Source organism: Gymnodraco acuticeps, unplaced genomic scaffold, assembly GCF_902827175.1.
Source record: "Gymnodraco acuticeps unplaced genomic scaffold, fGymAcu1.1, whole genome shotgun sequence".
NCBI classification, from domain to species: domain Eukaryota; kingdom Metazoa; phylum Chordata; class Actinopteri; order Perciformes; family Bathydraconidae; genus Gymnodraco; species Gymnodraco acuticeps.
In genome coordinates, this window is record NW_022992107.1 from 68197 (window position 1) to 138368 (window position 70172).

A 70172-nucleotide genomic window follows, 5' to 3' on the forward strand; every position below is an offset into this window, starting at 1 on the left:
ACACACACACACACACACACACACACACACACACACACACACACACACACACACACACACACACACATTTGAATACTTTATTTGGTTCCACAAATTATATTACATAGACAGGGAATCAAATATATCGGGGCTAAGCAGCACAGAACACTTAGGGGAACACATAGCATCTCCTTCTCCACACGGCTAAGCTGCCAATAGCAGCTGAAACAGAGCAATATTTGGCAATTTGTTTGGCTTTTCTCTTTGACATTCCAGCAATTCTCAGACCAATCATGGTGCATTTATATACATGGCCAAGACTTCCGAATATAAGTATGCTGTATCTACACTTGTACCCAAAGCTGGTTATCACATCGAGCAGTGGTTGGTATTTGTATATACTTGTCCTGGAAAGCCTGGTCCATGTACAGGTCAAAGGCACAGCCTACTTCTAATATTAGCACCTCCCTGTGGTTGGTGTCAACAAAAACAACATCAGGTGTATTTGGGATGTTAGAAAAGACATCATTAGTAAAACCAAACCATTCTGGTAGCACTCTAGCGTGCTTGTACATTGCTGCGCTAGATGGTAAGATGTTTCGTACCGCATCAGACACAATGTCCACAATACGGTCATGACGGGCTATGTACAGGTGTTTGTATGCATTACATCCATTTGTTATGTGTGCAATGGATTCTAGGTGTTGTTGTGAATCCTGATGGTTTAAACAGAATGGAGTGTGAATGCGAGGGTACCAGGTGGACAGATTGTACTTAGTGGGTAATACCTGCAGTCTTGCTTTGATGGTAAATGCACACACACACACACACACACACATACACACACACACACACACACACACACACACACACACACACACACACACACACACACACACACACACACACACACACACACACACACACACACACACACACACACACTATTCTTAGAGTTTAACAACATGTTTTTATGTTGGAATTAATAGAATATTTTCTCTCCACCATAGTGACTGAAAAAGGCTTCCTCCTTGTATCAGTATTAAAGGTATTGCATGTTTTATTGTATGTACTGGTGGCGCATAATTTATGGATCTACATTAACACAATTTCAAGGACGTTTCATTGAAATAATGACATTTGACGCCTAATACAAAGAAAATTACTTATTTTGTCTTGAAAGCATGGCCATTTTACACCCAGTTTATATTCATTTGTTATTCATTTACCACAATTAACTTCATGCTCTATATATTTCCTTGTATCCTTGCCTTTGCATTTGTTTATATCCAGAAACTTGTGGTGATGCTAACATCCATTGATGTGTATGAATTGTCTCTATTTTCTATAAATCTGTTTGACGTATAAATTGGACACAAATCCGACATAATTAAGAAATTACGGCCCAGTAAAAAGTATTACCTTTGTCCGTATGCAATACATATCAAAAGTCTTGAACTCACTGAGTTGCCAACATTTCTATTTGTTTAAGAAAAGCTAACCGATTGCAATAGAATAAAAATATCATATCAGCTGTTAACGATTCAAACTCAGCTTTCCAGAAGACACATAGACGGTTCAATAGTCAACAAATAAACACATGTATATTTGTGTACACAAGATGTGAAGCGTTCAAACAAAGAGACTCAGATCCTGTCATCATCAATCTACTGTTTATTTTGGAGTATAAATGTACCGCAATAATAACTTGATAGATGGAAATAAAAAGTCTAACAGTCAAATAAAAACATTTTGCTTATCCAAGCCAATGTGTGTTACCATAACCTTTTACAACCAGGTATTCGTGATGTTAAACACGCAACGACGAGTCCGTTGTTGTCCAGTTCAATGAGATAACTGTTGGTTTGAAACACCGTGAAATAGCAGCTCTACCAGAAAACCTCCCCTTCTGGTCTCATTGATTCCCATCAGTCCGTACAATCAGATTAAGCAGCAATGCATCGACTTTCAAATGACATTCTTTGTTCGTTCCATCATGCAAAAACCTTCCTCCATAGCATGCACACCGAGAGACTACACAAGTTTTAATGATAATGCTAAAAGAAAACATGGTTAGTCGAATATGTCAGTAAGGAAAGGTGGCAAGTATCTTTAGAGACAGAATTGGCACATAAGCGCCGCTGATGTGCGCACCAAGGCACAACTTTGGTTTTCAAACTAAAGGCAGGATACAGACTTAACACTGAAGAGGTCTAGAATTGGTTTAGCTCAACATTTTGACTACTTTTTAAACCGGTTCCCCCTCAGAGGACCAGGATTCCTCCTCTGCGTCAGACTCGTCAGAATGGACCCCCTCCCCCTCAACGACATGTCTACCCAACACCTGCTTCACCTCCGAATGCATCTGCTCATGCTCTTTCTTCGCGGACAGGGTTTTAGACGAGTCAATATCCTCCCTGGAGATCCAGTTATCCACATTTTCCGAACTCCCCCAAACCATATTGTCAGCAAACCCTAGATTCTGATTGGTTTGCTCCGCTGCTTCGTTACGGGCATCATCTGGTTGATAGGTGGCACCGGTCTCCAAGGAGGACGACCAGAAGTCATTCTTTAAGTCCTTCGTTACAAAGATTTCTTTTTCATCAGGAACACTGTCGGGGGACATCTCTAAAGGCTTCTCTTGATGTGTCCTAACTCCGTCATCGTGCAGATAACCTTCAGCTTGTTCAGTCACATTCTCACATGTTGCACTTTGATCTCTTGAATCCTCACTTGGGTTCTCAAGAACTTCCCATTCAGCTGTTTCTGGAACTTGCGGGAATTCCTGAGATTCTGTCACATCCTCAGTTAGACTTTCTTGGGATTCATTGGATGATTTCACAGGTGCAACCTCTTTCACATCCTGCAAGACTTCCTGATCTGATATTACCTCTAATACAGACTTTGGATCGTCTGAGTTTTTGACTTCTTCCATGTCTGGCCTTCTGATATAGTCAGTAAAGTCAGGGTAATCTTCGGTAACATCAGCATGTGTCACCATGGATGCATTGTGTTCATCCTCTTCCTCTGTTTTCCCTGGAGCCTCACGATCTTTATTCTGAACCTCCTCATCATCCAAAGCTTGAGGCATTACCGGCCAATCACTGAACCTCTCGTAGGCTTGATCTATAATGGTAGTGGAAGATGCCAGTTGGTGGTTTACTCTCACTTCAGTCTCTGCACGAAAATACTTCCCAGCATCTTCTTTTTCCGGCATTTCCAGATGTTGCATCTCCTCATTCTCACTGACCTGCTGCTGAGCAAAGTGAGCGCTGTAGCTGTCTGTGGCCAAGTTTTCCAATTCCTGTTCCACAAGTCTGTCTGTCTCCAACTCCTCGTCGTAGTCCACATATGTTGGTGCCGTTGGTTTGGTCAGTTCTTCAGGTGCTTCCTCCGAATGTCCCTCACTGACTTTCCCGATCCTTTCTTCTTTATTCACCAGTGAAGCCTGCTCAACATCCCGGTCTCCAATGTGAGAATATCCCAGATTATAGTCCTCGTCCAATGCTTCTCCTTCCACTTCTTCACACATGTCTTCCATGGTTCCAAATCTCTTGGACTTGCCTTCGCTCCACGATCCCAACTCTCCGATCTTCTTTTCCTGCTCACCTTCACTGCACTCGCTCTCCTCCGGGTGTGAGGCGTGAGTGTTAGCGTCACACTCATCGCTCTTGTATCGAATCAGAGGACGAGTGTCGGCGAGAGTGTTTTCCTGAGCGTAGCTGTCACTCTCCACCTCCGTCCGCCATGACACAGAGACGTTTTGAGAATCCTCCTCTTCATCCTCTTCTTTGTCGTCTTGGTCTAACACAGCATGCTTTCCTTCATCATCCACTTGTGTGTCCATCATTGCAGAGGACACGTTGTTGTCCTGCTGCACATCTGTGGCAAAACCCTGCCTCATTTCTCTCTTCTCATGATCTCTTGCTGATATATCTTCCTCTGGTTCGGCGTGCTTTTGCTTCTCTTCATCCTTATTTACGCCATCCTCTGTCTTCACATCAACCTTCCTTTCTATAACACTATCCCATGTGTCCATCTCTTCTCCGTCAGGGTACAACCTATCCTCCAGTTCATTTGTTCTTTCTATAGAACCGCCGATTTCTTGCCTCATCTCGACTGCATCCTCCTTACGGGTGATTTCCTCTCTGATGTTGAACACGTTTTCTTCAGGCTCACATTCAGACCTTTGACTTCCGGTCCTTGAATCATAGTTTGGTTCAATTACCGCCTCGGCTTCAGAATCTGACCTTTCCTCCCGCACATGTTCTTGTTCCTTGCCTTTCCACTCTTTCTCTACCCACGCTTCAATTGGAGCATGCTGGTTCTGTGGGATTCCAAAAGGCACATCCCTTTCCGAGTCATCTGAGAAGCCACCGTGCTCTTCGGACATTTTGACATGGTATGGTGTAAGACTAGGAGCGGTGAACTGATGCTGACTAACCTCCTCATTAAAGGCTGGCTCTTTGCTGAGAGCGGACTCAACCTGATAGCTGACAACTGACTTGATAACAGATCCTTCCTCACGAGGCTTTACACCAACATTCCAGTCCTCTTCACCTTCCTTGTCCACTGGTGTTGTTTCAGCCTCCTGCTCATTGGGAGGTGATAGAGGCTCGGCGTAGGTGACTTTCTCTTGAACCTCTTGTGGTCTGAAATTCTCAATGGCTCCATCATGCAGTATTTTGGGATAAGGGGTGACCCATGTTGACTTTGTTGTGTCTTCATACGTAGATTTTGTAGACGTCTTTGGAGTTTCAGTGACGGTAACATGTTTTCTACTCCATGTTGGTGTTGAATTGATCGCTGTTGGTCTTCTTCCTGTTATACCGCGGACAGATGAAAGGGAAGTGGTTTTGTGGCGAGTGGACATCTGGCTCTGGTAATTCTTTGTAACCCCCCGAGGACTGAAACCTGCATCTGTGGAGGACAAGAGCTCATGAATACACAATAAACTGAGCTACTGTAGTAATAATAATGACTTGCATTGACATCTCTTTGGTTCAAACCAATTTCTATGCAACATTTACAGCTAAATCTACAGTATCATAGATATTTGATTTCTCCACAGCTTTCACTTGTATTTGAAACCATCCCAAGTCATCTTAACATGACAGAGATACTGTGGAGAACCCTCCATCCTTCCACATTATTAAAACATATGAAGGGTGGACACTAATGGGGAAATATTGATCGTCCTTTCCTTTCGCCGATGTCTGAGTTGCCGGAAAGCAAAGCCATTTGGCTCAATAACCTTCGGGGACTGTCTTGCATTACAGGACCCAAAGTGCCTACCTCAGCTCCCACCAAACTAATGAGATTACCAACTGTATCAAACATGTCTCCTGCTCTGAGAGCTTTTAGTTATTCCCTTACATATGACAGTGCAGATAAAGAAGAGGTTTTTATGCAGTGATGTATTAACGCTGTTTACTTTAAGTACCTGAGATGTTTCTCGGATGATTTGACAAAGAGATATCTCCCCTGAGGCTTTCAGCGTCCAGCAAAGCTCTGTAGAGACAAACAACAAGAACATCAAGAACATTTTTTTTAACATTTGCATCTTTTACACACACCATGTGATACATGTAGGGTTTGTAAATTGGAGTTGATGCTGCACACGGAGCGATTTGTGAGCAGGGTGACTTTTGTTGCTCTTGAGCAGCAGGAACGGACTGTTGTTATGGTAATGAAGGACAGGGCCATTGAGGAGCCATCTGCAGCACACACACCTCTACCATTAATCCCACACACACACACACACACACACACACACACACACACACACACACACACACACACACACACACAGAAACATATTATGATTAGCCCATGCAGCACTAATATCTCTGTCTCCATTCAAACATGTGGACCACACCAGCCTCCATTCCAACACATAATACAATTAGCTGCATGCGTGGCCTTTTTTTAATCTTTAAAATACAATTACATGATAAATCTGGGCACGGCAACAGTTCCATGTGCCGTGAATCACATTGAAATGTATCCTCTAGTTTTTCCTCCCCCCTCAGGCTCTCCTCTGCTATCCTAGACTCCCATCGTTCATAAATCGGTATCTTCTCACTGAGGAGCGAGGGGTCAATATTTAGAGAATGAGCGGGGGAACAGGAGAAAGGAGACACCACTATAGAGCTACATAATGTATAAGATAATCCGTCCCAAGACATCAGAGGCTGCTGTTTCAATGAGTGACCTTTAGCTCAGGCGGCTGCACCCGCTGTGGACGGATCTGTATTGGACAAAGTCTCCCATCGATGTTTGTCTACCCTGTTACTGAGCAGCAGCGTTACAATGGGTCAAACTAATCCTCTAAATCACAGCTGACAGAGTTGCAATGATAATCAGATGCTGATGTCAGGGGTTGCAACTCCCATTGTCGTGTTTACATGTTTGGATCCTGATACCTTGGAGACAATGTTCCAACAGGGCTGCAGTTAAAGATATGTATCATTAAGTATCAGTCTGCCTATTAGATTTTGTAACCAGACGAGCAGCAAATGGGATGCTTTTAAATGTTCCTTTGATGCAGTCAGAGCTTGGTAAAGCTGCATTCTCCCACTATGCTCCCTTTTTATGGAATACGCTGCAAGTAAAACTTTGTCTCGAGGCACTTCCTACTGTAAATGCTTTTAAAGGTATGCTACGATTAGCCCTTCATGAAACATGGAACTGTTTGACCTGATGCTGATGTGATTATGCTTCTTGCACAAATGGCCTTCTGTATTTATATTTGAATTGTATGTTTTTTGTTTAATGCCCTTGTTTTATGTTGAAACTTGTTGTGTGCCGTGTTGGTCAGGACTCCCTGGAAGAAGAGATCTTGTATCTCAATGGGACATTCCTGGATAAATAAAGGATAAATAAATTTAAATAAAAATGGTTTAATCTGCATAAGGTCAGATAATGGTCAAAAAGTACATCCCGACTCTCTAAAGCCCAATGCATGTCTTCAACAAGCTTTTTTTTTCACCAAATGCGTCCGAGAACGTAAAAGTGTTTAGTTAACTTTGATATAAGACCGACATAAGCTGCAGATCCTCCATGTTGCATTATAACTGACTAATGGAGATGGTGACTATCTTGGAAAAACAAGTATGTCCAGTGTTGGATAAATCAAATTGCAGCTGGGTGTTTCCATGTGAGCGTGATATCATTTGAGCAAGTCATCATGAAGATAAACAATGTAGGAAAACTCAGGACTGAGTCAGCTCCCATGAGGGAGGCGGCTTTTACCAAACATCTCAAATCCGTTGGTAGAAGAGATGCATCCTTCCTCCCACACACGTCTGACATCAAACATGTGATATCTTTAGACCATCCACCGAGTGAAGCTTTAATACTTTCAATCGCAGCGGGCCGCCAACAGTGACACTATCTGAACGACACCGTTATCATGAAAGCTGCACAAAGGCTGGAAACATATCTCCGTCAATTCTTCATCTCCGCTTTCATTTCAATCCTGTGATCACAACGACAGTCATATCATAAGAGCTAGTTCTCACCCATTGATCACAATGTCTTTGATGGGAAAGAAAACAGAGCTCAAAGCTGAGAGGTGTGTAACTATTAACGATAGAACTTTGCAATACAGTGAAGTTAAGCAAGCATGTTTTAAAAATGTACATTTATTTTGCTCAAAAAGAAAAGAAGACACTTGTAGAAATCCCAACCCTATACTTTATCAATATAATGTTTATTGCCTAAGCTAAACCAAATAGGTCCCATCTTTGCACATTCTACCGCGTACCTTTTAGGAGTAATGCCTTTTTTCTCTGTATCGACTATCAGGTATTGATCAGCTGTGATTGTGAATGTACAAGAGGGAAGACGTGGTGACGGCTGTCCTGGAACATTCAGAGCATGTAATGAACCCACCTCTCAGTCTCTCACCCAATAGATGCTGGAAGGGCCCAGTTTGTTCCTGTGACTCAATGAAGCACACAAAGTTTGGCCTCCGAGTTCAACATTTACCAGAACTGCTGAAACAATTTCACAACATTCATCTGCTACCTAGTCATTATTTACCTATGATCTAATATATCATTCCAATAACTGGCATATAGACTCGTATTGCACTATTCCACTTTTTTTACAACTATTTTTCTTTGGTATTACTTTTAATATAATATACTTTAATATTGCTTTAATATTGTGTTGCATTGTTGGAGAAGCCTGTGACCTAAGATTTTCAACGACATAATGACTCTGTAGCTATGTTAGTTTGACAATAAAGAACCTTGAACCTTGAACCGTGATCTTCTGCATCCATGCAGCAAACAGCAAGAACACTATAGTGATTCCTTTAATACAGCCGCTTGGTCTCAGCTCTTGGATAACTCTGGATTTGAGAAGTTACTTAAATTAAAAGGGAATTTATTTGATGTTGGTCTATATTGGGAAGAGTTTTTTTTGGACCAGGGCAATCACCTGACAAACCCTTAAAGATGTAGTACCACAGTTTGGCCACTACTCTAAAGCCCTGCACTGTTTCTTGTTTAACCCTGCAGCTGAAACTCAGGAATGTTTGGTTGGTCTTGGTCTCTATTCTTGATATTTGACCGCTCATATCTTGACAATGCTACATACTGTATGGTTCACAGTTCCTTGGTGCTTAAAGCAGTGTTTTGTACCTGTACGTCGCCACCTCCAGGCCCAGAGCCACTTTCTGCTGCTGCAGGCCTCGGTTCTCCAGGAGAAGATGATCGATGTGATCGCTCAGCTCCTCTCTCTCCGCCTCCAGGCTCTCCCAATGCTCCTGACAAAACAGGAAGGGAAGCAGGAAGAGGAAGCGGTTAAAAAAAGGTATGAATGCATTCTCACAGTGAAGTGGTAAACAAACAGTTTTTGTGTTGGGTTGTGTTTGCTGAAAGCGACAGTAAATCTGTTGTGTTATGGTTTGTTTTCATCACAGTGGGGTCAACTGTGGGATTTCTCTGGAAGTGTTTCTTGTACGATGTGAGGGTCTAAGGACAGAGGGTCTAAGGACAGAGGGTCTAAGGACAGAGGGTCTAAGGACAGAGGGTGTCGTATTGTCATACTGATATTCTGTACACACTGTGAAGTCCACTGAGACAAATGTAACGTTTGTGATATTGGGCTAAATACACATTGATTGATTGGTTGATTGATTGACAGTACATGCATCAGTGCTGGTATTAGCACGACCTCTCTGAGGAGGAGGCAGCGTTGAATTCAAACGTTCTTTATTTGGGTACTTCACCCCTCAGACCTCACTGTGACCCAGAACTAATCCTTACAAACCCCAGCCTATAAATATGTAGCCCCGCCCCCTGCCCCTTTCATACCAATGTTTTCATTCAATCAGAATTTAAATTAGCTTTCTGAGGGAATAACTCACACCTGCTCCTTAAACACTTGGTGTCTGGCACATTTTAAAGGATTTAAAGGGCCCCTTTCAGCCTTTTGGGGTTTCCCATTCCCATTCCCCATTTGTTGGTGTAAATACTTGTCTTCAGCATCCTTTTTTAATGCTAAATTGTTTCTTAAAAATACTTATTTTGTATTATACTTATATATATTTGATTTACTTTCGAATTTTTTTAGATTGTTTATGTTCGCACCACCAGACACCAAAGCAAATTCCTTGTATGTGTAAACGTACCTGGAAATAAACTTGATTCTCTGCAATCCTGTGTTTCCTCCAGAGGGACTTTCTCTCTGCAATTGACTTTGAATATAATTGTAATGGAGTATGTCTAGACTGTAACATTTCTACTTTGTAAAGGATGTGAGCATTTACCATGAGCACAATACCTTTTAATGTGAGATATTTTTAAGCCTTGACCAGTCATGTTACCGGTTAGGGTATCTCGACTTCATTGTTCCTCCCTGACCTCAGTGCAGATTATCAGCTGTTCCCCTGTGGCCTGTCACTTCTCTATTTCAGACAGTGTCTATTTCTGACACGTAAAACCCTGAGAGAGAGATTGCATCTTAACAAGTAACACTGGATGCCAATGTGAAGATTATTTAACTCAACACGTTCCTAAATTCTCAGAAGTTATTTATCACAACTTCTCTAAAAGTAAAAAAGAACAAAAGTCAAATTTGAGTTCTTGTGTTTTATCTCTCCATACTATATAGGATATATTTTATATATAAATACAACGTCTATTTGAAGCCTGAAACAATTATTTAATACATGTACAAACAATGCATTAACATTGATCCTTCTTACTTAACTAATGAGTCGTTTCATTCAAGTTTTCTTTAGTGAATTGATCATTTGTTGTTTTCATGCCATATGCCTTTGTGTACAGCCAAAGACACATTGAGAGTACGTAGCCCAGGCTTTATGACAGATGTTTAGACAGATGGCAGATCAGGATGTTTTCCAGCAGGTGTGGATGCTCTCACCTGTAGTGTCTGGATCTCCTCTCTGTATCCGTCTCCCTGCTGCTGGGCGTTCCTCTCCAGATGCTTCCTGACGTCCCGAGCCGAGTCCATCTCCTTCTCCAGAGCTCTGAGCTTCATCTCGCTCTCCTTCCTCTCCTTGTTCACTTCTGATAGGCGGCTCCTGCTCTGGTTCAGTGTCTCCTCCAGCTGATCTAACTGAGTCTGATGAACCTCCGCCTCCACCTGCCAGGCTCTGGTTGCCCTCTGCGAGAAATCCTGTCCCACCTAGAGATTGAAAAAGTACACACATCCTTTACTCAAGTAGAAGTACAGATACTCGTGTTTAAAAATACTCGTAGAAGTACTGACTACACTTCTTTACTCAAGGAAAAGTAAAGAAGTATGGGCTTTGAAATGTACTTCAGTAAAAAGTACACCCTAATTTGCTGTATTCACTGTTACATGTCTGATATGTGTAATATGGAATGTAAAGCGCTTTGAGCATTCGGAAAAGTGCTCTAATAAATGTAATGAAATGAGAAGTAAAAGTAAAAAGTTGTGGAGTAAAGTACTGATACCAGGAAAATGTACTTAAGTACAGTAACAAAGTATTTGTACTCCATTACTTCCCACCTCTGGTCTCACCTGAAGGAGGTCTAGAGTGTGGTTTCCTCTCTGAGCCAACATGGGGGTCATGTTGGCTCTGGAGCGGCTCATCTCGGCCTCCATGTGGCCCACGTCCTCCTGATGGGTTTGGATGAGGTGCATCATCTCGTGTTCCAGCTGATTCACCTCTCCCGGAGCCACATCTGAGCCCTCTGCTCCTCCTCCAGCTCCTTCCTGCTCTGCTCCAGCTTCTTCCTGGCGTCCAGCTGGGCCTCAGCCTCCCTCTGCCGCTGAAAATCCAGGTTTTGAAGCTCCTCGGCCACCTTGCAGACCTCCTTCTCTGCGAAAACACTTTCCCTCCAGGCTGAATCCATCTCCAGCCTCACCTACAGGCAGAGAGGGCAAAAGTACACACATCCTTTACTCAAGTAGAAGTACAGATACTCGTGTTTTAAAATACTCTGGTAAAAGTAGAAGTACTGACTAAACTTCTTTACTCAAGTCAAAGTCAAGAGGCTTTGAAATGTACTTCAGTAAAAAGTACCCATAACTAGCAGCTGTTTTAAAGAGTACCTGACCTCCCTTTATATTCATAGAACAATAATGTCATTGTTAGCTAATGAATGTTTCCATGCTGAACAACGACAACATGACAACGTTTCCATTGGTCCCTCTTCTTTAGAGAAGACCAGGAAATGATGGATACACGGATCGTGTTCAAATCAATAGGCACGCAATGACTCTAAAGAATAATGATCACGCACCAAACACACATTCAGACTAAAGGAACCAGCTGTTTGGAAAATGAGAGAAGTAGAAAGTACAGGTATTTGAGTTCAACATGTAAGAAGTAGAAAGTACAGGTATTTGGGTTCAACGTGTAAGAAGTAGAAAGTACAGGTATTTGAGTTCAACATGTAAGAAGTAGAAAGTACAGGTATTTGTGTTCAACATGTAAGAAGTAGAAAGTACAGGTATTTGTGTTCAACATGTAAGAAGTAGAAAGTACAGGTATTGGGTTCAACGTGTAGAAGTAGAAAGTACAGGTTCAACATGTGAGAAGTTAGAAAAGTACAGGTTTGAGTCAAATGTAGAGTAGAAAGTACAGGTATTTGAGTTCAACATGTAAGAAGTAGAAAGTCAGGTATTTGAGTTCAACATGTAAGAAGTAGAAAGTACAGGTATTGTGTTCAACATGTAAGAAGTAGAAAGTACAGGTAATTTGTGTTCAACATGTAAGAAGTAGAAAGTACAGGTATTTGAGTTCAACATGTAAGAAGTAGAAAGTACAGGTATTTGAGTTCAACATGTAAGAAGTAGAAAGTACAGGTATTTGTGTTCAACATGTAAGAAGTAGAAAGTTCAGGTCTTTGTGTTCAACATGTAAGAAGTAGAAAGTACAGGTATTTGGGTTCAACATGTAAGAAGTAGAAAGTACAGGTGTTTGAGTTCAACATGTAAGAAGTAGAAAGTACAGGTATTTGGGTTCAACATGTAAGAAGTAGAAAGTACAGGTATTGTGTTCGAAGTAGAAAGTACAGGTATTTGTGTTCGAAGTAGAAAGTACAGGTATTGTGGTTCACCAATGTAAGAAGTAGAAAGTACAGGTATTGTGTTCAACATGTAAGAAGTAGAAAGTACAGGTATTTGGGTTCAACATGTAAGAAGTAGAAAGTACAGGTATTTGTGTTCAACATGTAAGAAGTAGAAAGTACAGGTATTTGAGTTCAACATGTAAGAAGTAGAAAGTACAGGTATTTGGGTTCAACATGTAAGAAGTAGAAAGTACAGGTGTTTGAGTTCAACATGTAAGAAGTAGAAAGTACAGGTATTTGGGTTCAACATGTAAGAAGTAGAAAGTACAGGTATTTGTGTTCGAAGTAGAAAGTACAGGTATTTGTGTTCGAAGTAGAAAGTACAGGTATTTGTGTTCAACATGTAAGAAGTAGAAAGTACAGGTATTTGTGTTCAACATGTAAGAAGTAGAAAGTACAGGTATTTGGGTTCAACATGTAAGAAGTAGAAAGTACAGGTATTTGTGTTCAACATGTAAGAAGTAGAAAGTACAGGTATTTGGGTTCAAAATGCAAGAAGTAAAAGTAAAAGGTCGTCAGAAAAATATGTAGTGGAGTAAAGTACTGATACCAGAAAAATGTACTTAAGTACAGTAACAAAGGGAATCACAAGGCTCCCCACGATAAGATATATTGCGATATTGCAAATCACATGGCTCATATCCATGCCTGTTTTCCCTTCCTGGTTAAAAAATCCCAAATAATTTCACACCTTTGATTTAAACGTGACGGGCGCATTTCTGATTTCTTTCTCCTCTGACTCCATCTTTGTTTGGACTAACTTCCTGCCAATCCCACTGACTTTACCCATGGCCATGACCGCACAACAAAAAGCTCAGCAACATGTAGTGGATTGAAAAAGCAATTGGTACCAAAACTTTTATTTGGATTTGCAATATGAATAGTTCATGTAAATAACCCAATTTGTGTTCGTTGAACCTGAAAAGTGTTTGTGTTACTTTCATTGCAGTTGTATACATGTCTGAAGTGTAATTTAGCTTAACTTCCTGTTTTACTCAGACATGCTTTTATGTTGAAGGTGACTTTGCGCTATTAACAGGAAGTTACTATTCCCAAAGCTAAAACTTGACGGATCAAGAACGGAGATAAAGTACATATATTAACGGAGATATCTACATTTAAATACGGCGATATCAAAACATGAAGTTTACATTTAAGTATTAGCACCCCAAAGAGGCACAAGGTTAGTGTTAACTGTTATATAAATATGTCGTTTGTGTCTTAAGTTGTTAACTTGGCTAACTATTTGAAGTTCACTTGTTTAATGCTATGCTAAAGTAATGCTAATATGGATGTAGCTTAAATGCATTAGTTGTTTTTTGTCTTTGTGTATGAAAATCATCAGTCAAGTGTACGACCAACTTTCGGATGGATATGCTATCGTTTATCTAATAACATATCGATACCTGGCGTCTCAGTGATGCAAATTAGTCGCTTTTCGGCGCCTCCCGCTTTTTTAACGCTCACTTGTGTAATTCGTGGAGAACCGAAGAGTTTACAAAGTTTCTGTTTTGGTGGTCAATCGTGCACATTCATGCATGCGTGAGTCATGGTGAGATATCTGGATTGGTTGCTTTTTCTTTGCACAGAATGAAAGAAAGGAGAAATGAATGGGCTGTGATTTTAGTTTTTTTAAGCAGAGGTTGAGTTCAATCATTTACACGACCCTCGGAGGATGTTGTAAAAATGTAAAGGAAAAAGGTTCCTCACCCCTGCTGTAAATAATAATAAAAACCCTTGATTTATAACTTAACATCTCTGTCTGCTATTGATCTGAGTATATTATAAAGAACAGTTAATTGAAGCACTATAGCACAGGCCTTTGTCAGATGGTATATTACGCTGTTTTGTTCCTGCTTCGAATAGTTCTCTCTCTTTCCACCTACCTGTGTTTGCATCCTGATCCATGGATCGATTCAATATCGCCACAAGCCGTATCGATTATTTTTTACTTTTGTAATGCTATTTTATTTCTATTTTTCGAACGTGTAATTAGGTAGATCATTTTGAATTGTTCATGTCTAGTCTTTTAATTTCTCCAATCTACAATGCCTTGTCTTTTTATGGCTGCAACGCAAACATGTCCCACATTGGGATCAATAGAGTACTTCTTATCTTCTCATAAACCATCAGACTCAGAGACAGTTTCACCCCACAGGCCATGAGGATATTAAACACCTGAACTGTTGGAAGAACATCCATAACATTCATCTGTTTGCAACTTATCAATATTCCAATTACTTGTATATAGAGTATTCTTGCACTATTATATTCTATTTTATTTGTATTTACTTGCACTATTTTATCTGTGTTATTGTATTGCACTGTTGGAGGAGCCTTTGACTTCAGATGTTCATTGTCATATCTAAACTGTAGCTATGTATACAATGACAATAAAAGCCTTGAATCTTATCTTACCTGTAGCATCTCTTCCTCCAGGCCCTTCCTCCGTGAAGATACTCCCTGATTACTGCACCTCATCGCCTCGATCTCTTTCTCCAGAAGTGCATTTTCCTGCTCCAGGAGTTTGACCCGGCTCAGGTAAGTCTCCAGGCGTCGGTTCAGATTCAGCATCTGGTGTTTCTCGTCGCCCAGGTGGAAGGATTTGTGCAGCTCCATGTTAGAAAACAGAGATTTGGCCTCACTCAGAGGAGGGAAACACTGATTATGATTTGGCAGCCGCCTGTATCTCCGTGTCTAGGCCTCAATCAGTGTGTGTGTGTGTGTGTGTGTGGTTTCTGCGAGAGTGAGGCTCTGGAAGTGTTGGAGGGTTCCCTTTCATACAGAAGGGGAGAGAGGAGGGGAGGAGAGGGAGGAGATGGGAAAGGGCAGAGAAAGGGGATGATGTAATTTCCAGGGTTAACTCTTTCACTGCTGCCACTTTTTTTAACAGCTGAGACATCCAAAATGTCTGGCAGTTTATCCCTGAAAGAAATACCAAGATATGTAGAAGATGGGAACTTACAGAAAGCAGGATAAAAAGAGGAATCCCAGTACTGACAGACAGGGACTCAAATGACAGTATGCACATTAGCAGTAGTTATCAGACATATTGGATTAGTCCCGCAGCTGCGACATTTCCAGATTAACAGCAAAAGCAACAACACAGATTAAAAGCAAATGTTAAAAGGAGCAAGCTAGCATTTTAATTATAGACCGGCAGACATTAGAAACATAAAGACAAGTAAGTATACAGTAAGTACACATCCATGGTTACAAATAAGTGGCAGCATTTTTTAAGTGAAGTGAAACTATAAAGGTGTTGAAGTTGTATATGTATTATTTTGGACATAACAGTGAATGTTGCGCTACTCGCAGCAGCATATCAAAGAATGCAAGGAGTGTAAATGACATATAGTCGTGTTATTGCATAAAGACATAGTCTGTATGATGTGTGGTTGTCGTAGTGGTTTTAAATGTTGCCTGCTACTGGAAGAAAGGGATATCTTTCATATAGAAATCTGATATGTTGTATCGGCCTTGTAGTCAGTGCCCTCATGATACTGGAGGAGGATAAGCAGGACTCCACCATCTCCATCTAGTGGCAAGTGTCAACACTGCAACAGCCATTTCCAGTATCACACACATCGACAATCATCACAAACTCACCATAAAATACTGAATATGAATGGATCAGAAGACATATGTAATGACCGCTGCAGAAGGTATTAATGGCTTGCTCTAAAGTTGTATTGTTTTATTGCATATAGTGTTTTGCATGTATTTCCTCACTTACTGTTGCTATATAAATTAAAACCAACCAGACTGATTTTAATCTTTTAAATCTAACATATTTGTACACGCTTAAATGCCTTTGAGGAAGGCTTCCTCCACGGCTTGTTTGAATACTACCCTATACTAACACTTCCTCTGATAAAGAGGCAGTGCTCATGCAAGTGACACCACGGCCGTTTGGAAGTTCTGTTTTTCTAAACATACAATTTGCAGTTACTGTCATTGTTTAATCCGAGGCTCGTGTTGCTAAGGAAATACGTGAGTAATCCTTCTGTGGTTTGGCAGTTAGGCAGTTGGGTATTACAAGTATGAGCTTATAAGCCACTTGTATAAGGATGCAAGTTGGCAGCAGCTTTGAAAAACACATTACTGTCAAATATGATTAGCTGTATATAATTACTTTATCCGGAAGATGTTGTTTTTCTAAAGCTTGTTAAGATACACAATTATCCAGGTGTGGGAAAGTACTCAGATCCGTTACTTAAGTACTAATAAGATAAGAGATAAGATGTACTTTATTGAACCCAAATTGGCACATTTTTCAGTGCAGCAGCATACAAAGAAAACAAGGCATTGCACATAGAAATCAAAGAGTAGAAATAAACAATACTGGAAATTAAACATCTCAAAGTAGAATTAAAACGGCATTAAAAAGTAGAGAATATACTGTAGACCGTGAAGATAACACTATTAATGCCACAATCTACACATACTCCATTACAAGTAAAAGTCCTGGTTTTTAATGTTATTTAAGTCAAAGTACAGAAGTATTATCAGCTAAATGTACTCAGGTTTCAAAAGCAAAAGTACTCATTGTGCAGAATGTCTTTTATGAATGTGTTTTATATGATATGGAATATTGTTTTATTCAGTGTTGTTGTAATGTGTCAGTATGGAGTACATTAAAAAGTAGAACATATATATATATATAGTAGTACCAGGAGTCTAGTACTAGCTATTGCACAGCGCCCGGGGAGCAATGGGAGTGAGGGGTGTCCGGTGCCTTGCTCAAGGGCACCACGGCAGGGCAGGAGGTGAACTGGGGCCTCTCCAAGTAGCAGTCCACAGTCCATATTTAGGTCTGGTCGGGGACTTGAACCGGCGACCCTACGGCTCCCAGTCCAAGCTCCTACGGACTGAGCCACTGCCGGACATGTTAACAGGAGTATTTATGTTCAAAGTCACTACAAGTAAAGTAGAACGTAGCAGAAATGCAGACTCAAGTACAAGTACCCCAAAATGATACTTAAGTGCATAACTTGAATACATGTTCTTAGTTACTTACACCACAGCAAGTGTCTTCATTCATACAGCACCTACAGTGAGGAATTTAATATTTCAAGTATACAAATAGTAATACCCAAAAGCAGAGTCCTGCACGGGTCTGATTTTCAAGACCCGCTCCCGCCCCGCACCCGCGACGTGCAATACCGAACCCGCCCCGCTACCCGCACATATTGCCAATTAGTTCCGCAACCCGACCCGACCCGTCGGCACAAGATCCGCAACCCGACCCGAACCCGCATAGCATATGAGCAGTGAAAACGTGCAATTATTAACACACGCAGTTTCATATTTGTCTCAGAAAGCGTGGGATGTTGGTTATTTCCTCCATCTAGGAACCAGAAGCCTCCCAGACGTTGGATTTCGCTCTTGAGGAAGTGTTATTGAAAATGCTGTATTCTCCGCTAGAGAGCTTCACCTCAGCCATTTCGAATGTGGCGCGCACAGCAGCAGATTGATGCGCTGCAGAGGTTATGATTATGCGCGGTCCCGCGGGGGAGAGGTCTGAGGATTTTAAACATTAAACTAATTTATTATTATTTTAATATATTTATTATGCAATACCCGCGACCCGACCCGCATCATCTTTGTTTTACCCAGAACCGAACCCGGAAAAAAGCGTTTGAAAAAATACCACCCGCGAATCACCTTTTTTGCGGGTCACCCGTCGGGTACCCGCGGGTACCCGACCCGATGCAGGACTCTGCCCAAAAGTAAGTTGCCGAAACTGCTTTTAGATACGTTACCTCTTTTCAAGCTGCCTAATTCATGAAGTGACTATCAAAAATAATTTCTGTATCAACTGCGCAAACACAATCCAGTTGCACAATATATTATTGCACAAAACGTGAGAAAGGTCATGGAAGGTCACCAAAAAAAGAAATAAAAACAATGGCTGTGTTGTCGAGACTGGATATGACCTTAGAAATACACATATGACCTTTTGAGCCATATGGTTGCTGGTAAAGGATAAGGTCACCAAAATGTTTTAATAACAATACCATGGAAACCATAAAGTATTGCCCTGTGCGCGGATGGATGACAGCTTGTATTGCATGCTATCCTTTTTATTTAAATAAGATCATTCTATATTTAACTTGTCTTATAGGTTCTAAACTAAAAGTGCACAATACAAATAAGATAACAGCAATAACTTACAAGATATACAAAATGCAGAATACATATGTATATGTAAGCTTAAAATAATTACAAACAAACCAAAACACAAAAAAACAACCGCAACACACACGATTCGATTTGCGATATTTGTTTTTAAGCGACCCAACAGAAGTTTATTGTAAAATGCGGCCATATCTCCGGCTAGGAAGGTTGCATCAACGTGCTCCCGTCTCTAGCGCCCCGCAGCTCGAGCTACGAGTGAAATAACTAAACTTACAGGAAGCTTCCGTTGGGTTGCTTTAAAGTCAAGCTTCAGTTTAAGATTCACCCTGTAATAGAAACACGTGATGGAGCATTACTAACCTGACTCAGATGGTTTCACCAAACCATCTAAAGCTCCTTTGGAAGCCATTTGGAAAGGGCAGGCACTTTCAGAAGCACTTGGCAGGTGATTGGATCAATCTGTCTATCACCTTCTATCATGGGCCACTTCTGATTGGTTAACAATGGCTGGTACATGTGGAGCACAGCACTTCTGATTGGTGTGGATGACTGACACACAAGAAGAACAAACACACACACACACACACACACACACACACACACACACACACACACATACCATGTATACATCATTTCAGGGGACATTACATTGACTTACATGCATTTCCTGGAGACTTATCCTAACCTTAACCATAACCAACACATGCCTAACCCTAATCCTAAACCTAACCAAGTCTTTATCCTAAAATTAATGATTCCCCTCATGGGGACCTCCATTTTGTCCCCATAAGGGAGGCGAGTCCCCACACGTGACTGTGTAAACAGATTTAGGTCCCCACAAGTATAGTAATGCTAGGCCACACACACACACACACACACACACACACACACACACACACACACACACACACACACACACACACACACACACACACACACACACACACACACACACACAGACAGCCAAATACACACTCACACACGCATGCACGCACAGGGTATTTGTTGTGGCTTCCTGAAAGTTCATTTCAATTTGCGAAGAGATCGAACTATTTACATTTGTGGGTTTTGCTGTAAAACAAAACAACAAATCCTCGGCCGTAACAGAAACAAATTCTAAGGACATTCTGTTTTTAGGGTTTATGTATGACATTTAAACTTGTGGGCCCTTCTTTTTTGCTTTTTATTTCATGTTGTTATAATTTTTATGGCCAATTTGATCTTTATTTTCAACTGCCTCTTTCTAGTTAGCTGTGGCTAACCAAACTACAATCCTCCCACGGGTAGCTTAGCTCTACTTCTCACAGTGTGAAGTATTCAGATATGCAACACCAGGTCAGCTTGTTCCTGTGACAAATGAAGCCATTTTCCTGTGAGAGAATTTTCTATCTGTAGTCTGAGTTACTTTGAAAGTTGAGAATATTATCAATGACTGTTTCTAGCTTCACTTCCTGGGAAAGGTTTACTTTCTCTCCCAATAGTTAAAACTAATAAAAGAGAAGCAGAGTCTAGTGTAAAATCCTCCAGATATTTGGATAAAACTCCCAGAAAACTGCAGGTCGGCCCAAAATCTCAGGATCCTGCTTTTAATTAAAGCACACAATGACTCATATCTTACACTGAAATTGAACTTTTTAATTGTATTTTATACCTGTCTTTTTCTATGTTAACTTGTTTTTATTTGTATTTTCTTGGCTAATCGAGTTGACTGCGTTAGCATCGTTAGCAATACCTGTTGATAACAACGCAATATTCTTTTGCACACATATCTTTCACATAACGAAATGGACAAAGAAAGGCTAATAAACATGATATCATTGCAACTTTAACTGCCGACAAAAAGGGGCGGGGTTTCAGTTACATTTTTGACTGGAAAACTGGAACCGTTACTCACATCTAGGACTTGGAAGCTGCCATTAGGCGCTTTCACACCGGAGCACTTTTAACCGTACTTTTCACGTTTAGTTCCGTTAGTGCCTGAAATGTTGCGCTCACACCAAAAAGAGTACTTGGTTCAGAGAACTTTTACTCCCATTTTCAGTGCCTGCTAGAGAGGTGGTACAATCCTCGGGAGAAAAAAGTTCCAATTTCTGATTGGCTGGGCGAATTGCAAACCACGCCCCGTAAAACTCTGAAAAGTTTTTGTGAAGCCGCCATTTTATTTCCTCGCATCAGCATTATTAGCATTAGCATTAGCCCACCATGCGGTAGAGTTTCCGTTAACATTTTTTTCCGCCGGTCAACATGTCCGTTAAAGTTTAAATCTTCTGGACAAAATTAGAAAAGTGCCGGTCAAAGGTCTTTGTTATTTATTGAGCTTTAAAATAAATTGATAATGACTCTATATAACAATATAAGAATGATAAACGGAGCCTCTCTTTTCCTCCCCCTCTTCTGACAGCCCAGCAGCTGATCTCTGAGCAGGAGATGTGGGGAGAGGGAGGCGGGGGGAGAGGGAGGCGGGGCTATTTGATCGTATAGAGGCGGACACACAGAGCCGTTTTTCCCCCTAGAGCGTTCCGTTTGCAGATCTATCCACCTTGGGACCCGTTATTGTTTGCGGGGTCCGTTTCTATCGTTTTGGTACGGCCTTGTGTAAACAAAAGGGCTATACGCAAGAGAAACTATGCGGATACAACCCGTATCGTCCTCGTGTGAACGGGGTCTAAGTGCTGGGCACTAAGTACGGCAAAGTACTTGGTGTGAAAGCAGCTAATGAACCAGGTGTGAAGGTGCTTTGATTGGTGATTTGCTGAAAGCAGTTTCCTACCACTTTATGTTTCCACTCCACTACAATCCAGAGACAAATATTGTACCTTCTACTCATGCTATACTATGAAATATAAAGGTTTTAGCATCAAAAAGTACCACAAGTAATAGTCCCTGTTATTTAGAATGGCCTATTTCACAATCATCTGTATGAAATATGGAATTGTAAACATCCTGAATGCAGGCAACGAGGGTCTAAATAATATTCCAGGTCTTTGCTGTCATATTTTTCTTCATTGTAATATATAGAGAACATGAAGGGAGCTAGAACGTATCCCTGTGGAACGCAGGTATTCAGGATAAGGCATTCGGAGAAAATGTAGTCAGTGCAAACTGTAATCCTTAACTCTCTGAACCCACTGTACAGTATTTAATTTGACCTTCTGTGCATCATTCTATTTTACATGTATAAAGTTAACTTCGTTCCGCATTTTACTTGCACTGTTGGGTCCCTTGCGCCACTCTTTTGCACAATTGTATTTATAGTTCTTCTTGCAGTCTTTGTATGTCTTAAGTATATAGAGGTTGCCTTGTTGGAGGAGTCTGAGACTTCAGATTTCATTGACAGAACTACGCTGTAGCAATTGTGCATATGACAAATTAAAGCCTTTGAATCTTTGAACCCAAGGACAAGAAATAAATCCAATTAAGTACAAATACATATATGTTAGCTCTATCGAAATAAACATGCATTTATTTCGGTTTAAGATCTAATAAGCAAAGTCATGCATACAACTGGTGTGGAGACATGTCCTAGAACAGGAGCAATATGGACATTGCAGAGACTGAACAAGAAAAACATCATGTAAGAGATATCAGTAATACACATACAACTATAAGCACTAAAACTAACCTAAAGTAAAGTGACACACATATTGGACTTTGTATTTAGGACATTTATTTTATGACCATATTTAGTATTGATGAGTGTATGAATAAAGTGTTAGAAAGTGTGTCACTAATTTCGAGACAGAGAAGTGGAGGAATAGTGTCATTAACACTGGGGCCGCCTTCATTTGTTTACCGTGCGTTCAGTTTCCTGATACTGAGCAAACACCTAAAGCTCAAAGTTACTTATCAACAACTCCCCCCCCCTCGTTCTGCATGGGCTGTCTTTCTAATCTTGCCTTTTATGGAAGATTATATTTCCATAAAACGAGAACACACAATGTATTTCTGAGGTCCATGTTCAGTCACGTGAAGCGATGCAAATTAACTTCTCGACCAAAAGCAGAAGTGGTTAGTTTGAAGGCTGAGGGATAGACTTCAACAGAAGAGAGGAAACAACCAGTTCTCCTATTGCGATGTCCAGAGGTTTAATTAGAGCAACACTTCTCCATCTACGAGTCAGAGAGAGCTCAACAGAGCGGCTGTAGTGATGGAGGAGGGAGAGGAGGAGGTGAACTACGCGTCGGTTGTGTTCAAAGCCGGCAACAATCCTCAGCCTGCGGGTAAGTTTAGTTATTTAACAACTTTCACTTCCTGCTGATGATTTTGAAACAGAGCCTCTTTGTTAATATGATCAATGCAATGTTGAATATCAATCCAAAGTAAGTTGCTGTTTTTAATGTCCTGTAATTTAACTGTGAAACCAGAAACATGACAAATCTGCAAATAATTTACCTTTTCTTTTTAGTGAAATTGTTAAAAGGCTGTTTTTGTATTTGTTTAGTGTGGGTGAAGAATAGATGTTTAACTAACCCAGCACATTTGCATTGATGTTTTTCAAAATCACAATGTTGAGTATAAACCTTTCACTACAAATGAACCAAGAAAACGTATCATCGTGCAGCTAGGTTTTAATAATATGAGTTTTCTGGGTTCATCAATGCACATTTTTGGTAGAAATAAGCCTTCTTTGTTCATGTATACTACGTTGAGAAAACACTTTTAAATCTAGAGTAGTTTGAAACCTTTGAACACCTCATCCTATTTCAGTTTAACTTCAATTAATATTTCTTTAACTCATAAAAAGATTCAAACTGATGGTCATTTGTTGGGTATTTTAATTTAGCGTCTCATACTGGAGATATATCATCACGAACACATCTATTTAAAACCAGTGAGGAAATTGCCAAGGGAGATAGTTATCTGTTCAGTTTCCCGTATCATGTTGTTTGACCTTTTTTAATAGCATGACACAATACCTGAAACACAATCATTTTGAAGCTGCCCATTTAAAAACTGCATATTTGCAATAAATCAATCATCGTAAGGCAATTTTTGTGCTTTATCACACAATTAAAGCAGCCTTTAAAAGTCCTTTTAATGTATTCACAAAAAACCTGAGCATGAGCATTTCCTTTGTCCTTCCAGCAAAAAGAGGGGAGGAAACTGTGTACGGTGAGGTGAAGGCGCAGAACGAAACAAAGAACGAGGGTAAGTTGTATTAAAAAAAACATTCAGGTGTTATTGCAACTGGGAGTACTACTGCGTGGGACGCAGTGGTCTGTGCATCTGATCATCAGATCAAGGGGGGTGCTGGGGAACTCCAGTTCGAAACCCGCTCCTGCCGCCACTGCGTCAGGCCGTTGTGTCCTTGGGCAAGGCACTTCACCCGGATTTGCTCCTGTGGGTAATGTCCACAGTACATGTATGATACCAATGTGTACTTGTAAAAGCACCTCGATGACTTCGAGGCGTGAAGATGGACGGTGTGGCGCAGTGCGCAGTGCGCTGTGCAATGATCATCAGATCAAGGGGTGAAACCCGCCGCTGCTGCGTCTGTAAAGCCGTTGTGTCCTTGGGAAAGACACTTCACCTGAACTTGCTCCTGTGGGTATTGTCCACAGTGACCATTGCATGTATGATACGTGTAATGTGTATTTGTAAAGCGCTTTGAGCATCTGGAAAAGCGCTATAATAAATGTAAGGAATTATTATTTACTGCTACCACTGCCACCACTACTCTACATTACATTACATGTCACTTGTTAGACGCTTTTATCCAAAGTGACTAACATACTCAATACTGTGGACAATCCCCACAGGAGCACTTTGGGTTGAAGTGTCTCAGGGACACAACGACATGCTGACTGCAGCGGGGTTTGAACCTGTGACCCCCTGATCACCAACGCACAACCCACTATACCACACGCCTCCCATTGACTTTACCATTATAACTATCATTAAAAGGGAACAAGTTCACAAGAACTGTTCTAAAGTTTATATCTGTAGTGCTTTGTCAGTAACCCTAGCACTCTAACAAAGCCGTAACATATTGGGAGTGTGCAGTGTGACCAATGTCAACGTCTTGCAGACGGGGCATCCTGGTCTTATGAAAAAATGATCGTCCCAAGTACAAAAGCTGTCTTATCCCCCGTTTGTTTTTGACATATCAAAAAATAAGTTTCTAATCAAAATATGCACAAATCTTTAATGTCAAATCATTGTTGACTTGTTTCCAAACCAAGACCTTTTACCAGTGTATTCTGGTCCTTTTGTAAAAGTACTGATACCATGTGGTAACATTATCCTTTACAAGTAGAAGTACAGCATTGAAAATGTTACTTGAGTAAAAGTAAGTAAGTATACAAAGCAAACTGTACTTGAAGTAATCAATGTACACGACACAGAAAAGTTCGAAATTAAAGAAAAAACACCCAAAAAACAGTTCTAATAAAAATAAAATAAACTTAAATGTGTACAGATGCCAATTAAGTTTCTTATCTAGTTTTTCAGATCCTCCATCTGTTCATATGTATAACAACACATTATATACTTGAAATAATAATGCATCTGAATTATTAACTTACTACAAATGTAGTGCAGTAAGATATATGTCCGACAGTGGCTCAGTCAGTACTTGGACTGTGAGCCGTAGGGTTGCCGGTTCAAGTCCCCGACCAGACCTAAATATGGAGTGTGGACTGTTAAACGTATCCATTACAAGTAGAAGTACAGCATTGAAAATATTACTTGAGTAAAAGTAAGTAATTATAAAAACACAGAAAGGTTTCAAATTAAATAAAAAACACCCACCAATAGTGTTCTATTTAAATAAAAATAAATATGTGCAGATGCCGATTAAGTGTCTTTATAATCTAGTTTTTCAGATTGTCCATCTGTTCATATTTATAACAACACATTATATTTTTTTAATAATAATGCATCTGAATTATTAACTTACTATAAATGTAGTGGAGTTAGATTTATGATACCTTTGAATTGTAGTTGAGTTAAATCATACAGTGGCATGAAAAGAAAATACTCAAGTAAAGTAAAGTACCTCAAATTTGCACTTAAGTACAGTTTGATTAAATGTATTCAGTAACATTCTACCACTGCCTTTTACTGAACTTTATCAAGTGGTTTTGTTGCTTTTTACGGGGGTTTATCTGCAACGTTATTAACGTGTTAAAAACTGTGAATGAATCTGTGACTAAATATGAGGTTCGTTTTTAGGAAATCTCTTGGGAAACGTTATTTTGAGATTGAACTTTTATGTTGTGCTGCAATAATGTTACAGTGACTAATACTCAAGACCTACGGTAACTCTCACTGGAACACTTTTAGCAAAGTACATAAAGCAGTTTCTCAAAACACAACTCTTTAAGTCGGCCCTTTAACAACAGTCAGGTGCCTGTTTAAATATGTGAACAATCTTTCGCTGTCCATATCACTCCTTTTGTTCATTTAGGCCATTTCTCATACAATGTAAGTGATAGGGGACCAAATGCACTCCTTTGTTCTGAACTGTATTCCAAAGTTTGACTGAATAATATAAGGTTCAAGCATCTGAGTTAGTCAAATCAACTTGGTATCCTTTCCTGTCTTTTACCTTTTACTCTCATAAAAAAAAAAGATCCATCTGCATTTACCATACTGTATACTGTCCTTGTTGAAAAGTGACACAATATCTGTACTAAGGAGACTGTAACTTTGAAAGGTACCAATCTTCATCTGGAAAGTTAATGTGATTAATTTGTGTTGTTTAGACTCAGCAGGACGTCGGCGCTTTCAGCACTTGGCTTGTTGTTTGGGGATTCTCTGTGTCATTCTGCTGGGTGGCATCATCGGAGTCTGCGTCTACCGTAAGTACACAAAACAGGAAGTACATTATCTCACACTTAGACATGAGACAATCTGTAAAGAATAGTAGCAGCTGTTTGATCTGTTTACACCATTTGATATCAATCATGTACATGCCACAGTATGACAGTTTAGAAAGTATTATTATGAGCGTCTTCCTCTTACAGAGTCGTGCAATGATGACGCATCTTTGTAGGCCAACATGGAGGTAGCATCCATTCATGTATTGTGCTTGTTTTCCCAAAGCAACATTATCAATCAAGAAGCCGTTCATGTGGATGAATACATTAATTAGTTTGAGACTTTCCTATACTGTACATACCTGCAGCTCCATTAGTGGGAAATACAGACAAGCATGCATACAAATAATTAAAAGATGAGTCAAGTCATATTCTATATTTCTCTTGTTCTTAACAAATCACATGATCAGACCCAAACGACAATGAAAGTCTATCTAATGTCAATCTATTAACACATGTCATGTGTCTTTCATGTTACTGAGCCTCTGTGAAGTTCTGAGTTCATCCCACTCTCTCTACCCACCAGCGCTTGCTATTTCACAAAATGTGTGGCTTGAAGACTTCTCCATTTCACTCCTCTCTTAGTAATGTTCACTTCAAACCACAGTGACGAGCAGTTTCAGGCAATGTGAAATATAAATGGGTCTGAGGATTGGAGAAGTCAGAACACTTTGAGACTGACTGAGACATTTTTAGTTTGAGTCTAAAGACCGGAAAACCTAAAGTGAGACTGACAGGATAACGTTTTCCTAAAGAGGCAAATTGACAAACATGATCACCTTGATTAAGAGGCTAATTTTCATTTTGCAGTTGCTACATTAATTCATGAGAGTGGTCCGAACGAGTTAAAAGAAAACTCATCTCTACGGGCAAACAACACAAAACTCAGCTTAGAAAATGCAAACTTGACGAGGGACAACAAGAATCTGGAGGACCAGTTGGACAACCTGACACAAGCCTATAATGTCTCAGAGAGAAACGTCAAAGACCTTTCTGCAGGAGTCCAGGAGCTGACAACAAAAAACAAGGAGCTGGAGAACCAGAAGAAGAACTTGAAACAGAAAATACAAAACCTGACAACAAACTGGAATGAGCTCAGCATCAGTCGAGCTCAGTGGAGCATCGATTCCTACTGCTTAGGAAACGCCGGTATGTTCAGATCCTATATATTAGGTCATCATTACAATATGTTCAAAAGGCAGGCATGTTGTTGATTGTTTGGACTCTGTTGTTTCAGATGATAAGTGTAAAGCTTGTCAGAAGGGCTGGTTACTCACTGAGCCCAGCTGCTATGCGTATAATGACGCTCAGCCTGCTAAACAAAAAACCTGGGAAGAAGCTCAAGGAGACTGCAGAGGAAGGAATTCAGATTTGGCTGTTGCACATGATTCAGAGGAAAAGGTAAACCCATTAATATGACGCACTTAGAAAGTAATTGTGTTTTGTGTAGGTTTGAACACACTTTGGGTCTTTAGGTCAGTATGTGTTTATTTACTTATACGGTGTAAATACCTGATTTCTGTTTCTCTGTTGTCAGATTGTCATCATCAATAAATACAGCCCAGGTAGTTCAGGAACTAACGGATTCTGGATTGGTCTGAGAGTTGAAGATGGGAAATGGAAGTGGGTGGATGGAAGTGATCTGACTGATAGGTAAGAGATTCATTACTAAACACTTTGAATAATAAAATCTATCAGACTTCATCTAAACATCATGTTCTCTCCTCAGCTCCTTTAATGCAGAGGCTGCTGACGGTCGCTGTGCAATCTCTGTCCGGAGCAGAAACACATGGGTATCAGTGAGCTGTGAAGAGAAACAACAATGGATCTGCCAGAAGAAGGCTCTCTCTGTTTCAACAAAGCAGTCATACTAAGAAAGTTACTGGAAACTCTTTGAGAAACAGATGAATTACTTGTGAATAAAAACTAATTCCAAAAAAAAACAGGTTATAAAACATTAATTCCAGAAACGTTTCTCAAACTGGATAAAAACAATAAAACACAAAAGTTAACTCATAATGTGGATTATTTTAAAATCGATGTGCTTTCAGTTTGACTTAATTTCTATGGAGCTTGCTAAATTAATGCAAATATGTATTTCTTTAACATGTGATGGTGTTTTTATTAGATATGGATGGTTAAAATAGTTAAACTGTTTAGTGTGAATAATGTTATTCTATTGTGTTAGAGATGCAACGCTTCAACTCTGCAGATTATTGCAAAGACTATGGACCATGTTATTGTATTGCTTCTACCGGCCAGCAGAGGGCGCTGCATCACTTGATCTCAATACAAAGTTCCAGAGTCTGTTAAATAACTATGTTTCAGGATTCAAAGGTTTATCGTCATGACATTTAGAAACTACGGTGTGATTATGTAATGTATAAAACATGTGATCTCAGGTTCCTTAACAGTGCAATTAACAAGACATAAGAAATACATATAAAAAACAACTATACAAATAGAAATAGTGCAAGCTCAGGTGTTTAATAGTCTGATGGCCAGTGGGATGAAACTGTCCCTGATGCTATTCTGATGACGCACAGTTTATGGATGATTTGTATCTATCTGTATTTGTGTCTATGAGCAATGTCTTGTTTCACTCTGTTGTCACCAGTGAATAAATGTGCTGCCACACATTGTTGTTTTTGTGTTTCTCTTGAAAACATCAGTGCTTTAATCAAGTCTGGAGAAACAATCTGATTCATGGTGCGACCATTTGGATGAGAATAAGAAAGAAGGAGATCAGACCTCAATATCCAGTCACTCTGTCAACATCAGCACCAGCAGAGTTTCAGAGAGGGACAGGAAGTGGAGGTGAATCGGATGAAAAACTGAATAACGAAATTGAGTAAGAAGCTGTCGATGTATCAACACCTCTTATGAAAAAAACTATTTGTTTATTTAAAATAAATGAGATTTTAGTTTGTCTAATGGTTTTTAGTTTCAGCAGAAAGATATTTGTTTTTTTATTTTAAAGAAAATGTCAGCGAGAGAACCGAACAATTCTCTGTGTGGTCTTTAGTTCTGCTTTAGATTCATATCTGTGTCTGGAACAGTACTCGTACATTAAGACTTAACACATTTTGTATCTATGTAGAAGTGCGTTGTTGACTTCTGCTTCTGATCCCTTACATAACTGCAACTGTTTTTAAATATCGATTTAATCCCAAAATCCATCTTTCAGTGTTTCAATGGTTCCTCGTGGATGCTCAACATGCTGGGAGTAAAACAGCACTCAAATATAAATCAAGTGTTTATCTTTCAGAGGAAATTGAAGAAGAAGAAGATGACTCTGTTAATGCCTCAAAAGGCATTAACATAGTCACCATTTTTAATGAAAAATAAGATAGAAGGAGATCAGGCCTCAATATTCAGTCACTCTGTCAACATCAGCACCAGCAGAGTTTCAGAGAGGGACAGGAAGTGGAATTGAATCGAATGAAAAACTGCAAAAACTAAGGTGACAAACGCTGATCGACAGCCACACATTGGGGTTGTGGGATTGGTGTCGAGGTCTCTGAGGAAGCATCATATTGGGTATTTTATCTTTATCAAATGAAGCTCCAGTCTTTTTTCTGGTTTTACATTAAAGTCAAAATATTGTGTTTCTGACCATCAAACAAGCCATGTTCTTATGACAAAAACTAACAATGTGTCTATTTTCAAATAAATCTAATTTTAGTTTGTCTAATGGTTTTTAGTTTCAGCAGAAAGATATATGTTTGTTATTTTAAAGACAAAAGTCAGCGTGAGAACCGAACAATTCTCTGTGTGTGGTTTTTAGTTCTGCTTTAGATTAATATCTGTGTCTGGAACATTACTCATACATTAAAGCTTACCCTAACCCAATTTAGAGACAATGGACGTCCACTCTCGGGAGACGTCTGACAGTGGTGCGGTTACCCAAAGTGACCGACCTAATTTTACCTCTATTTAGAGGCAATGGACGTCCACTCTCAGGAGAGAGACCTCCAGCATGTGTCCCTGAAATGGGGACTCTGTTTATTTCACACATCCAGGACAGAGACTGGGGAAATCACCTTTCTGTGGCCCCTCCAAGACCCCCAAAGGACGGACTACAGACCTCCAGCATGTCTCCCTTATTTCACACCTCCAGGAGAGAGACCAGCAATGGCACCTCTATGTGGCCCGTCACAGAGCCCCAAAGGACGGACTAATGACCTCCAGCATGTTTCCCTCACATGCGCACTTCCATAACCTTGCACACCGTGAGTCCCCGGGCCCCCGGACTTAAGCACTCCCCCGCGGACTAAACCCAGATGTTCACACCCTCCAGAACCTCATGCCCCTGGTAATCTTAAAGGGGGGGTGGATTTTGCGGTGCTTTACCGTCCGCCCATCGGCATCCATATTCGTCCTTCTTCACAGCAACACCACCTGTGGAGGATGTTCTCATGTCTCTGGTAACACTTAAATGTGGTGGATTTTGTTGTGCTTTTCTGTCAGCCCATCAGCATCCATATTCGGCCTTCTTCACAGCACCACCACCCCCCCTTCTGTGGAGGATATTCTCATGCTCCTGGTAACCCTTTAAATAGTTTGATACTACCAGGGCTCATCACTGCACTTTACAAGCCAGAAATAATGTTTGAATGGTCGGGAAAGTGTTTTTAAACGTCTGGAAGAGAGTTTTAGCCTGTCATTTTGCCCGATATAATTTAACATTGAACCTCTCCTGGAAATGCGCATTTCCAGGAGAGGTTCAATGTTAAATGATGGTCATGTTTGCGTACACACCCGGACGGTGGCCATACAGGAGGCTCCAATGGAGGGTTAGATAGCCATATAGCAGGTACTGGGTGATTGATGTCTTTCTTTTTGGTGTCTATATACGCCGGGATCCGGAGTCATGGATGATCCTGCGCTCCTCTGTCCTGGATCGCGAGCCCTGGATCTTGAGTCGTGGCTGTGGTCCTGGATCATAGGTCCTGGATGGATATCCTTGTGGATTCATCTTCCTATTATACACACATGCATTTCCAAACATTTGGACTACCTATGTTGCAAATGTATTATCTTTTCAATTTACACACGGCATCTATTGCACGTCTGTCCGTCCTGGGAGAGGGATCCCTCCTCTGTTGCTCTCCCTGAGGTTTCTCCCATTTTTCCCTTTAAACTGTGGGTTTTCTTCGGAAGTTTTTCCTTGTACGATGTGAGGGTCTAAGGACAGAGGGTGTCGTATTGTCATACTGATATTTTGTACAAACTGTAAAGTCCACTGAGACAAATGTAACATTTGTGATATTGGGCTATATAAATAAACATTGATTGATTGATTGATTGATTGATTGATGTCAGATTGCTAGCCATCAGGTCAAGGAGATCAGGGATGCGCTTCTCAGCGGCCGCCATGGCGGCGAGAAGCTCCGCCTGGCTCGGCAGACGATCCAGCTTGTTCCTCTTCACCTTAAACTGGTGGACAGTGACAGACTTTTTCAAGTCGTTCATGTTGGCTGTCACCTCTCTGATGATGTGGGTCATATCAGACTGGGTGAGCCTGCACCCCCGGAGCTTTGACTCAGACAAGTACCTCAGGAAATGGTTCACATTCTTCAGGAACAACAGCGATGTTGTGACTGCCCGGCCCGACTTTGCAATATACTCGCTCCAGCCACGGACCCTCTCCGTGTATTTTAGGAACAGCCAATCTGACAGCCGGTTAACACCATGGGCCATGAATACGAGGAAGTTCTTTATCCGGCTGACCTTGGACAGACAATTTTCTTTCCGTTTTACTGTCGGTGCGACACCCTCACAATGATCCCTGTATGTCTGAATGTACGTCTCCATGACAGTCTTGACCGGGGTCTTGAGAGGGGTATTGCTGCCGGAGGCTTCTGGGGACCGCATGACAGTCTTGACCGGGGTCTTGAGAGGGGTCTCACTACCGGAGGCTTCTGGGGACCGCATGAGAGTCTTGACCGGGGTCTTGAGAGGGGTCTCACTACCGGAGGCTTCTGGGGACCGCATGATAGTCTTGACCGGGGTCTTGAGAGGGGTCTCACTACCGGAGGCTTCTGGGGACCGCATGACAGTCTTGACCGGGGTCTTGAGAGGGGTATTGCTGCCCGAGGCTGATGGGGACCGCATGACAGTCTTGACCGGGGTCTTGAGAGGGGTCTCACTACCGGAGGCTTCAGTGCACCACATGACAGTCTTGACCAGGGTCTTGAGAGGGGTATTGCTGCCGGAGGCTACTGTGTTTATGCCGGAGGTACTTGAGATTGCCAGGCCCTTAAATCGTATACATTCTTCCTCTTCCTCAAGCACAGCAGTGGCACTCTGCTTCCTGGGTTTTAGCGCATTTTTCAGCCTGGAGCGCAGGGTCTTCACCTCATCAATGAGGGCATCCTTCTGAGCCCTTAATGCCACATTTTCCAGCATCACCTGCCTGCAGTCCTCTTCGTCACACTCGGTATGTGGGGAGAAGGGTGGAGGGTGCACCGGGTATTCCTCCTCATTGTCTATATCCAATGATGTAGCCATTCCAATGATGGGATTAGTCTCTCGGAGGTCATGGAGCAACTGCAGGGCCACACACTATGCTTCACCCTTGCCATGACCTGATGTGCCTCATCTCGGGAGAACTCAGGGTGGTCATGAGTTACATGACAGTCTCTTCCCAGCATACGAACACCCTGTGATGGGACAGGGTTTGGTCCGAACATTTATTCTGCCACTGGCCATTTTCAGAATGATGCCTCTTTCCTCCAAGTTCCGCACTGCATGTTTGTGCTTAAAGAGCCTGTGACAGCCTCCCAACAACTGTTGTGCAATGAAATATTGGGCTACTAGTAATCTCGAACCGTCAGTTTAAAAAAGAAAAAGCGATACCGTTCCGTTAAATATCAATCATTTCGAACATCGCGGGGAAATTCCTTCGACTCATTTTGAAGTTTTGGGGGAAGCCGGAAGTGACGTCAATGCGGGAACGCTTCACTGTGCGGCGAGAGAGCCAAACACGGACAAAGTGTGTTGTGCGTAGAAAGGGTGAATTACTGAGTTTAGGCACGTTAATAACGTTTTAATGAAGTTGACTACAGTATATTCATATTTGTCAGTGCTTTCATATCAATTCGGCGAACATAAACATAAATGATCGTGGTGAAGATGATGATTACATTAGGATTAAAAATCGGTAGTGAGAGCTACTGAATTTCCTCCCGTAGGATGTGATATAAAAACAAATCGATTATTTTTGTAGTTGTAAACTCAAGTGGATGAAACTACATGTATTAGTGCTTTCATGTCAATTCGGCGAACATATGATAGATTAAATGATCGTGAGAATGATGATTAAAAATCGTTTGTTTGTGCCGGTCTGCATTTCCTGATGAGTAAACAAACCGATGCTTTTTGTAGTTGTACACCAACATGGATCCAACATTGTGGTTTTTTTACCACAATGTTGGGGAAATTAATGGATAAAATGCACGGATTATTATTATTATTATTCCCACTCCGATCGGGACACTAGGTCCACCGTTTCCCCGCAGCGAGGCTCCCCCCGTTGACAGTTTACGTGGGCTGGGTGCAGTGGCGGACTGGCCATCGGGACGAATCCCGATGGACCGGTACCCAAGTGGGCCGGTCGGATAAGTCACTAGCACATCCCCCATAGGCGGCGCGTGAGGCTCAGGTTTGGGAAGGCTAAATCACTTTTTTTACCTGACGCTGCCCGCCTCCGGCGTCTATAGAAAAGAGATCAACTCAGTGTGCGGAGTTTAAATCTCTCAAGTCATATTACAGGATAAAGGAAATACAGTTTAAACTGCCGTATGCAGAGAAGACGCCGACGTGTCGCACTTATCATTCATATTACATCATCAATCAGATCATCGATCATATAATATCATAATATATCATATATTTCCTTATCTGAGTCAGCTTCTCCAGCCGTATCTGGCCGTGCAACACTCACAGTGTCACATACTGTATGCAGAAGTATTATTTTAAGCAACACATTATGTTGACGAAACACTCGAGTCAAATGTAATTAAAGTCAGATCCACTCGTGTTTTAGACGTGAACGCGCTCTCAGCTGGTGAGAGAAACCCTGGCTTGATTTACCGAGTTGATAACCAGCGTCGTAGGACCGCTTAGCGAGATCTCGTTTGTTAGTTTGTTGTTGTTAGTTTGTTTGTTACTCAAACATATCCAGGGTATGTTGAACTGGCTTCGTAGTACAGGGCACAGGTGGCTAGCAGCGCTAATGTCAAAGACACAGACATTATACATTATATTTGGATTTTACCAGGATTTTATCAGGTCGAGAGTCCCAGATGATTTTTAGTCCCAGTCCACCACTGGCTACATGACCGTATTATCGCCCATATTGACGCACCTCATTCCTAAACTTCTAATAGATTCAACATAAACCGATCCTTCAGCCTCATATGAGCTCTCAGACACGTTCAAAATTAAACTGTCATCGCTGTCTGAGCTTGCTGCTGTGTGCGCCATCGTGCGTTTGCATGCAGATGCTGGGATCCTGAACCGTGCAGCTGGAGCGCTGCGCCCGCAATGACGTCACACATCATTTGGCGGGACTTGAAGAATCCCCGAGAAGATCCAGAAAATGGTCAACATTGAAGGGCAGATTAATGGTTATCAAAGTACAAATATCCAAAATCAGTTCAGTAACGGTTTTCAAGGGGACAATATTTACTCAAATTGATGGGTTTGGATGATGGGGGAAACTCGTGTCACAGGCTCATTAAGGTGCTTGTTCAAAGCCAGATAGAAGAGTCTTCACACCGGGCATTCGGATGACATCCTTACTAAAACAGACACAGTGAATTGTATTTAAATTATTTTCTGTTTCTCTGTTTATATGCGTTAGTGTAACCGATGATTGCAACAATGGGTCCGATGCTTCAATGCCTGGTACACGGACCAAGGGAGGACTTGGGTTACCACCGGGTTAAATGGTCCCACCTCCGCACCAACGCAGGGCTGGTGATGGCAACATTTGGTCCGATGCATCAATTCATGGTGCCCCGACCATGAGAGGGTTTGGGGTGCCCCGGAACCAGGCAGTACTCCAGCAGGAAACACGTGTTATGGTCAAAGGAGGAAAGAGTGATATAACCGGGGTAAAGCAAAGAAAGTGTCCGACAATAGTGACTTGTGAGGCGGCCAGAGAGTCTGTCATCTCTCGGTCCTATCCCAGAACTGGGTCAAATTGACCAAAATGTAAAATAAATAAGTTTCAATTCATCCATGGAAAAGGGCTGAAAATGAAAAAAAGTATCTGAAAATAGTGCCTCATAACCCGGGTAGAGTCCCCTGACAACTCTCCTCACATTCCTCCAGAGTCGGAAAAAGTCTGACTTAACTTTTCGGAGAACCAGAGAAAAGGGGTGAAAATGGAAACAAAGTATCCGAAAATAGTGTCCCATAAGGCGGGTAGAGTCCCCTGACAACTCTCCTCACATTCCTCCAGTCAGAAAAACTCTAAGTTAACTTTTGGGAGAACCATAGAAAAGGGGTGAAAATGGAAAAAAGTATCCGAAAATAGTGTCTCATAGAGTTCCCTGACAACTCCCAGAGACCAGTTCAAAAACTTAAAGTTTGGTAAGAACCATGCTGGGGGGTCTCCATGCAACAATTGTATCCGAGCCAGAGGACAGATGGAGCGGACACATTCCTCCATGAACTGACACAGCCGTTTTTTTTCTGAGTCCTCTTAAAAACCGGGTTTCCGATTTCGTGCAGATGGTAGCTTGAAAATGATGAATGCATTTTTTTGACGGAGGAGGGGAGGCCTCAATTCCCCTCTCCGTTGTAAAATGCAACGGGGGAGTGGGAACGTGTCCGTGGCTTCGGCCGGAAGCGCCGAAGACTTGAGCTTTTTTGAGCCCCTCCTCCGTTGGCACTCAGTCGTTTTTTCGAGAATTTTTTTAAACTTCATTTTTGAATATTTTAAGATATAATTTACCGTTTTCTTTACTTTTTTCATCTTTCCACGGGTGGGGGCACCTATGAGCTCCCAACTTCGGCCTGCAACCTCCAGGAATTGTGGGCTAAGCTCCATAAACTGACAAAGTCACCCAGAAATGTCACTTTTATAGCCCAAAAATATATAATACAAATACATTTAAATAGTAAAAGGTACAATTGTGATCCGAATTACCCGGAATTTGATTTATATTACCCCATGATAGTGAATAAAAATCATTTTCATGGAAAAAAGTGTTAAAACGCCTGATTAATATGTTCGTAATGCTGGCAGCAGGTTCACTGCTGTTAGCAGGGTCTCACACTCACAGAGATCCAGGGTGATGCACAAGGCTCTTCTACCCAGCAATAAGGATTTGAAAGCTGGGGGAAAGTGCTGTGAATAGAGGGAGAGAGCAGCCAGAGAGAAGCGGGGTGTGAGACTCACAGAGCGCACCCAGAGAGATCCTTGCAGCGCATGGCTCTTGCACTCAGACTGCACCCAGAGAACAGACTGCTTCACAGCACTTTACAAGCCAGGAAAAGTGATTGAATCCTGGGTATACATGTTTTAAATAGTCGGATACCTCCAGGGCGCATCACCGCATTTTACAAGCCAGGGAAGGTGCCTGAATCCTGGATAAACATTGTTTAATTGTTTAAGTGTTTTTAAATGTGTGAAACAGTGTTTTGTCACTTTCAAAACTCTCCCGTCATTGACCGGAGAAATTGGGTCGATGTTGTATTCAATCTGACCATTAATATTCCAGTGAGACGAAGTACGTACAATGACCGGAGTGATCCCATGTTCATTTTGTCCCAAAACCGGAGCATTCCCTCACCCATTCTGTGTAGAAATACATTGTTGATTTTTGCTTCTGAAATTATGCATAACTGCAACTTCTTTTGTGAAGGTGTTTGTGTCGATGTATTGCTTCAAACCTGTGAACCCGTTCTCAAGTGTCTATTTTAACCATGTAACCACAGAAAGGCACACAAAGCCCAAAACCTTCCTCTCTCTGTAACTGTAGTTACCTCTATCTTTACTGAAATACCAATCTGACTGCAGAAACACTAAACTTCCCCATGTCACTCATTTACTAAGTAAAGTTGACCTAAAACTACAGTGAAATTCGGTTTTAGGCGAAGTCCTCAGTAGGAACTAAAGGTCTGGGGTCGGAGAATTGGAAAACTAAAAAAAAAAGACATTTTTGGCTCCAGTCTTTTTTTGGGGTATTTCTTGAAACCTGAAGAGAGACGGACAAGAAACATCTTCCAAAAGAGGCACATTGACAAAAAACAAGAACACACTATTTATGACTATGGTCGATGTTCAGTCACGTGAAGCGATGCAAATGAACTTCTTGACCAAAAGCAGAAGTGGTTAGTTTGAAGGCTGAGAGATAGACTTCAACAGAAGAGAGGAAACAACCAGTTATCCTACTTCGATGTCCAGAGACTTCTCTGTCTACGAGTCAGAGAGGGCTCAACAGAGCGGCTGTAGTAATGGCGGAGGAAGAGGAGGAGGTGAACTACGCTTCGGTTGTGTTCAAAGCCGGCAACAATCCTCCACCTGCGGGTACGTTTAGTTATTTAACAACTTTCACTTCCTGCAGATGATTTTGAAACAGAGCCTCTTTGTTAATATGTTCAATGCAATGTTGAATATCAATCCAAAGTAAGTTGCTGTTTTTAATGTCCTGTAATTTAACTGTGAAACCAGAAACGTGAAAAATCTGCAAATAATTTTCCTTTTCTTTTTAGTGAAATTGTTAAAAGGCTGTTTTTGTATTTGTTTAGTGTGGGTGAAGATTAGATTTTCAACTAACCCAGCACATTTGCATTGATGTTTTTCAAATTCACAATGTTGAGTATAAACTTTTCACTACAAATGAACCAAGAAAACGTATCCTCGTGCATCTAGGTTTTAATAATATGAGTTTTCTTGGTTCATCAATGCACATTTTTGGTAGAAATTTTTGTTCATGTGTACTACGTTGAGAAAACACTTTTAAATCTAGAGTAGTTTGAAACCTTTGAACGCCTCATCCTATTTCAGTTTAACTTCAATTAATATTTCTTTAACTCTTAAAAAGATTCAAACTGATGGTCATTTGTTGGGTATTTTAATTTAGCGTCTCACTGGAGATATATCATCACGAACACATCTATTTAAAACCAGTGAGGAAATTGCGAAGTGAGATAATTATCTGTTGAATTTCCCGTATCATATCGTTTCCATTTTTAAACGGCGTGATACAATACCTGAAGACAATCTCATCATTTTGAATTTGCCCATTTTATTGCACTTTGAGGGAAAACTGTGAATTTTTGCATCATTCTAAGGCAATTTTTCTGCTATATCAAACACTTAAAGCAGCCTTTAAAAGTGCTTCTCATTTATTCTCTAAAAACCCTGAGCATGTGCATTTCCTTTGACCTTTCAGCAAAAAGAGGGGAGGAAACTGTGTACGGTGAGCTGAAGGTGCAGAACGAAACAAAGAACGAGGGTAAGTTGTATTAAAAAAAAGCATTCAGGTGTTACTGCAACTGGGAGTACTACTGCTACCACTGCTACCACTACTTTACCATAACTATCATTAAAAGGGAACAAGTTCACAAGAACTGTTCTAAAGTTTATATCTGTAGTGCTTTGTCAGTAACCCTAGCACTCTAACAAAGCCGTAACATATTGGGAGTGTGCAGTGTGACAAATGTTAACGTCTTGCAGACGGGGCATTCTGGTCTTATTAAAAAATGATGGTGGAAAGCTGCATTGTCTTTTCTCCCGTTTGTTTTTGACATATCAAAAATAAGGTTATAATCAGAGTATGCACCAGTCTTTAGGAGTATTGGTAATGTACTTTATTGGTAATAATACCAGCGCATAGGGATACCAGCACAGCAGTATCAGCCGGATGATGTGCAGGCGAACGAACCAGAGGTCAGCGGGCAGAAGGTGAGTCAGGGCCGGGCAGAGGGTCAGAGAGCAGGCGAGGCAAGATAGTCCAAGGACAGGGATCAGGCAGGTCAGGGACCGGGTAGAGGGTCAGACAGCAGGTGAGGCGGTCGAACGTAGGTAAAGGCAGGGTCAGGGATCAGGGATCAGGCAGAGCAGGCAGGTCGGGGACCGGGTAGGCAATCTGGTAACAAACGTGTGAAAGACTAGCATGAAGGCAAAGTCGATCTGGCAACGGGTGTGTGTCGGGTGAGGGTTTAAATACTGGCAGAAAAGCTAATGGAAGCAGAAGAGAAAGAGAGTGAGCAAAAACGTGGGTGTGGTTAACAGGTGAGACAGGTGAATGGAAAACTACTGGTGAAAGATGGAGCAGACTGTGACAAAAGTAAGTATAAACAGCAAACTGTACTTAAAGTAATCAATGTACACGACACAGAAAAGTTCGAAATTAAAGAAAAAACACCCAAAAAACGGTTCTAATTAAAGAAAATAAACTTAAATGTGTGCAGATGCCAATTAAGTTTCTTTAATATCTAGTTTTTCAGTTGTTCATATTTATAACAACACATTATATTTTTGGAATAATAATGCATCTGAATTATTAACTTACTATAAATGTAGTGCAGTAAGATATATGTCCGGCAGGGCTCAGTCAGTACTTGGACTGTGAGCCGTAGGGTTGCCGGTTCAAGTCCCCGACCAGACCTAAATATGGAGTGTGGACTGTTACTTGGAGAGGTCCCAGTTCACCTCCTGCCCTGCCGTGGTGCCCTTGAGCAAGGCACCGGCCATCCCCCTTCCCCCCTCACTCCCATTGCTCCCCGGGCGCTGTGCAATAGCTGCCCACTGCTCCTAGTGCTAGACTCCTGGTACTAGGATGGGTTAAAAGCAGAGAACACATGTCACTGAGTGCTCTGCATGTGTGACCATTGAAGAGGGGTTCATCCCTCCCATTCTATTCTATTCGATATGATACCTTTGAATTGTAGTTGAGTTAAATCATACAGTGGCATGAAAAGAAAATACTCAAGTAAAGTAGAGTACCTCAAATTTGCACTTAAGTACAGTTTGATTAAATGTATTCAGTAACATTCTACCACTGCCTTTTACTGAACTTTATCAAGTGGTTTTGTTGCTTTTTACGGGGGTTTATCCGCAACGTTATTAACGTGTTAAAAACTGTGAATGACTCGTTTTTAGGAAATCTCTTCCGAACGGTTATTTAGAGATTGAACGTTTGTGTTGTGCTGCAATACTGTTACAGTGACTAATACTCAAGACCTACGGTAACTCTCACTGGAACACTTTTAGCAAAGTACATGAAGCAGTTTCTCTAAACACAACTCTTTAAGTCGGCCCTTTAACAACAGTCAGGTGCCTGTTTAAATATGTGAACAATCTTTCGCTGTCCATATCACTCCTTTTGTTCATTTAGGCCATTTCTCATACAATGTAAGTGATAGGGGACCAAATGCACTCCTTTGTTCTGAACTGTATTCCAAAGTTTGACTGAATAATATAAGGTTCAAGCATCTGAGTTAGTCAAATCAACTTGGTATCCTTTCCTGTCTTTTACCTTTTACTCTCATAAAAAAGAAGATCCATCTGCATTTACCATACTGTATATTGTCCTTGTTGAAAAGTGACACAATATCTGTACTAAGGAGACTGTAACTTTGAAAGGTACCACTCTTCATCTGGAAAGTTAATGTGATTAATTTGTGTTGTTTAGACTCAGCAGGACGTCGGCGCTTTCAGCACTTGGCTTGTTGTTTGGGGATTCTCTGTGTCATTCTGCTGGGTGGCATCATCGGAGTCTGCGTCTACCGTAAGTACACAAAACAGGAAGTACATTATCTCACACTTAGACATGAGACAAACCGTAAAGAATAGTAGCAGCCGTTTTACCTGTTTACACCATTTGATATCAGTCATGTCCATGCCACAGTATGACAGTTTAGAAAATATTATTATGAGCGTCTTCCTCTTACAGAGTGGTGCAATGATGACGCATCTTTGTAGGCCAACATGGAGGTAGCATCCATTAATGTATTGTGCTTGTTTTCCCAAAGCAACATTATCAATCAAGAAGCCGTTCATGTGGATGAATACATTAATTAGTTTGAGACTTTCCTATACTGTACATACCTGCAGCTCCATTAGTGGGAAATACAGACAAGCATGCATACAAATAATTAAAAGATGAGTCAAGTCATATTCTATATTTCTCTTGTTCTTAACAAATCACATGATCAGACCCAAACGACAATGAAAGTCTATCTAATGTCAATCTATTAACACATGTCATGTGTCTTTCATGTTACTGAGCCTCTCTGAAGTTCTGAGTTCATCCCACTCTCTCTACCCACCAGCGCTTGCTATTTCACAAAATGTGTGGCTTGAAGACTTCCCCATTCCACTCCTCTCTTAGTAATGTTGACTTCAAACCACAGTGACAAGCAGTTCCAGGCAATGTGAAATATTAATGGGTCTGAGGATTGGAGAAGTCAGAACACTTTGAGACGGACTGAGACATTTTTAGTCTGAGTCTAAAGACCGGAAAACCTAAAGTGAGACTGACAGGATAACGTTTCCTAAAGAGGCAAATTGACAAACATGATCACCTTGATTAAGAGGCTAATTTTCATTTTGCAGTTACATTAATTCATGAGAGTGGTCCGAACGAGTTAAAAGAAAACTCATCTCTACGGGCAAACAACACAAAACTCAGCTTAGAAAATGCAAACTTGACGAGGGACAACAAGAATCTGGAGGACCAGTTGGGCAACCTGACACAAGCCTATAATGTCTCAGAGAGAAACGTCAAAGACCTTTCTGCAGAAGTCCAGGAGCTGACAACACAAAACAAGGAGCTGGAGAACCAGAAGAAGAACTTGAAACAGAAAATACAAAACCTGACAACAAACTGGAATGAGCTCAGCATCAGTCGAGCTCAGTGGAACATCGATTCCTACTGCTTAGGAAACACCGGTATGTTCAGATCCTCTATATTAGGTCACAATAACAATATGTTCAAAAGGCAGGCATGTTGTTTATTGTTTGGACTCTGTTGTTTCAGATAATAAGTGTCAACCTTGTCAGAAGGGTTGGACACTCACTGAGCCCAGCTGCTATGCGTATAATGACGCTGAGCCTGCTAATCAAAAAACCTGGGAAGAAGCTCAAGAAGACTGCAGAGGAAAGAATTCAGATTTGGCTGTTGCACATAATTCAGAGGAAAAGGTAAACCCATTAATATGATGCAATTAGAAAGTAATTGTGTTTTGTGTTGGTTTGAACACACTTTGGGTCTTTAGGTCAGTATGTGTTTATTACAGTTTAATGTTTAAATATCTGACAACTCTCTCTCTGTCTTCCAGGAAGCAATCAAGAAAAACAGCTTTGGATCTAATGGATTCTGGATTGGTCTGAGAGTTGAAGATGGGAAATGGAAGTGGGTGGATGGAAGTGATCTGACTGAAAGGCAAGAGACACGTTACTAAACACTTTGAATACTAAAATGTATCAGCCTTTATCTAAACATCATGTTCTCTCCTCAGCTCCTGGATAGATCCTCCTGCTGACGGTCGCTGTGCATTGATTTTCAAGGGCAGAAACACATGGTCATCAGTGAGCTGTGGTGAGAAACATCAATGGATCTGCCAGAAGAAGGCTCTCTCTGTTTAAACAAAGCAGTCATACTAAGAAGGTTACTGGAAACTCTTTGAGAAACAGATGAATTACTTGTGAATAAAAACTAATTCCAAACAAAAATATAAAACAAAAAAAGGATAAAAACAGTAATTCCAGAAACGTTTCTCAAACTGGATAAAAACAATAAAACACAAAAGTTAACTCATAATGTGGATTATTTTAAAATCGATGTACTTTCAGTTTGACTTAATTTCTATGGAGCTTGCTAAATTAATGCAAATATGTATTTCTTTAACATGTGATGGTGTTTTTATTAGATATGGATGGTTAAAAATAGTTAAAACTGTTTAGTGTGAATAATGTTATTCTATTGTGTTAGAGATGCAACGCTTCAACTCTGCAGATTATTGCAAAGACTATGGACCATGTTATTGTATTGCTTCTACCGGCCAGCAGAGGGCGCTGCATCACTTGTTCTCAATACACTGTTCCAGTCTGTTGAATAACTATTTTTCAGGATTCAAAGGTTTATCGTCATGACATTTAGAAACTACGGTGTGATTATGTAATGTATAAAACATGTGATCTCAGGTTCCTTAACAGTGCAATTAACAAGACATAAGAAATACATATAAAAAACAACTATACAAATAGAAATAGTGCAAGCTCAGGTGTTTAATAGTCTGATGGCCAGTGGGATGAAACTGTCCCTGATGCTATTCTGATGACGCACAGTTTATGGATGATTTGTATCTATCTGTATTTGTGTCTATGAGCAATGTCTTGTTTCACTCTGTTGTCACCAGTGAATAAATGTGCTGCCACACATTGTTGTTTTTGTGTTTCTCTTGAAAACATCAGTGCTTTAATCAAGTCTGGAGAAACAATCTGATTCATGGTGCAACCATTTGGATGAGAATAAGATAGAAGGAGATCAGGCCTCAATATCCAGTCACTCTGTCAACATCAACATCAGCAGAGTTCCAGAGAGGGACAGGAAGTGGAGGTGAATCGGATGAAAAACTGAATAAACTAAGGTGACAAACGCTGATCGACAGCCACACATTGGGGTTGTGGGATTGGTGTCGAGGTCTCTGAGGAAGCATCATATTGGGTATTTTATCTTTATCAAATGAAGCTCCAGTCTTTTTTTCTGGTTTTACAGTAAAGTCAAAATATGTTTGGCTGTTCTGTTTCTGACCATCAAGAAGCCCAGCGGTAGCAACAGACACCTCAACTTAACCCAGAAGAACCCGGACACATTTCTACTTTCGGGAAATGAAGGGGAACATCATTTAGACTAAACAGACCATCGAACACATTTCTGACAAGTAACCCCCCCTAGTGTCAAATATCTGAACTGTGACATATATGTCACATTGGGCTTTCATGGTAAAATAACTCTTATTAATGAGGATGATGGTTTAAATGAGTTTGAACATTCTTTGAAGAATAAAGAATATATTAACTAAATATAATTGAATCAGCTAAATTAACTGAGCAGATCATAATCATATTTCTAATTGTGCATAATGTCACTCCGGGTTCACTGTGAAAGTTTAGGGTTAACGTCCCGATGTGACACCAGTGTCACAGCGATGTTTGTCTCATTTGTTTCATATCAATTTGATCAATACATGTTTCCACAAGAGGTTAAATGTAATAAAGGACATGTTATGTAAGCATTTTAATTCTACTTTACCTTTAGCAACAGACAAAAAGCTTTTGAAATGTAGCTCGTTCCGTCCCATGTGTTAGCCTGGCACATGGACATCTTGGACATGTTGTTATGGTAACACAACATCAAATGACCTTAGGGACCTCATGAGATAAAAACAAGGCAACAGCTGTATAAGGAACTTTCTAGAACATTTAAAGGTCATGTGACACCTGTCATGGTGGGTCCTTATGGGTTAAGCAAAGATACTTAGTGTTTATTCTGTAACATCACGCTAAGCCTGTTCATCTTGCCATGTTTAGTTCTTGTTACTAACGTCACGTTTAGGTGTTCGTTATCAGGTTTATCCTAAAGGTTTCATGTTTAGTTCATAGCCCATGTTTAGGGTTAGGGTTTAGTCATGTCTCGTTGTTAACGTGTTCATTTACTGTCACTTATGTTACGGCCCGGCTCCTGGCCCACAACAAAAACCCTAGAGTCGAGACGAGGTGCAGCAATATAACAATAGTTTATTTATATTTAAACAAATGAAGCCAGCAATAGGTCCCCCGAGGCTGGCACAGAGAGAGTGCCAGAGGAATGAGCGCGAGGGACGAATCCGGTTGGGCTCTCTTCAAGTAGGCTTCCTCGACCCAGGTGCAGCTCATCAGGCAAATGCCGGCCCCACAGCACTGGATCGACCCCCCGTGGTGTGGAGAGGTCATCACACTTATGTCTTGTCTCGTCTGTCATTGCACTTCCTGTTTTATTTACCTGTCTCTTTTCAGAGCTCTTGACTTTCACACCATTTGTGTGTTTTCCCGCCACTGTGATTGTCGGCCTCAACCTTGATTGTTTCCGCCTGTGTCCCATTAACTCTTCTATAAATACTCCTCGTGTCCCTTTGTCCTGTGCCAGTTCGTCTTGTTTCATACAATGTCAAGAGAGCCAGAGTTTTCCAAGCTAACATCTTCAGTTTCAAGAGCCACATTCAGTTAGTCTTCTTGTACTTTAGTGTGGAGTCGTGCAGATGAGTCCAAGTCTCTGTGTCACTTCCCTGAAACATTTATTAATCACTTCAATGTTGCAGCTGAAACAGAAGGATTGAGTCGTTTTTAAACGCTATACTGTTAGATATCTTGTGAGTTTCTTCCTCAATTATAACAATATAACATATATCTGATAATTGGAGTGGAAGTGTAAAGTAGCAGGAAATTGAAAATGCTCAGTAAAGTAAACTACATCAAAAATGTTGCAACTACTACAAATTCATAATTTTACCGAAAGCCAATCAGAGCACACTGGGCTTTTCAGAAGGGCTTTCTAAAGAGACAAAGTGTTTGTCCTTGTCGTTTTCTCTCATGTTGCTCGTCAAAGTTATCAGTACGTAAATCAAGCCAAATAAGGGCAAAACTATTGGAGAAGTTGCAACATGTCTGACCTTGACGTACATTAAAACGTTACACCATAACCTCAGAGCAGAAGTCGACTGAAGAGCGTCACATCAGAGCAGACCCTCTCTGACAGCCTCAGGTCTGCAGCAGGACTTCAGACTCTCCTCCAGGATGAACAGAAGAACTCAGCAGGAAATGGGTAATTCAATATATTCTAATTTGTGAGTGAGTGTAAAACATTGCTTTTTCCTTTTACCGAGACATTGTCTAAAAATGTTCCTATTCATAGTGTTTCTGATTCTTGACCAGATCTGAGCAACAAAGGGTTTAAAATAACATTTATTTCAAATTTGATCTTTAAAATTGTGATTTTCAAACTCTGATAAACACAGAATTATAAATTCAATGCATTTGTTGATCTCAGAATAAATTGAGTAAGAAACTGGCGATGTCTCAACATCTTCTTACGACAAAATCTAAAAAGTCAGATTTTAGTTTGTCTAATGGATTTAGTTTCAGCAGAAAGATATTTGTTTGTTATTTTAAAGAAAATGTCAGCGTGAGAACCGAACAATTCTCTGTGTGTGGTTTTTAGTTCTGCTTTAGATTCATATCTGGAGTTTAACGTTACTCGTACATTAAGACTCAACACATTTGTTATCTCTCTATGTAGAAGTGCGTTGTTGACTTCTGCTTCTGATCCCTTACATAACGGCTACTGTTTTTAAATATCGGTTTAATCCCAAAATCCACCTTTCAGTGTTTCAATGGTTCCTCGTGGATGCTCAACATGCTGGGAGTAAAACTGCACTCACATATAAATGATGTGTTTATCTTTCAGAGGAAATTGAAGAAGAAGAAGATGACTCTGTTAATGCCTCAAGAGGCGCTGTGGATTCAAAGAGAACCCGTCCAGGTGCATCATGAACACAAAACAATCCACATTTAATATTCTCAACATGGGATTTATGTAGCAATCACAGTGTTCAGAAAAGGGAGTAAAGAAAGTTTAAAGTGTGAATATTCAATTGTCTCTTTTTGTTCTACATGTATCCTAAGCATCTGTGGCTGTCATGTTGTTTAGGTTTTTTAACTGAATTATTGTTTTTCAGGCCGGAGGTTTGTTCTTCTGATAGCAGTGTGTTGGATCGTACTGTTAGCCATCATGGGTCTCCGTATCTACTGTGAGTATCTTCTGAGTGAAAGTCAGTTCAACAGTTTGTATTAGATGTGACCTGAAGCTCTGTAACTCCGTCTGTTGATCCAACAACATCTCCCTCTCCTTTGCTGCAAGATTCTGCAATAGGAGGCTGAAATGTGTGTTAAGGGAAGTGTGTGTGTGAAGGGGGAAGTGTGTGTGTTAAGGGGGAAGTGTGTGTGTGTGTGTGTGTGTGTGTGTGTGTGTGTGTGTGTGTGTGTGTGTGTGTGTGTGTGTGTGAAGGTGTCTGCTTGTGTTCTCCATCATTTGCAAAAGGCAGTGGTTTGAAATGTCAGAGCTGTTGTAAGAAGTCTACAATACAGAGGAGACCAGTCGCTTTCCAAATGCATGTAGCTCGTTGCTTTGTGAAGCAAACATGTGAACCCTTTCTTCAATGTTTATCAAGAACATCAAAACACTCAGAGACACAAGCCTTACAGCCCAACACCTTCCTCTGTCTGTGTCTGTAGTGACCTCTGAACTTTCAGGAAACAATGCCGAGCTGTACTCACGAATCCAGGAGCTGGAGACACGGGAAAACAACTTGACACAGAAAATACAAAACATGACAACAAACTGGAATGAGCTCAGCATCAGTCGAGCTCAGTGGAGCATCGATTCCTACTGCTTAGGAAACGCCGGTATGTTCAGATCCTATATTAGGTCATAATAACAATATGTTCAAAAGGCAGGCTTGATGTTGATTGTTTGGACTCTGTTGTTTCAGATGATAAGTGTCAACCTTGTCAGAAGGGCTGGTCACTCACTCAGCCCAGCTGCTATGCGTATATTAACGATCAGTATCCTCATCAAAAAACCTGGGAAGAAGCTCAAGGAGACTGCAGAGGAAGGAATTCAGATTTGGCTGTTGCATATAATTCAGATGAAAAGGTAAACCCATTCATATGATGCGATTATGAAAAGTGAATGTATTTTTTTGTAGCTCTGAACACACTTTGGGTCTTTAGGTCATGATGTGCTTATTTACTTATACGGTGTAAATACCTGATATCTGTTTCTCTGTTGTCAGAACGACATCTATGAATACAGCCGATTCTATAGCCGATATCCGGTTTGGATCTATAGAGGAAAACAGCTTTGGAAATAGAGGATTCTGGATTGGTCTGAGAGTTGAAGATGGGAAATGGAAGTGGGTGGATGGAAGTGATCTGACTGATAGGTAAGAGACACGTTACTAAACACTTTGAATAATAACATCTATCAGCCTTTCTCTAAACATCATGTTCTCTCCTCAGCTCCTTTAATGCAGAGGCTGCTGACGGTCACTGTGCAGTCTCTGTCCTGAGAGAAAGCAACTGGGCATCAGTGAGCTGTGAAGAGACACATCAATGGATCTGCCAGAAGAAGGCTCTCTCTGTTTAAACAAAGCAGTCAATCAAAGAAAGTTACTGCTAACTCTTTAAATGAAGAAAATGAAACACATTTACAGGCCTATAAATGTTAAACTATGGATTATCCTACTAGAAAAATCAAAATAAATTCCAAACAATCCAATTTTACCTTGTCAAACAAAAAAGGAAAAAAAAAAAGTTACATAAACTTTGCATAAATGGTTAAACGTGTTGGTATTAGAGATGCAACGCTTCAACTCTGCAGATTATTGCAAAGACTATGGACCATGTTATTGAATTGCTTCTACCGGCCAGCAGAGGGCGCTGCATCACTTGATCTCAATACAAAGTTCCAGAGTCTGTTGAATAACTATGTTTCAGGATTCAAAGGTTTATCGTCATGACATTTAGAAACTACGGTGTGATTATGTAATGTATAAAACATGTGATCTCAGGTTCCTTAACAGTGCAATTAACAAGACGTAAGAAATACATATAAAAAACAACTATACAAATAGAAATAGTGCAAGCTCAGGTGTTTAATAGTCTGATGGCCAGTGGGATGAAACTGTCCCTGATGCTATTCTGATGACGCACAGTTTATGGATGATTTGTATCTATCTGTATTTGTGTCTATGAGCAATGTCTTGTTTCACTCTGTTGTCACCAGTGAATAAATGTGCTGCCACACATTGTTGTTTTTGTGTTTCTCTTGAAAACATCAGTGCTTTAATCAAGTCTGGAGAAACAATCTTATTCATGGTGCGACCATTTGGATGAGAATAAGATAGAAGGAGATCAGGCCTCAATATTCAGTCACTCTGTCAACATCAGCACCAGCAGAGTTCCAGAGAGGGACAGGAAGTGGAGGTGGATTGGCCAAAAGAAGTTCAAACACTAAGTAAGATGTATGTATGATGATAAGATGAGATAATAGTGTTTAAACTCATCGATGCATCAGTGTCCATCAATGCTGCTCAGTTCCTCTAACCCTTATGTTGTGTTCAGGTCTCCTTTAACCCACGGGGGTCAAACTCAAATACACAGTGGGCCAACATTTAAAAATGGGTACTAGTCGAGGGCCGGACTGGTTCAATGTTTATTGCAGAACTTATTGAAATGAACTTATTGCACATATTAAACCTGGAACTAACAAAGCTTAAATTATTGCCTATAAAACAACATTAAACATTAAATAATCAGTAGCATTCATTTCATATGGCTCTATCTGCAGCTTTTCCAGAGTCATTTCTTATGAGTACATTCCCCACAGGCCAACAACAGCTTCAACAAAACTATTCCCCTCAAAGAACAAACCAAACATGCCCTGTTGTCCTGAGAGAGAAAGTGCAGAAGGAAGCATCCATTGAACTCAGTGTGCTGCTCTGTGATGCTAGTTCAGATACTTGGCATCTCATCCCGGGTGCAAGGTCATCAATGTTTGGGCTCAGGCTCTGAGCTGAGGAGACCCTCAGGATGGAGTGAAGGTGTGCTGCAATATACCGGAGGGCCAGATCTAATAGGAATTAGAAGTTATCCTGCGGGCCGAAATTAAATCCAACACGGGCCGGATTTGGCCCCCGGGCCTTGAGTTTGACACATATGCTCTAACCCTTATGTTGTGTTCAGGTCTCCTTTGACCCTTTTCAAGTTAACATTATATAATAACTACCTCTAGTTTTGATCAGAACAAGGCTTCATGATATCCTCCACAACAGCTCTATGAACACTACTAAACTGATTTTGACCATTGTAGCCAAGTCTGTATAGTCTCTACAGACTTATAATAGTCAGGAGAAACAATCTTATTCACGATGATGTAACATGTTTTGAAATGAACCAAAAGTAAATCAATATTTAGTCTCTAGCAGAGTTCCAGAGAGGGACAGGAAGAGGCATTGAGAGCATTTTGGTGACTAAACATACGTTTTTGGGGCCTAGAAATCCATGGAGATCCAAATTGCAGTTAATATGATTATATTAGGAAATCAAATATGTTGGACGTGTGACTCTATTAAAACCCGGTGAAAGGGCCGCACGTTTTCAAGTTCCGGTTGAGACTATTTGGGAAGTATCAACATGACATGAGAACAGGAGATTAAAAAGATGCCATCTCCACCTCGAAGCAGAAGTCGACTGAACCGTCACATCAGAGAGACGCTCTCATCAGGACTGCAGCAGGACTTTGTTCAGGACCAAAGGAAACATAATCGAGGATATGGGTAATTAAAGAATATTCCAGAGTGTGTGTGTGTGTGTGTGTGTGTGTGTGTGTGTGTGTGGTGTGTGTGTGTGTGTGTGTGTGTGTGTGTGTGTGTGTGTGTGTGTGTGTGTGTGTGTGTGTGTGTGTGTGTGTGTGTGTGTGTGTGTGTGTGTGTCTAAGATATAACCTATGATATGTTTTTCTTTGTATATATAGTCATACAAGGAAAACATGTTGGTAAAGACCAACATGTTTTCCTTGTATGACTATATATACGTAAGTTGCTTTTGAGGCTAGACCACTCCCTAGCAGCACATTATTTTAAATATCCAAATTGATATAAGATTGAATCTTTAAAATTGTAATTGATCAGCTCTGCTGAACATAGAGACATCATTTTTGGAGAGTGAATTAGGAAGAAGCTTGAAGTTTATCAATATGTTAACCACACATGATGAACTATTGTACTAAATACTAAATGTGCTTCATTTTTAACAATAACATGAACAAATGTTTTATTTATAAGATTTGAGTTTGTCTAATTGGTCTTTAATCTCGTTTTAAAAAGTCAGCACGATACACTTCTCCGTGTGTTTTTAGTTCTGCTTTCCTGCTCCTGATGCTTTGCGTGACAGCAACTGATTTAACATCGTTGAGTTTGATTATAAACTTCATCCTTTAGTGAAATGGTTCCTCATGCGTGCTGAACATAATGGGAGGGAAGCTGCATATCTGATGAAACAGTATGTGTTTATCTTCCAGAGGAAATCACAGGAGAAGCTGACTATGTGAATGCACCAGAAGGCCCTGCGGATAAAAAGGCACCGCGTCCAGGTGAGCTGTGAACACAAGCAACCATGAGATTTATTCAACAGTCATATTATTTAAATAAAATAGTGATGAAGGTTAAACATGTGAATATTAAATCAGCTCTTTTTATTTTATATTAACTGTTAATTCATGTTCAGTTACGTTACTCAGTCCAGAGGCCGCTTTTATTCAATGCATTTTCCACCAATAGCAGTGTGTTTGCTGATAGCCATTATACAATCCATCTTTTGTCCAATGGTTTTTGAAGTTTGATCATATTGGGAGTTAAATTCACATCAATGCACACAATGCATACTTAATGATAATAATAATGTCTTGTTTTTCATTACTGCACATCATTTATTACAATTCTATTCATATGATTATAACCATATGAAATGTTATTAAAATTCCCCCTATGTTAACCTACCTGGTAATAAACTGTTTCTGATTCTGATAAACTTCATAAAAACACATTATGTCTTTATTTTTCAGACGACACCAAAAAAGGATCTGCACCAGAAGGCACCGTGGATACAAAGGCATCCCCTCCAGGTGCATGATCAACACATTTCACTATTTAATACTGTTCACACGTTTAAAACAAACATGAAGGTAAAACAGTGAGATAGTGACAAAGGTTGAAATGGTTTAGCTATTTTCGTGGTGTGTTTATAATGTATTGAAAGCAGGGGTACTCAAACTTTTTTGTTAAAGGTCCCCTTGTGAATTTTATACAAGGTCAATGGTCCGGATCAATGCCAGTTTGAGAAGCCCTGCCTGTTAAATCATTTTAGGCCATAAGACTGCTAAACTCCTGAGCTTGCACTATGTGTATTGATTTGCACTGTTTTAAGTATTTTATATGTTTATATATTGCATGTTTTAACCAACTTGCGACCTCAGTTTTTAGACTAAACTGTATCTGTGTATATGACTTTAAAACCTTCGAAACCTTTGTTTAGGTTTTTTAACAGAATGCTTGTTTTTCAGGCTTGAGGTTTGTTCTTCCGATAGCAGTGTGTTGGATCATACTGTTAGCCATCATGGGTCTCCGTATCTACTGTGAGTATCTTCTGTGTGAATGTCAGTTCAACAGTTTGTATTAGATGTGACCTGAAGCTCTGTAACTCTGTGTGTCGATCCAACATCTCCCCTCTCGTTCGCTGCCACACATGTTGCAATAGGAAGCTGCCATGTGGCATGAAAGTGAAGCGTGTGTGAAGGTGTTTGCTTGTTTTGCTAATTGTGCAAAAAGCCGCAGTTTAAAGTTGTTCCTGTTCTTCAGTAAGCTCCGTGACTTATCCTTCCTGATGTTCAAGCTGGCTCTGTGCAAAGAGGTATTTCAGTGTTTGATATTTCAAGTACTTGAGTTAACAAACGCACTGTAGACTGCAGAACGTCCCATAGTATAGAATATAATGTTGCACTAAACGAGGCAGTTGTTCACGTGTTCATATGATAACTTTACTATTGATTCAAGATGGATTCAAACATGTGAACCCATTCTTCAATATCTATTAAGAACATTTAAACAGAAACACCTCCTCTGTCTGTCTCTGTTGTGACCTCTGAACTTTCTGAAGACAACGCCAAGCAGACTGCAGAAATCAAGACGCTGACATCAAGAATCCAGGAGCTGCAGACACGGGAGAATCTCACGGTCAGCTGTGACAACCTGACACAAGCCTGGACTGTCTCAGAAAGCAACGTGAAAGACCTGAATGCAGAAATCAAGACGCTGACATCACAGAAGGATGGCTTGACAACGCAAATACAAGAAATGGAGACGAACTGGAATGAGCTCAACGTCAGTCGAGCTCAGTGGAGCATCAATGAGTACTGCAAAGAGGGTGAAGGTATGTTCAGGAACCATCAACGAGGATAAATAAGCTTGACAATATCTATTGTAAAACAATATGCAAATATCTCACGTTACTAAATGTGACCTTGTCTTCCTGACAGAACTCTGTGTGGTGAAAACAGAGGAAAGGCATTCACTGAATCATTGCACAGAGATACAGGGTGACCACTGTAGAAACAGATCAAATTCTTAGTGCTTGCAATATGAGAACTGTATGGCAGTATACTACCATACGAGCATATGGGTATCGCGCGTTAAACCCTCTGATTTCTCTAAAGACATTTCTTTACAACACCACACCAGTGGCGTAGCCAGGAATTATTGTGTGGGTGGGCCTGGAGAAATGTAGGTGGGCCAGGGGGAGACATATTAAGCGTGGGGTCTGAGCTGAAACTTCATTAATGATTTTAATGATTTTTTAATGCACTAATAGAACATAAGCATAAATTAGCAGTGAAAACAAAAACATAGGCACGGCGGCCTCAGAATGTGTGTAAAACTGACATCCACATAGGGATGGGTATCGTTAAGGCTTTAACGGTACTACTACTTTTATCGATAGCGCGCATGCTTAGCTCCAGGTTCAGTACCAACCACATCATAAAGTACGCGGACGATACAACAGTGGTGGGACTCATCAGGGACAACAACGAACAGGCCTACAGGGAGGAGGTGAAACATCTGACAGACTGGTGTAACACCAACAACCTGATCCTGAATGTCGATAAAACAAAAGAGATCATTGTCGACTTCAGGAACAAAAAGCACTGTCACCCACCACTCCACATCAACGGCACAGCAGTGAAGACTACAGACAGCACCAAGTTCCTGGGGGTGCATATCACAAGCAGTCTGACCTGGTCCACTCTTCCTGCACAGCTCCCCCCTCCCATCCTCACCACGTTCTACAGAGGAACCATAGAGAGCGTGCTGACCAGCGGCATCTCCATCTGGTCGAGAGACTGCAACGCCAAAGACTGGAAGTCTCTGCAGAGAGTGGTTAGGACAGCAGAGAAGATCATCGGAGTGTCTCTCCCTCCCATCAGAGACACCGCTCAGAAACGCTGCCTGACAAAAGCCCAGAACATGTTTAAAGACCCCCCTCATCCTCACCATGCTCTGTTCTCCCTGCTGCCCTCCAGCAAGAGGTTCCGCAGCATTAAGAGCAGAACAGCCAGATTCTGCAATAGCTTTTTCCCCCATGCCATCAGACTGCTGAACTGCAAGTAGACCAGTAACACAGAGATTACATTACGCTGTGTAAAGAGCACATATTTGTTATATAGTATGTCTATTTTATTTATAGGTATAGTACATTTTTATATTTTAAACGCACACTTTATCTTTAATTTTATCAGCACCACGTCACTATTATTTATTTATATGTACAATTTTAGCAAGTTTTTATATTGTCCTGTTCCTGTAAGCCAGTACAGCGATATTTCGTTTTAATAGTACACTCTGTGTCTTGTTGAAATGGCAATAAAGTATGTCTGTCTTATCGATCCGGTCCTTTAACATTACTTTTATCGGTTCTTTTGGAGAAAAAAAATAAACTAAACAAATTGTGAACAAAACTAACATTGCTTTTTATATAATTAAATACATAATATTTCACATCAAAAGAAACAACGTTTTAACAAATCGTATTAAATAATGTGATGACAGAATTGTAAAAGAATAGCTGAAACTTTAACTAAATAAATAACTCAGTTTCCTCTAATCATTAACCCATGTTTGAATAATGTAGTTAACTCGGTGTGTTGCTGCTAGCATACAGAACACCTGACGTGGAAACGTTACTCGTGGATGGAGCTACAGAGCTGCTAGAAAGACAGACGAACCCGGTGCATTCCTCCGTGTGCATGTGGAGCACTTTTGTTAAATGTTTAGACAAATTGCTCGTGTTACCGCCCTTACATACTAAACGCTTATTCCACTTTTGGTAACGAGTATTGTCCACATCGACACGGCTATAGTTTAACCACACCTCGGAGCGCGTTCTCTCTGCCATCTCCTCCGTGTGTGTGTGTGTGTGTTGCTGTATGTAGCAGCTGCGTGTGTGTAAACTGCCCCGCCCCCTCGCACACAGACGGGAGAGATATCTCTTAAACGGAGTTGGCGATACTTAAACTGCAATGTAATGTTGGGTGTAGCAATAATACATACAACATATATCGGGGGCACAGGTTGTTTATCCTTGACAGTCGCACAGTGGGCACACACTGAGTGTTTTCATATTCAGCAAATGTGTACACGCTAAACTGCAGACCTCAAGAAGAAATAATACTTTCATTCACTCACGGCAAAAGTTACTTTACTTACTATAAAAACTCACGGTAAAAAAATGCACTCCTTATTCCATTGTCATGAAGGTGGAATCTAACTATATCCAGAATACGTTTTATTGGATCCAGGCTAGAAACATGTTTATTTCTGCTGTAAAGTTGGGCATTTTAACATGGGGGTCTATGGGAATTGCTCCTTTTTGCATCCATCCCCTGTCGGCCACTAGATGAACTGCAGTTTGTGGAACTTCCTTCTGGGCTTCCCGGCTCTGCGCTATGAAGCGCTGATTGGCTGTGGGTGGGCCAGACGTGCATGTGGGTGCGGGCCCACCCACAGCTACGCCGCTGCACCACACATGTATTTGTTTTATTAACCTCCAAAATACAAGTAAATACTAGAAGTTTTAACTTGTGGTTAATCGTGATTAGTCGTTTTAGTGAATATCGTGATTAAAACTTGTTATCGATTGATATCAGTTTAAATGTCATTATATAATGTGTTTGTGTTTGCATTATGGTTTACTCAGTTAATTATTTTTAACAGTACTTTAAAGTGCCTTGTTGTTAAAATGAGCTTTATTTTTTGCCATTTAACAAATATATATCCCAACAAATAAATAATAATGATCACAATTACAAAGCAGTCATGTGGATGATGGGTTGGTCTCTGTTGTTTCAGTGAAAGAGTGTCGACCTTGTGAGATGAACTGGAGATACCGTGAGCCTAGCTGCTATTCGTTCAATGATGTTGGGCCTACAGAGCGGTTAACCTGGGAAGAAGCTCGAGAATACTGCAGAGCGCTTAATGCAGATCTGGCTGCAGCACATAATCTAACTGAAAAGGTAACACAATTATGTAATGAAAAAGTATCTATCTATCTATCTATCTATCTACATTCCATACCTATACATCTATGTCATAACATGTTGATTTGAGTATTGTATTTAAATACCTGATGACTGTTTCTATGTTGTCAGAACATCATCAATTATTACAGTATATCAACTGATGGAAGCTGGATTGGCCTGAGAGTTAAAGACGGGAAATGGAAGTGGGAAGATGGAAGTGATCTGACTAATAGGTAAGAGACACCTTACTAAACATTTTGAATCATAACAATCGTTTAGCCTTGATCTAAACTTCCTGTTTTTCCCTCAGCTCCTGGGTAGACCCACCTACTGAGGGTCACTGTGCAATCTCTGTCTTGCGCATACAAACATGGTTATCAATGAGCTGTGATCAGAAACAACAATGGATCTGCCAGAAGAAAGCTCTATCTGTTTAAACACTGCAGTCTACTTACTCTTACATATGTTTTTCTTTGACTTTTTCAGAGATGCAGTAACCTCATTGATCAAATCAGTATATAGAACATAATTTGTTTTAAATGCTGCTTTATGTGGGCCAATATCTTTGGTTTTAACATAATTAGCTCAGAGCTGTTTTCTTAAGCATTTGTATTGTGATGTCATACATTTTAATATGTAGAGATGAGAGTTATATGTGTGATTTATCTAGAAGCTAATTCTTGTTTGAGTCTATGATGTTAAATACAATTGCTGTCACACAGTGTTGTATTTATTTCCTCACAAATCAGTAACGCACAAAAATAACACAAATTCATCATCAACATGTATATTAGCAGTATATTGGCTCTTTATTAGTCATTATAAAACACTTATTAATGCCTTATTCTACATGACCGCACAAACCTAAGGCCAACAGGGTGGGTGGAGGGGGTCTGGAGGACGGGCTTGGGCTAACAGCGGAGGACCCGGAAGGGGTCTCGGGCGGACGGCCCGGGGGCAAGGCAGAGTTCAAAAAGGGGGACTCGGGCGGACGGCCCGGGGGCAAGGCAGAGTTCAAAAAGGGGGACTCGGGCGAACGGCCCGGGGGCAAGGCAGAGTTCAGGGTGGGGCGAAGGCCAAACAGCTCCAGAGGCCGGGCAGGACCCGGTGTCGGCCGAACAGGAACCGGAGCCGGTAGGACCGGCTTCGGCAGGATCCCCCACGGAAGAGGACCAGGAGTTGGCAGCACCCCCGGCGAGACAGATGATGGCGGGGCCTCCAACGGAACTGGACAAGGGGTTGGCAGTACCCCCGGCAGGACAGGTGATGGCGGGGCCTCCAACTGGACTGGACATAGAGCTGGCAGGATCCCCAGCGGAACCTCCAAAGGCACGGGACATAGAGTTGGCAGGACCCCCGATAGAAGAGTAGTCGGCGGGACCTCCAACGGAACAGGACAAGGGATTGGCAGGACCCCCGGCAGAAGAGTAGTCGGCGGGGCCTCCAACGGCACAGGACTTAGGGTTGGCAGGACCCCCGGCAGAAGAGTAATCGGCGGGACCTCCAACGGGACAGGACATAGGGTTGGCAGGACCCCCGGCAGGAGAGTAGTCGGCGGGACCCCCAACGGGACAGGACATAGTGTTGGCAGGACCCCGGCAGGAGAGTAGTCTGTGCGACCCCCAACTTGACAGGACATAGGGTTGGCAGGACCCCCGGCAGGAGAGTAGTCGGCGGGACCCCCAACGGGACAGGACAAAGGGTTGGCAGGACCCCCAGCGGAACCTCCAACGGTACAGGACATAGGGTTGGCAGGACCCCCGGCAGAAGAGCAGTCTGCGGGACCTCCAACGGCACAGGACTTAGGGTTGGCAGGACCCCCGGCAGGAGAGTAGTCGGCGGGGCCTCCAACGGCACAGGACTTAGGGTTGGTAGGACCCCCGGCAGAAGAGTAGTCGGCGGGGCCCCCAACGGGACAGGACAAAGGGTTGGCAGGACCCCCAACAGAAACTCCAACGGTACAGGACCCCGGCAGAAGAGTAGTCTGCGGGACCTCCAACGGCTCAGGACATGGGGTTGGCAGAACCCCCGGCAAAAGAGTAGTCTGCGGGACCTCCAACGGCATATGAGTAGGGACTTGAGTGGGAACTCGAGAGAGGGCTTGAGAGGGAACTCGAGAGGAAACTTGAGAGTTGACTTGAGAGGTGACTTGAAAGGGATCTCGAGAGGGAACTTGAACGGAGACTCGAGAGGTGACTTGAGAGGGAACTTGAGAGGTGACTTGAGAGGAATTTCGAGAGGGAACTCGAGAGGAGACTCGAGAGGGGACTTGAGAGGGAACTTGAGAGGTGACTAGAAAGGGAGCTCGAGAGGAGACTCGAGAGGAGACTCGAGAGGAGACTCGAGAGGGGACTTGAGAGGGAACTTGAAAGGTGACTAGAGCGGGGACTCGAAAGGTGACTAGAGAGGGGACTCGATAGGGAACTCGAGAGGGGACTCGAGAGGGAACTCGAGAGGAGACTCGAGAGGGGACTTGAGAAGGAACTGGAGAGGAGACTTGAGAGGGAACTCGAGAGGAGACTCGAGAGGGAACTTGCGAGGGGCCTCGAGAGGGGACTCGAGAGGGAACTTGAAAGGTGACTAGAGAGGGGACTCGATAGGGAACTCGAGAGGGGACTCGAGAGGGGACTTGAGAGGGAACTTGAAAGGTGACTAGAGAGGAGACTCGAGAGGGGACTCAAGAAGGAACTGGAGAGGAGACTTGAGAGGGAACTCGAGAGGGGACTTGAGAGGGAACTCGAGAGGAGACTCGAGAGGGAACTTGAGAGGGAATTCGAGAGGGGACTTGAAAGGAAACTTGAGAGGGGACTCGGGTAGGAACTTGAGAGGGGACTCGGGTAGGAACTGGAGAGGGGACTTGAGAGGGAACTTGTGTCGGTCGGTACGCCGACAGGACACGGGGAGCTGGCGTTGGCTGGAGAGCCAACAAGAGACGAGGTGCTGGAGTCGGCCGGTACGCCGACAAGACTCGGGGAGCTGGTGATGGCTGGAGAGCCAACAGGAGACGAGGTGCTGGAGTCGGCCGGTACGCCGACAGGACACGGGGAGTTGGCGTCGGCTGGAGAGCCAGCAGGAGACGAGGTGCTGGAGTCGGCCAGTACGCCGACAGGACACGGGGAGCTGGCGTCGGCTGGAGAGCCAGCAGGAGACGAGGTGCTGGAGTCGGCCGGTATGCCGACAGGACTCGGGGATCTGGCGTCGGCCGATAAGTCAACAGGTAACGAGGAGCCGGAGTCGGGACCATGACTGCTGGGGCCGGTACTTGAGCCGGAACCATGGCTGGAACTGGGGCCGGAACCATGGCTGCTGGGCCCGGGACTTGAGCCAGAACCATGGCTGCATGGGCCGGTTTTGGAGCCGGAAACATGGCTGTAAGATCCAGTTCTGGAGCCGGAAATATGGCTGTAAGGTCCGTAGCTGAAGCCTGGATCATGGCTGTGTGGGCCGGTTTTGGAGCCGGAATTGAAGCCGGAACCATGGCTGCTGAGGCCGGAACTGGGGCCGGAACCACAGCTGCTGGACCCGGAACTGGGGCTGGAACCATGGCTGCTGGGGCCAGAACTGGGTCTGGAACCATGGCTGCTGGGGCCAGAACAGGGGCCGGAACCATGGCTGCTGGGGCCAGAACTGGGGCTGGAACCATGGCTGCTGGGGCCTGTACTGGAGCCCAAAACATGGCCTCCGGGGCTCGGGCTGCTAGGTTGGGAGTTGTGAGGCAGGGTGCTAGCATGCCTGGGGCTAGCAGGCCGGGAATCACACACCGAGAGGAAGTCGAAAATCCAGCCAGGTAAGAACTTCACTACCCCTGGCTCCTCCATAGCCATCTGGTGTGCCTCAGCCATAGCAGCCTCTCGCTGCTGAACCCTGACCGCTCCTATCCATCGATGAGCGCAGACAGACAAAGAAAAGGTAAAATCCAATAGTTCCTGCTCAAACGGAACTGCTGGGCCCATATCTCAGGTCGGTTCGTAAAGTTACGGTGTGTGTAGGATGCAGGACCCAAATGCAGATTAAAGTGACAAAAAACTCCTTTATTTCAAGGCTATACCATTAAATAAAGACTAAACAGAACACTCCTGTTGACGGTCACTGTGCAGTGTTTTACAAGGGCAGAGACATATGGTCATCAGTGAGCTGTGATAAACCACAACAATGGATCTGCCAGAAGAAGGCTTTAACTCTCTCTGTGTAAACAAAGCAGTCATACTAAGAAGGTTACTGCTAACTCTTTGAATTAAGAAAATGAAATACATTTACAGGCCTATAAATGTAAAACTATGGATTATCGTACTTAAATACAAAAATACAAATAAATACAAATTCCAAATATTTAAAAAGATGTTACCTTGTCAAACGAAAAAGGAAATAAATAACATTAATTAAATAAACTTTGCATAAACTCAATACACACAATAATATAATGTGGATTATTATAAAATCAATGTACCTTTTAGTTTGAATTTCTATAGGCTTGCAAAATAAATGCAATTTTTTATTTCCTTGACATATTTATGTTGTTTTTATCAATCTGGATGGTTACACATGGATTAAGGATCTATTGGATGAGAATGGAGATATGGAAATAATTCACTGAGGTAAACACTGGCTGTTAATAGAGACTGCAGTTTGCATTCAACGCGGATCACAGCCAGGTAAGCCTTACCGCTGAATGTGCACATATTCACAGCTGTGTGTCTCCACTGTATAACTCCGCTCTGCCGCATGGAAGTCGCGCTGCTCTGTTGATGTGGCCATATAGAAATGTGATGCTTTGAAGGAATTGTCTTCCGATCTTCGAGTGTGTTGCAATCAGACGAATGCACTGAGGAAGCTTGAATAAACTGACGGAGAAAATGAGTCAAATAAATGTTGACGTTGAAGGTGTTGAAATGGACTATGGGAAAAGAGAACGCACACTCACTGCGAAGGCATTGGTAAATAACATCGACAAACTTCAACGGGAACGTAAAACCAGTGTGAACAAAATAAAAGCACTCATAGCAGAAATAAAAGGACACATGAGAGAAAGGGGAAATGCCTCACGTGTGCAAACTCATTAGAGAAATTAATTCAACTGGGTGAAAAAGCCATTATTTCACATGAAATGTTGATTCCTTTACTCCCAGAGGATGAACTGAAGAAACAAGAGGAATGGTTTGCCAGTATCTTGGAATACAGTGAAAGCTTTCAGAGGGACATTAAACAGTGGTTAAAAGAGCCACAAGAGGATTTTACCACAATAACTGCTGCTGTGCTGGATATTCCAACTACAGATGACATGCAAGAGGATGTACAACCAAGTGACAGTGTGTCAAACGTGGAAATCGGAAGAAGAGCAACACGCTCACAAAATTCTGCTTTGGGGGAAAAATCTGCAACTTCTACTGCTTCGTCTGCATGCCGTAAAACAGAGGCTGACTTGGCAGCTTTAATGGCAAGAAATAAACTATTAAAGGACAAACATGAACTGGAGGAAGAGGAGGAACGAATAAGGAGCAAACTTCAGATGGAGGAGGAACGAATTAGGAGGAGAAAGGAGCAACTTCAGATGGAGGAGGATATTGCAGCACATGTGGCTAAATTAGATGTGTTGCAAACAGGGAGCATCCTAAGTGGGAAAAGTTCAAAGACAAGGCATTCGGATGGAATGAACTCTTACATTGAACAAAGAAACACTAAACCACAAGTCCTCTACACTGCTAAGGACAATATAAATGCTCCACAAATGTTGCTAAACCAAAGGGGGGCTAGCATTGACTTCTTCGATCCAACAACACGGCCTAATAAGAACATTTCACCTTGGTTCCTTTCCTCAGAGCCAGTATCCCAGAAAAAGTCCACTTTGAAACCACAAATGAATTATTGAGATAGCTTGAACGCAAGTGAAGATCAAAACAACATACTGGGCATTATGAGAAAACAAAATGAAATAACCACCCTGTTAATACAACAGCAACGCCTTTCATCCTTGCCAAAGAGAGAGATTCCAGCTTTTGATGGCGACCCGTTAAAATATCACACATTTATGAAGGCTTTTGAGAATGGTGTTGAGAAAAACACAAACAGCTACAGTGACCGACTCTACTTTCTGGAGCAGTACACTCAGGGTCATCCCAAAGGACTTGTTGGAAGTTGCCAGCACATGGATCCAGAGAGGGGATACATCAAGGCTAAAGCTCTAATCTAGGAGCAGTTTGGAAATGAGCAGAAAGTGGCATCTGCTTATCTGCAAAAGGCTCTTTCATGGCCTCCTATAAGAACAGACGATGTTAAGGCTCTGCAAGACTACAGCTTCTTCCTTAGAGCGTGTGCAAACGCAATGGAAGAGGTGCAGTATTTGCATGAGCTTGACATGGCTGCGAATATGATGATCATAATACGAAAGTTACCTTACCATTTCAGAGACAAGTGGAGAACGTTAGCCTGTGAGCTGCAGGAGAGGAACAGCCGCAGAGCAACATTCTTTGACATCACACACTTCATTGAGAGACAAGTTAAAATCTTAACCGACCCAGTATTTGGAAACATTCAAGATGCTCCCTTCATAACAACAAATACTGCTTTAAACAGATCTCAGCCTCGCTCACATTTCGTAGGAACTAGCTTTGCCACCACTGTAGCTCTTGTAGAAAAATAAACTCAGACAGATACTGAAGGGAAGGAACACATTCTGACAAGATGGAGGACATGTCTGTGCTGCGGAGGAGGTCACACCTTGGACTCGTGCCATCAGCTTGAAAAGGGAACACACAAAGAGAAGATAGGCTTCCTGATGGAGAAAGGTGTTTGTTTCGGCTGTTTGTGCGTAGGGCACATTAGCAGAAATTGCAATAAGCGAATTTCCTGTTCAAAATGTGGCTTCAAACATCCAACCATACTTCACATCCCTTCCAATGAAGCAAGACACAATCCTGCTCAAGCCAAGAATACATCGGAGCTATCAGTGGACAGCGCACTGGTTTCAAGTGGCCTTACAGGGACTGGTGATGACAACTGTAAACTTCCCATAGTTCCAGTGCAAGTCAAGTCAACGAAGGGCAGCAAGATTGTCACCACCTATGCTTTCTTGGACCCAGGAAGTACAGCAGTGTTTTGTACAGAGGGTTTAATGCACGAGCTCGGCCTAACTGGAAAGAAGGCGCAGATTCGTTTACGAACCATGGGCCAAGAAAGGGTCGTAAATAGCCATATTGTGTTCGGACTAGAAGTGGCTGGCTTAAAAAATGACAATTTCTTTGAACTGCCACAAAGCTACACCCAAGAGTGCATGCCTGCCAGCAGTGGGAACATTCCTAGACAAGCGGACCTACAGAGATGGCCTCATCTGAAAAATGTTGGACTGTTGATAGGAACCAATGTTGCTAAGGCCTTGGAACCATTGGAAGTCATACGCAGTGTGGAGGACGGACCCTATGCAAGCAGGACAATCCTGGGCTGGACAGTGAATGGACCACTTAAAGGAGTGAGTGGGAATGCAATGAACTTTGACAAACCAGAAGTATCTGTGAACAGAATCTCGGTTGTGAATTTGGATGGACCTTGGCAACAGCAGTTCAGCGCAGACTTCCCTGAATGCAGATTGGAGGAACAAGCTGGAATGTCAAGGGAGGATCTCAAGTATAAGAAGTTTGCAAAGAGTGTTTTTTTCAGCAAGAGTCGAAGAGGAAGTGTAAAAAGAAACGTTTTAAAGATGAGAAGAAGCCTCATCTCAAATCCCAACAAAAGCCCTCTCCTTCAACGGCTGCTCAGAAAGGCCCCGCTGCAAACAAAGAAATGGAGAACATGAAGTGGACCAACGTGCTCTACAAGGCCGAAGGACTCAAAGACAACGAGGACATGCTGAGCTCCTCGTTAAAGGAGTGGGGCGATCAAAGCGAGAATATCGTGGAGAAGATGAATAAACGGAAGAACATCCGACATCAGTGACATCTTTTCCACAGTATTGACTCTTTTCGACTGACAGACTTAAATGACACTAAGGATTATCTTTGACTGAGCCAAGGCGGTGGTACCTTTTGGCCTAACTGACTTGTGACTCGTACACAGAAAAGAAGAAGGAAAACTACACATACATCAACTGCATGGACTTGATTACTAAGTTATAATTGTCACATGTCTCCCATTTGAATTGTTAGTAATTATTACGTATACTATCCTAATAATTAGAGGCTGGCGTGTCGGAGCCATGATCGCTGTTGATTGGTTGGCTTGGGTCACATGGGTATGGGTGGCACTCATTATAATCCTGTTCACCTGTATGAGGTGTGAGTGTGTGGAAGAGAGGGTGACACGGGGCCGTTGTACTTTTTTGTTGACCGCAAGATTACAATTGCTTCGATTATAACAATGTATATGTCTGAGAACAGAGTTTTTTCATTATACTACGAAACAGAGCTTTGGATATCAGCAAGTACTTTTTTAGCGTGTCATACAACAGCAAACAGGCCCGGCCTCAGCCTCTCAGCGACTTAGTTTGTTTCCTGCTGTCGCTACACCATCCAACAGTTAATCAGTACAACCAAACATTTTATTCTGGTTAAGAAGATGGTTGGTTTCACACGACAACATATTCTAACATCAAGTCTGAGCAGAAACATTGGCTTTTTGACATCATGTCATTTTTGTGTTCATGATATTTGTATCATGTTGTTGCATCTGCTTTATAAAGTATCATAACCATCATGCTTTGGGTCATTACGTTACTTCTCAGTTCCACTTTGCTTAGAAGCTACTAGCCTTACTTCTGTTTAAAGTCTCTTTGCAAGTTGGAGTCAGCTCTCTGAAGATGTGTTGCAGCAATGCGCTGTTTTCCAGTTTTCGTCCTGAAGCTTTTTCTCTTATTGAATTGGAGTTATTTTTACAAAGAGACTTGACGTCAAGAGAATAATTCAGTTTGCATTGTCTGTGAATTATATTAGTTTTTTCTTGTATATCATTGTTTGCTTATCCTATAAAATACAGCAGATGGTATTTTCACGCAGAGTGAGATGTGTACATTTAATAAAACAGGAAACTATTATTCATTTAGAGTTTGAACAGCAAGTGCAGAAAGTACTAAAGGTTGGGGGTGGGGGGCGGGACTTGTCACTTCAAAACCACGGTGTGATCTAGACTCTGAAGCCTGTCAACAGTTAGGCCTGGGGTATGGGATTTGTTTTCTCAAGTTGTTTATCTTTATAAAAAAGAGATGGTGTTAGACCCTATGTGTTAGACACTGAAGCGTGTGTGAGTTCATCTGGACATGTTGACAGGCTTCAGAGTCTAGATCACACCGTGGTTTTGAAGTGACAAGTCCCGCCCTCCACCCCCAACCTTTAGTACTTGCTGTTCTGTGTGTGTGTGTGTGTGTGTGTGCGTGTGTGTGTGTGTATGTGCGTGTGTGTGTGTGTGTGTGTGTGTGTGTGTGGGGGTGTGTGTGTGGGGGTGTGTGTGTGTGTGTGTGTGTGTGTGTGTGTGTGTGTGTGTGTGTGTGTGTGTGTGTGTGTGTGTGTGTGTGTGTGTGTGTGTGTGTGTGTGTGTGTGTGTGTGTGTGTGTGTGTGTGTGTGTGTGTGTGTGTGTGTGTGTGTGTGTGTGTGTGTGTGTGTGTGTGTGTGTGTGTGTGTGTGTGGCTTTAAGGTTTAGAGGAAGGGAAATGCTTTGAAATACTCTACGGACTGTGGTCGCCTGACCTGATTATTAACGTGTCTTTATGTTCTTCATTTTCACCATGATAAACATCTTTGCCTACTCTTGTCTTCTTTCTGGTGAGTTCATTTTTTATTATTCTCTTCTGTTTGATTTTTTGTTTATTTGCTAAATAAATAATTGAGTAGTTCTCTTTAAAAAAGTTAAACGTTGTCGATAAATAATGTACACATTTGACTTCATTTGAGCATTGACACTTAAATACCAATAATACAACATGTTTAATGTTTCCTTTATTTCCACTTGTAGCTCTGAGTTTTGTGGAGATGAAGATTCTCAGCATAAGAGGCTGTGTTGGGGAAAGAGTGACGTTCAAATGCTCAGACTGGAACACTGTGCTTGATGCAAGATCTTATGATAAGTACTTTTGTAGACGTCCATGCACCGAACGCAAACACATCATCATCAAAGCAGCATCTGGAAAGACTACACAAGGAAACAGAATTCAAATATTTAACAGAGGAAATAATTTATTTGTGACCTTCACTAATCTGAAAAAGTCTGACGCTGACACATATTACTGTAGAGTGAAGAGGATTGGTCCTGATCCATGGATAAAGGTGGTTCTTAAAGTTACAGATGGTAAGTTGATGCTCTTTAGTTTAAAATCAATCCTTGATAAAAAGTAATAACTGTTCAAATAGTTGCTAAATGAATGTACTTTGTGTCTATCATTTTCAGCTGCGTCTTACGGTCCCACTCCAGAAACAGTGGACACATTTACAACTCTGCCACCAGCAGTGTCAAACAGCTCCACTCTGCCTTCAAACAGCTCAGATAATATCACTGATGTGTCTGCATCGAACACGACCCTGAATACTCCGACACCTTCTGCACCAGCAACACAAGCAGCCGGTGAGAAGTGCACTTGTGCACATTTGATCAAATTGTAATGCTGAGTGTATACATAATATTTTCAATACAATGTTTGAATGATGCTCGAGCTGTTCAGAAACCCATCCATTTAAAGTCTCTCTTTTCTAACGTGGTGCTTGCCCTTAAGTCTCGATGCCTTATCAGTGAAATGATGTTATAGTATTATTCATTACATGGACCATAGTGATTGTGAGGAGTGAACTGCATTTGATCAATCTCTTAATCCCTCCTTTCCTCTCTTTGGCAGGAAGTGTACCATATTTGATTGCTGGTCTTATTTTTACATTCGCCTTAGTGATGGTCGTGCTGCTGCTTACCAGGAAGCTGATGAAGAGAGGACGGAGTAAGACACACAAACCGACTGCCTTCAATGCTGGTTCATAGTATAAGAACAATAATATGTAGACCTCTAAATACCGGACAATATACATTAAATATAAGAACATAGGATGCACTGCAGTAAGTGTAAGCACGTATCCAGGAAAGCCGCTGTTCTGTAAACACAGAATTACTTAACATCAAATGATCATTATTTTGGTCAGGTTTATAAACGAATGCATTTTTCCCAGGAGGCCTTGATGTCAGCTCCCCACACGAGGACATATACAATGTGAGTTCATGCCATTGTGAATCATTAAATATGTTCATGGCTGTTTCTGTTGGATCTTCCACACATGCTTAAATACTTCCTCAGCTGGTTTTTTCATCCTGTTAAGAACTTCTTGATCTCTGGATCAAGTAACACAAAAAAATCCCAAATAATAACGTAAATATAAAATATTGTATTTTGTTTGAATGAATTTGCTTACTTGGCTGCAACAGGAGACATCGATACATATTTGTGAAAACTGCAAATACTACAACAAATATGATTGCTTTCAACTAACCTCGTACAGTTGTGTGAAATCTGTTGAAATAATACAATTGAATAAAGTCAGCATTATAGTTTTTCAGTGTGTATCTCTATACCAAATCTTATTCTGGCTAAAAGAAACATGGTTTCACAATACAAGGAGAGTTACATTTTAAAGTCTGAGCAGAAACATTGACTTTTTTAAATAATGTTGTAGTACTTGTATTCATGATACCGAGAATTTGCAGAGAGGAAAGACAAAACACGTGTTCATTGACACTTGAGCTACTTGTTGCATCTGCTTTATAAAGTATCATAACCATATCATGCTTTGGGTCATTACGTTACTTCTCAGTTCCACTTTGCTTAGAAGCTACTAGCCTTACTTCTATTTAAAGTCTCTTTGCAAGTTGGAGTCAGCTCTCTGAAGATGTGTTGCAGCAATGCGCTGTTTTCCAGTTTCATTTACATCTGGAAGAAACACATGTTCTTTTCCTCTGTTTAACATGGTTACCATCTCTCAACACAAGTCATCCATGTTATGTTCCCACAGAGTGCACGGCCTGATGAAGTCTACCAATCCCTCCACCCGTTGACAATGGATGAAGACCAAGTGTACAGCTCTCTCACAGAGGGGTCTGCTCTCCACACAACTTTAGACGACCACTGCAGCAGAAAATAATGATTCAATCTTTATTATATGTGAGATAAATGCAAACATTTCACCTCCGTCCTCAAGCTTTTTATCTTTTTGAATTGGAGTTATTTTTACAAAGAGACTTGACATCAAGAGAATAATTCAGTTTGCATTGTCTGTGAAATGAAGCTCAGCGTAAGTTCAACCAGGAAGACCGTCTATTCACTATTCCTACGTAACTACTCTCTCTCCTCTCAATAAGTGATCGGGGCGTCACTCTCCAGCTTAACCAATCACTTCGCTCTAAGCCTATCATAGCGCTCTGCCAAACCTTTTTAAATCTGCTCTCCCCTCTGACAGCTGTCATTTCAGGTGACTCCATGCAACCCTCATCCACCCCTTTTCACCTCCTGTCCCTCTGAATCCAGGTTCAAGCTAGCTAAGCCCCTCCCCTTCAGACCGAACCCAACTATCCATTCACCACCACCAGGGTCAAGCTAAGCCCCTCCCCTTCAGACCGACTCCAACTATCCATTCACCACCACCAGGGTCAAGCTAAGCCCCTCCTCTTCAGACGAAACTCAACTATCCATTCACCACCACCAGGGTCAAGCTAAGCCCCCTCCCCTTCAGACCAAACCCAACTATCCATTCACCACCACCAGGGTCAATCTAAGCCCCTCCCCTTCAGACCGACCCAACTATCCATTCACCACCACAAGGGTCAAACTAAGCCACTCCCCTTCAGACCGAACCCAACTATCCATTCACCACCACCAGGGTCAAGCTAAGCCACTCCCCTTCAGACCGACCCAACTATCCATTCACCACCACCAGGGTCAAGCTAAGCCCCTCCCCTTCAGACCGAACCCAACTATCCATTCACCACCACCAGGGTCAAGCTAAGCCCCTCCCCTTCAGACCGACCCAAACTATCCATTCACCACCACCAGGGTCAAGCTAAGCCCCTCCCCTTCAGAGCGAACCCAACTATCCATTCACCACCACCAGGGTCAAGCTAAGCCCCTCCCCTTCAGACCGACCCAATTATCTATTCAGCACCACCAGGGTCAAGCTAAGCCCCTCCCCTTCAGACCGACCCAACTATCTATTCACCACCACCAGGGTCAAACTAAGCTCCTCCCCTTCAGACCGAACCCAACTATCCATTCACCACCACCAGGGTCAAGCTAAGCCACTCCCCTTCAGACCGAACCCAACTATCCATTCACCACCACCAGGGTCAAGCTAAGCCCCTCCCCTTCAGACCGACCCAATTATCTATTCAGCACCACCAGGGTCAAGCTAAGCCCCTCCCCTTCAGACCGACCCAATTATCTATTCAGCACCACCAGGGTCAAGCTAAGCCCCTCCCCTTCAGACCGACCCCAACTATCTATTCACCACCA

The 70172-nt window shown here is 41.8% G+C and overlaps 6 protein-coding genes across 11 annotated transcripts; 5 read left to right on the forward strand and 1 right to left on the reverse strand.

The window, feature by feature from the left end:
• Positions 1-1632: 1632 nt before the first annotated feature.
• On the reverse strand, positions 1633-15331 carry nes (nestin). Its single transcript, XM_034203030.1, is given in 7 exon segments — positions 1633-4899; positions 5423-5490; positions 8631-8755; positions 10378-10641; positions 11002-11150; positions 11153-11348; positions 14976-15331. Coding segments are annotated over 7 exon segments (3675 nt in total). The 5' UTR covers positions 15177-15331; the 3' UTR covers positions 1633-2227.
• Positions 15332-22716: 7385 nt separating this feature from the next.
• Positions 22717-29157, forward strand: LOC117537710 (killer cell lectin-like receptor subfamily B member 1B allele A). 3 transcript variants are annotated; one of them, XM_034203032.1, is made up of 7 exons: positions 22717-22918; positions 23784-23846; positions 26405-26500; positions 27329-27667; positions 27756-27919; positions 28056-28171; positions 28248-29157. In XM_034203032.1, exons 1-7 carry the CDS (start codon positions 22846-22848, stop codon positions 28390-28392), a joined length of 996 nt encoding a protein of 331 aa, XP_034058923.1. In that variant the 5' UTR covers positions 22717-22845; the 3' UTR covers positions 28393-29157. The 3 variants fall into 3 exon arrangements, with proteins under 3 accessions (XP_034058923.1, XP_034058924.1, XP_034058925.1); XM_034203033.1 differs by having other exon boundaries at positions 27491-27667; XM_034203034.1 differs by having other exon boundaries at positions 27518-27667.
• Positions 29158-37882: 8725 nt separating this feature from the next.
• Positions 37883-43224, forward strand: LOC117537711 (C-type lectin domain family 12 member B-like). 3 transcript variants are annotated; one of them, XM_034203036.1, is made up of 7 exons: positions 37883-38063; positions 38932-38994; positions 41176-41271; positions 42258-42434; positions 42523-42686; positions 42824-42927; positions 43004-43224. In XM_034203036.1, exons 1-7 carry the CDS (start codon positions 37991-37993, stop codon positions 43128-43130), a joined length of 804 nt encoding a protein of 267 aa, XP_034058927.1. In that variant the 5' UTR covers positions 37883-37990; the 3' UTR covers positions 43131-43224. The 3 variants fall into 3 exon arrangements, with proteins under 3 accessions (XP_034058927.1, XP_034058928.1, XP_034058926.1); XM_034203037.1 differs by having other exon boundaries at positions 37890-38063; positions 42285-42434; XM_034203035.1 differs by having other exon boundaries at positions 37918-38063; positions 42099-42434.
• A 2990-nt stretch (positions 43225-46214) lies between these two features.
• Positions 46215-48652, forward strand: LOC117537708 (C-type lectin domain family 12 member B-like). The gene is made up of 6 exons (XM_034203029.1): positions 46215-46347; positions 46990-47064; positions 47261-47332; positions 47817-47987; positions 48074-48237; positions 48617-48652. Exons 1-6 carry the CDS (start codon positions 46320-46322, stop codon positions 48650-48652), a joined length of 546 nt encoding a protein of 181 aa, XP_034058920.1. The 5' UTR covers positions 46215-46319.
• A 2129-nt stretch (positions 48653-50781) lies between these two features.
• On the forward strand, positions 50782-57158 carry LOC117537712 (C-type lectin domain family 1 member B-like). The gene is made up of 7 exons (XM_034203038.1): positions 50782-50920; positions 51664-51735; positions 52207-52266; positions 52705-52776; positions 56543-56706; positions 56842-56945; positions 57023-57158. Exons 1-7 carry the CDS (start codon positions 50917-50919, stop codon positions 57147-57149), a joined length of 603 nt encoding a protein of 200 aa, XP_034058929.1. The 5' UTR covers positions 50782-50916; the 3' UTR covers positions 57150-57158.
• Positions 57159-66249: 9091 nt separating this feature from the next.
• Positions 66250-69058, forward strand: LOC117537704 (CMRF35-like molecule 5). Of its 2 annotated transcripts, none has more exons than XM_034203023.1 (6): positions 66250-66456; positions 66647-66979; positions 67079-67252; positions 67521-67616; positions 67843-67883; positions 68680-69058. In XM_034203023.1, the coding sequence occupies exons 1-6, from the start codon at positions 66402-66404 to the stop codon at positions 68806-68808; spliced, it is 828 nt and encodes a 275-aa protein (XP_034058914.1). In that variant the 5' UTR covers positions 66250-66401; the 3' UTR covers positions 68809-69058. The 2 variants fall into 2 exon arrangements, with proteins under 2 accessions (XP_034058914.1, XP_034058915.1); XM_034203024.1 differs by having other exon boundaries at positions 67569-67616.
• The last annotated feature ends 1114 nt before the right edge of the window (positions 69059-70172 follow it).

What these genes read in the sequence shown, in the direction of transcription:
- LOC117537710 (XM_034203032.1), top strand. Translation starts at nt 22,846, where the DNA reads ATGGAGGAGGGAGAGGAGGAGGTGAACTACGCGTCGGTTGTGTTCAAA. An exon ending in CTACTGCTTAGGAAACGCCG is followed by an intron (nt 27,668 to 27,755) that starts GTATGTTCAGAT and finishes CTGTTGTTTCAG; the next exon opens with ATGATAAGTGTAAAGCTTGT. An exon ending in GGAAGTGATCTGACTGATAG is followed by an intron (nt 28,172 to 28,247) that starts GTAAGAGATTCA and finishes TTCTCTCCTCAG; the next exon opens with CTCCTTTAATGCAGAGGCTG.
- LOC117537711 (XM_034203035.1), top strand. Translation starts at nt 37,991, where the DNA reads ATGGCGGAGGAAGAGGAGGAGGTGAACTACGCTTCGGTTGTGTTCAAA. An exon ending in CAACAATCCTCCACCTGCGG is followed by an intron (nt 38,064 to 38,931) that starts GTACGTTTAGTT and finishes TTGACCTTTCAG; the next exon opens with CAAAAAGAGGGGAGGAAACT. An exon ending in CACATAATTCAGAGGAAAAG is followed by an intron (nt 42,687 to 42,823) that starts GTAAACCCATTA and finishes TCTGTCTTCCAG; the next exon opens with GAAGCAATCAAGAAAAACAG.
- LOC117537708 (XM_034203029.1), top strand. Translation starts at nt 46,320, where the DNA reads ATGAACAGAAGAACTCAGCAGGAAATGG. An exon ending in AAGAACTCAGCAGGAAATGG is followed by an intron (nt 46,348 to 46,989) that starts GTAATTCAATAT and finishes TTTATCTTTCAG; the next exon opens with AGGAAATTGAAGAAGAAGAA. An exon ending in CATATAATTCAGATGAAAAG is followed by an intron (nt 48,238 to 48,616) that starts GTAAACCCATTC and finishes CCTTTAATGCAG; the next exon opens with AGGCTGCTGACGGTCACTGT.
- LOC117537712 (XM_034203038.1), top strand. An exon ending in CATGGGTCTCCGTATCTACT is followed by an intron (nt 52,777 to 56,542) that starts GTGAGTATCTTC and finishes CTGTTGTTTCAG; the next exon opens with TGAAAGAGTGTCGACCTTGT. An exon ending in GGAAGTGATCTGACTAATAG is followed by an intron (nt 56,946 to 57,022) that starts GTAAGAGACACC and finishes TTTTTCCCTCAG; the next exon opens with CTCCTGGGTAGACCCACCTA.
- LOC117537704 (XM_034203023.1), top strand. Translation starts at nt 66,402, where the DNA reads ATGTTCTTCATTTTCACCATGATAAACATCTTTGCCTACTCTTGTCTT. An exon ending in ACCAGCAACACAAGCAGCCG is followed by an intron (nt 67,253 to 67,520) that starts GTGAGAAGTGCA and finishes TCTCTTTGGCAG; the next exon opens with GAAGTGTACCATATTTGATT. An exon ending in CACACGAGGACATATACAAT is followed by an intron (nt 67,884 to 68,679) that starts GTGAGTTCATGC and finishes ATGTTCCCACAG; the next exon opens with AGTGCACGGCCTGATGAAGT.